Source organism: Carcharodon carcharias, chromosome 19 (genome assembly GCF_017639515.1).
Source record: "Carcharodon carcharias isolate sCarCar2 chromosome 19, sCarCar2.pri, whole genome shotgun sequence".
In the NCBI taxonomy this organism is placed as follows: domain Eukaryota; kingdom Metazoa; phylum Chordata; class Chondrichthyes; order Lamniformes; family Lamnidae; genus Carcharodon; species Carcharodon carcharias.
In genome coordinates, this window is record NC_054485.1 from 27,097,665 (window position 1) to 27,169,753 (window position 72,089).

The 72,089-nt window shown below is 40.4% G+C and overlaps 1 protein-coding gene across 3 annotated transcripts; it reads left to right on the plus strand.

Moving 5' to 3' along the window:
• Positions 1–7,651: 7,651 nt before the first annotated feature.
• trappc3 (trafficking protein particle complex subunit 3) lies at positions 7,652–52,963 on the plus strand. 3 transcript variants are annotated; one of them, XM_041212664.1, is made up of 6 exons: positions 7,652–7,798; positions 21,519–21,616; positions 23,559–23,658; positions 28,857–29,039; positions 31,722–31,871; positions 52,369–52,963. In XM_041212664.1, the coding sequence occupies exons 1-5, from the start codon at positions 7,757–7,759 to the stop codon at positions 31,839–31,841; spliced, it is 543 nt and encodes a 180-aa protein (XP_041068598.1). In that variant the 5' UTR covers positions 7,652–7,756; the 3' UTR covers positions 31,842–31,871; positions 52,369–52,963. The 3 variants fall into 3 exon arrangements, with proteins under 3 accessions (XP_041068598.1, XP_041068597.1, XP_041068596.1); XM_041212663.1 differs by lacking the exon at positions 52,369–52,963 and adding an exon at positions 33,931–34,954; XM_041212662.1 differs by lacking the exon at positions 52,369–52,963 and having other exon boundaries at positions 31,722–34,954.
• The last annotated feature ends 19,126 nt before the right edge of the window (positions 52,964–72,089 follow it).

Genomic DNA, 72,089 nt, shown 5'->3' on the forward strand with positions numbered 1-72,089 from the left:
TGTTCACTTGCTGCTGACTGCAAAATCTGGGTGAATATGATTTTAATTTCTTCTCATGTATACAAATATATAGAAAGAAAAAGCACCAACATAGTTAAAAATACTGTTAATTGTGCTGTATAAGACAGCCCCACTTTTTGGCTGGAAAAATCAAGTTTTTGCATATACTTGGTATGCAAGTTGCACTTTGAAGCCTCTTAAAATATGTCCAGAAATGGGGGTCAACTTATACGCCAACATCTGTGGAGTAAGACACTTTTGGACTGATATCCCAGGACAATATATAATACATCCCACACAATGATAGTCAAGAGAGCAATCCTCAGACATTGTTGAGGTGCTAAGAGATCACTCTGCCTTGCTAATCCTAAACAAGTATCTCTTCCTTATAGAATGCACAGGTGAATATCCAATATTACAACTCTTCAAATTCCACAGTACTGCAATGATGAACTCATGTATTGCAGATGTATTCTGTATGTTATGATTAAATATTAACTTTTAAATAGTTCATGTCACTCTTCTTGTGTACTGACTTATACATGCATGTTCTTCGTTTTTTTAGTGATACTTAATAATAAAATGCAAATAAGAAACTGAAAACACACTCTTCAGCCTGGGCTTTTGCAGAGTCGTGTAGACTCCTTGTATTTTGAAAATGATGGATGGGACCTGGATGTGGAAATTGCGCCCCCATTTCCAACAGATCCCATTTTTGCCAATAGGGGAAAGGAGTGGGGCTTGACGCACACATGTGGGAAACCCAAACTCAGCAGGGCCATTTGAACTCAGCACTGAGTTCAAACAGGCCCCATTTTAACTGTAGAAATGACCTTAACCCTTAGTGTAGGATTCACAAATTTATGGAATAGAAATAAATGTTCTTGAAAGTTGGATAAGATATGTATAACTGTTATGGTGTAAGATTTTTAAATCCCTTTAAAGAGTGCAAAAAAGGCTGCCTTGAAAAAAGGGTTCTTTATGAATGCTTGGCTACTTTCCACAAGCTCCAATTATCTCAGCACTGGTGGTTCTAAGTTCACAGTTTGATAACCAGCTCAAAGAGGTTATTAAAGGATCAGCTGTCTTTGGTGTGGGGTAATGAAGAAGTTTGTTTTTATAAAGGATTAAGCATTTGAGGAGATGTAAAAATTTTGAATGGGCTTTCATGAATGATAGTGTTTTTTAAACATAGTGAAGGTTGTCATTAATATTTAAACCTTTATTTTATTTCATATAGCATGGCTCCTGGGGTCTTCCCATGGTTGATACTGGGTGAGTTGGCATGAAGGGTATAAGGGTCAACAGTGTTGGTTTGGTTGGCATGAGTTGGCATTAAGTTCTCATGGGGGCTATAAGGAGCCATGAGGATAGGTGGAGGGTATTAATTTGGCACAGTGACATGGAAGTCACATGGGGAGTGGATGGGGGTAATGCGGCGAGAGGGGCTGAGGGCTTAAAATTTAATGACACAACTGGGACAGAGTCCCCGCCACCTTTTGCGTCCAAGGGTGGGAGGTCTGAATCTATCCTGCACCACCTCGGCCCTTCAGAATCTGGTATGTTTCAATGAGAAAACTACTCATTCTTCTAAACTGGCTTGGCAGCACCACCACTGACCAAGCTGGCCAAGCCTTAAAGGACAGAGCTGTTACACTGGGTCTGTGGCAGATGGTGATGGAACCAACAAGAGGGAAAAACATACTTGACTTTATCCTCACCAATCTACCTATCACAGATGCATCTGTCCATGACAGTATCAGTAGGAGTGATCACTGCACAGTTCTTGTGGAGACAAAGTCCAATCTTCATACTCTCCATCGTGTTATGTGGCATTACCACCGTGCCAAATGGGATAGATTTCAAACAGATCTAGCACTTCAAGACTGGGCATCCATGAGGCCATCAGTAGCAGAATTGTATACAACCACAATCTGTAACCTCATGGCCCTGCATATCCCCCACTCTACCATTACCATTAAGCCACGGGATCAATTCTGGTTCAATGAAGAGTGCAGGAGGGCATGCCAAGAGCAGCATCAGGCATACCTAAAAATGAGCTGTCAACCTGATGAAACCACAACACAGAATACTTACATGCAAAAAAGCATAAGCAGCAAGCAATAGACAGAGCTCAGCGATTCCACAACAAACAAATCAGATCTAAGCTCTGCATTCCTGCTACATCCAGTTGTGAATGGTGGTGGACAATTAAACAACTCACTGGGGGAGGAAGCTCCACAAATATCTCATCCTCAATGATGAGGGAGCCCAGCACATTAGTGCAAAAGATAAGGCTGAAGCATTCACAACAATCTTCAACCAGAAGTGCTGAGTGGATGATCCAACTCATGAGGTCTTCAGCATCACAGATGCCAGTCTTCAGCCAATTCAATTCACTCCATGTGATATCAATACACAGCTGAAGGCATTAGATATTGCAAAATCTATAGGTCCAGACAACATTCCAGCAATAGTACAGACAATCTGTGCACCACAACTAGCTGTGCCCCAACCAAGCTGTTCCAGCATAGCTGGAAAATTGCCCAGGTATGTCCTGTACACACAAAGCAAGACAAATCAAAACCAACCAATTACTGCCCCATCAATCTACTTGCAATCATCAGCAAAGCCATGGAAGGGGGCGTCAACAGTGCTGTCAAGGCAGCATGTGACCGAGTGTTGCATTAGGGTGTCCTAGCAAAACTGGCGTCAATTGGAATAAGGGGGGAAACTCTCTGCTGGTTGGAGTCATATCGAGCGTAAAGAAAGATAGTTGTGGCTGTTGGAGGTCAATCAACTCAGTCCCAGGACATCACTGCAGGGGTTCCTCAGGGTAGTGCCCTAGGGCCAACCATCTTCAGCTGCTTCATCAATGACCTTCCTTCCATCATAAGGTCAGAAGTGGGGATGTTTGCTGATGATTGCACAATGTTCAGCACCATTCATAACTCCTCAGATACTGAAGCAGTCCTTGACAACTTGCAGTAAGACCTGGTCAACATTCAGGCTCAGGCTGTTAAGTGGTAAGCTACATTTGCGGCACACAAGTGCCAAACAATGACCATCTTCAACAAGAGAAAATACAACCATCTCCCTTTGACATTCAATGGCATTACCATCGCTGAGTCCTCCACTACCAACATCTTGGGAGTCACCTTTGATCAGAAACTGAACTGGACCAGCCATATAAATACTGTGGCTACAAGAGCAGGTGAGAGGCTAGAAATCCTGTGGCGAATAACTCAGCTCCTCACTCCCCAAAGCCTGTCCACCATCTACAAGGCACAAGTCAGGAGTGTGATGGAATACTCTCCAATTGCTTGGATGACTGCAGCTCCAACAATACTTAACACCATCCAAGTCAATGCAGCCCACTTGATTGGCACCCCATTCACCACCTTCAACACTCACTCACCACCACTGACACACAGTAGCAGTAGTTCACACAATCTACAAGATGTACTGCAGAAACTCAACAAGGCTCCTTTGACAGCACCTTCCAAATCCTCTACCACCTTGAAGGACAAGGGCAGAAGATGCATGGGAGCTTTACCCACCTGCAAGTTCCTCTCCAAGCCACACACCATCCTAACTTGGAGCTATATTGCCTTTACTGTTACTGGTCAAAATCCTGAAATTCCTTTCCTAACAGCAATGTGGACTGCAGCAGTTCAAGATAGCACCTCACCACCACCTTCTTAAGCACAATTAGGGATGGGCAATAAATGCTGGGCTAACCAGCAAAGCCCACATCCCATTAAAGAATTTTTTACAAGTATGTGTATCTGCACCAGTGCTAGGTGCAGAGCAAGGATCTGACACTGCTCCCTCCAAGGCATCCTCAGCTGTTAAATCTGGCCCCTCAAGGCTTTTCCCTACAGCTGCCAATGTTGCACCAATGTGGGAAACAAAAAGGAGGAGAATTAGGGGCATCTTGATCTTTTCAGGTGAGTTTGCTGAGACATGCTTCCTTACTGCAACCAGTGGAACCATTGGGAGATGTGAACCATTCTTTGAACCTTACAACCTTCAACATGGAGGCACATCTTCCACCCTGAATTATACAAACCTCAAAAGCCACAAACCATCAATGCTAACTTCCTGCCAACTTCCTGAGCTTCCAGCCACCCTTCCCTCCCCAGCCCCATCAGCACCGTTTGCTGAAATGCTAGAAATATGCCCTTAGAATCTCACGACCGCAGGGCCTTCCTTCTATCTCACCTCAACCTATGGCCCAGCTCCATTAGTTTTCTGCCAACTCCAGGCACCTCCTCAACAAGTGTCAAGATGGCAAGTTTAGTACACAACCTTTGGTCCTCTCTCTGGCATTGTAAGCCTCTTATCCTCAATTAAAGAGGGAAATTGTTATGATGATGCTGTGTTACAAGCATGCCTTCAAACATGTAGCCATTACATAGTTTTTCGGCAGCACACTTCTCCCAATGCTCTGAGTCGCAGCATTTCCAAGCACAGATAGACTGAAGAAGGCATTAAGATTCAGGGGAAAAAGGTATTCATTACTGCTAATCTAGCTAAACCTGGTAGTTTTATCTTGTTCTGAAAATCAGTTGTGGGAAGCTTGGGCTATGGAAGACAGAACCAAGGAACTACATAAAAGCTAATTGGGAAAAGGATTAAAAAGTACAACAGACAGAATCAATTGATATATGCAAGGGATTCCTGGGTGTGGGGGAGTGAAGAACAGCTCAAGGAATTTCCAACCCATGATAACTAAATATTCATCCTAAAACATCAAGTAACACAACCTGTAAATTACAGCAACAACATAAATTACACAATGTCAATGCATGAAAACCTTAACATATTAAATTCCAGGATCATTACTGTCCCATTAATTTATGAAATGCAAACTGAATACAAAAAAGGTTTTTTGTTTGAAATGGAAGTTTGTTTTCTTGTATTCATGTTAACTTTCCATTTCATTGAAACAAAAAAATTCTAGATTGACATTTGCTGGTAAAATTCTATACGGTTTTAGGCCATCGTACAAGCTAACGTTGAAAATGATTCCCTTTTCACATCTACTGTCCCCCTTCTTTTCAAAGCTACTGTTGTCACATCCCTCCTCACAAACCCATTCTTGACCCCTGTGTTCTTGCATTTCACCACCACAACTTCGTCACTTCAACATTTTCCAGTTTCTTGCCCCTAACTGTCTCTTTTTCACCATGGCCATCCTAACCACCTACACTTCCATCTTCGACTAGGATGGTCTGAGACCTCTCTAATTCTTCCTTGAACAATGGCCTCACCCCAACCCCACCACCATCCTCAGCCTGCCTGAACTTGTTCTCACATTGATCAACTTCTCCTTCAGCACCACTCACTTCCTCCAAATAAAAGGTGTTACAATGGGTACATACATGGATCCTAGTTATGACTGCATTTGTGGGATATGTGGAACATTATTTGTTCTAGTCTTACTCAGGCTGCCTCCGTCACCTCTTTTTCCAAGTGCATTGGTGACTCTATTAGTGCCATTTCCTGTTCTCGCCTTGAACTGGAAAATTTCAGTTGACTTTGCTTCCAATTTCCATCCTTCCCTCAGCTTCACATGGTCCATCCCTGACTCTTCCCTTCCTTGACATCTCTGCCTCCCTTTACGGAGATAGGCTTTCAACTAATATAATCCCTAGGATTCACAGCTACCTTGACTACACTTCCATCCAGCTTCTTGCAAGGGCTCTATTCCATTCTAATTCATCACATCTGTTTGGAAATTGCAACCTCCTACACTTATGCTGACAATATGTCTTCCGTTTTCCAAAACCAAGGATTGCTCCCCTCCCCACACCCCCATGGTTGACAGGATCTTTGACCATGTCCATTCTATTAAACACACCTGCTTTCACCCCTTTTCTTCCCACCCAGGACCATGATAAGGCTCCCCTTTACCTTCCACATTCAATGGATTGTCCTCCACCATTTTTGCTACCTCCAACTTGATGCCACCACCTTCCCCTCCATTTCCCTTTTAGCATTTGGAAGGGACCATTCCCTCTGCAACACTCTGGTTGACTTCGGTCACCCCTAACAATACCCCCCCTTTCCATGGCACCTTTCCATGTAAGCACTAGAGAAGCAACTCCAGCCATTTTTCCTCCTCTCTTCTCACCTTGCAATGCAGGCAAACACTTTTCCAAATGTAACAGTGATTTGCTTGTATTTATTTTCCATTTAATATACTGTATTTTCTACTCATGTTGTGATCTATTCTACATTGAACATACCAAACGCAAGCTAGATAACACCTCCATTCAGTCCACAAGTGATTCTGATCAAGGCCCTGGTGCTTCTCCCATTTCTGAGCCCCTTTTCCTTTCTTTTAACCCTCAACAGCTTCCATCAAGTGCCTTTGCATTGCCCTTTTGGTCGTATAGAATAGTGGAACACAAAAAGGACGCCATTCAGCCCATCAAGTCTGTGCCAGCTCTTTCACAAAGAGAAATCCAATCAATCCTACCACACCCCACATCAGCTCTTTCCCTATACTTTTTTTTCCTCCAAGTATTTATCCAATTTCCTTTTGAACACTAATTTGAAACTCAGGGAGAGAATGCATTATAAATCCTAACCACTCATCCTGTCACCTCTGATTCTTTTGCCAATTACCTTAAATCTGGGCCATCTAATTAGTGATCCTTCAGCCATTAGAAACAGTTTCTATTTATTCTAATTCTTCATAATTTTATACACCTTCTTCAAATTCCCTCAGGTTTCTTGGCTCTAAAGATTTCAACTCCAGATTCTCTGTAACTCCTCAATCCTGAAGCCATTCTAGTAAATCTCTTCTAAACCTTCTAGAAAGCCTTCACACCCTCGTATGCCCAGAATTGGGAACCTAATTTACAGTGAGGTCAAAATGTTTTATGAAGGCTCAGCAAAACTTCATGGCTTTTGTACTCTTTTTGTACTTGGTTATGGCCTCTATTTATAAAGCTCATTGAAAGCTCAGGTTTTACTATAATACACCCTACAACCACAGCTTTGACAGATAATTACACGTAACTTGGTCATTCATATTGTGCAACCAGCTCTGCTTCTGTGAACCTGGCTCTTGTATCCTGACAGCAACATCCGAAAGATGTGAACCTCACAAGCATCACTAACAACAATCCCATTTTCAATATTTTTATACTTGGTAAGAAAAAAAGCTTAAAGAAAACAACAAGATACAATCTTTTTTAATGTCCCCACTATTTTCTCCAGGATTGCACACAGCAGTGTTCTGGAGATTGATCTTCAATTCCTGGAGGATTGGCAACACTTGACTCCTTGCCTTATGATTTCTTCCGACAACCCCTCCTTTTTCACTTGTTCAAAAGCTTTTACAATCCTAACTTTACTCAGTTCTGATGAAAAGTCACAAACCTGAAACGTTAACACAATTTCTCTATCCACAGACACTACCGGACCTACTGAATATTTCGAGAATTTTCTGTCTTACCCCCCCCCCCCCCGCTCAAATAGTCTGAGTCGCCACGCACTGGCTTCTGGGTGTTGTAGTCCAACAGCGTCATAATAGTACCACAGTGGTCTCTGGGTGTTGTAGTCCTTGCTGCCTTTCCATTCTCGGGGACGCTATTTGTTGAGCTCGCGGGAAGAGACTACATCTCCCAGCACCTATTGGGAGGCTGCGCGCATGTGTAACTCTGCCTTCCTGGGATCTTGCGGTGAGGATTTTTTCATTAAGGAGCGGAGAGACGATTAGAAGCCCTGAGACTGCAGGAAAATGTCTCGCCAGGCAAATCGAGGTACCGAGAGCAAGAAAATGGTAATTCCTGGCTTAGAATTTCTGCGATCACTGAGGCTGAAAGCAAAACGAATGAAGTGTTTAGTCTGTCATTGCTGGGCCTGTTTTGGAGTTGCTGACCTAACTCAATGGGTTCCCCAATGGCTGCGACAGGCCCTTCATATTTTGTTACTTACAATCACGTATAAATATATATCGAGATACGTTCATTGTGTTTAAGTGTTCAACCTGCTTTGGTGTATACAGTGCAATGAGTTTGCAGTGTCTAAAATCCTGATCGTAATCACCCCAACCACCCACTCATTGATAGATCTGCACTTATCTGAATTCATTGTTTTTTTCTTAAATTTAAGCATTGTACAGTTTGATGTGATTGAACATAATTTATTCGTTCATTGGATGTAGGCATCACTGGCTAGGCCAGCATTTATTGCCCTTGCCCTTGTTCAGAGGGCATTTAAGAGTCAACCCCATTGCAAGAGTCACATGTAGGCCAGACCAGGTAAGGATGGCAGATTTCCTTCTCTAAAGAACATTAGCTATGCCTGTTAGATGGGCAAAGGTAGCATAGATGAAGAGTTCATAGAATGTTTTTGCGATAGTTTCTTCAAGCAGCATGTTCTGGAGCCAGCCAGAGAGCAGGCTATTCTAGACCTGGAATTGTGTGATGAGATAGGATTAATTGATAACCTCATAGTGAAGGCACCCCAAGGTAGCAGCAATCATAATATGATTGAATTTTTCTTTCATTTTGAGGGAGAGATGAATGTGTCCAAGGTGAGTATTTTAAATTTAAATGAAGGCAATTATGAGGGCATGAAAGTGGAACCAGATGAAGTGAACTGGCAAATGAGGTTAAGGGATAGGTCAATGGAGGTTCGGTGGCAGACATTTAAAGGGATATTTCAGAACAGATACATTTCAACGAGAATGAAAAATTTCCAAGGGGAGGACCTGCCATCTGTGGTTAACTAAAATAATTAAAGACAGTAACAAACTTAAAGAAAAGGCATATAATTGCACTAAGATAGGTGACAGGTCAGAAATTAGAAAGAAGATAAAGAACAGCAAGAAGAAATTAAGAGTACAACGGAAAGCTAGCTGGTAACATAATGAAAGATAGCTAGAGATTCTATAGTTTCTATAGATATTTAAATATGAAAAGAGAACAAAGTGAGCATTGGTCGGATAGAAAGTGCAACTGGAAAATTGATGTTGGAAATTAGGGAGATGGTGGATGAATTAAACAGGTAATTTTGCGTCAGTGTTTACTATACAGCACACAGATAACATCCTGGAAATAGCTGTAAATCAGGAAACTGAAGGGAGGGAGGAATGTAGGGAAAATTACAATCACCAGGGAAGTGTTATTGTGCAAATTGTTGGGCTGCAGGCTGACAAATGCCCAGGTCCAGATGGACTTCACCCTAAGACCTTGAAAGAAGTGGCTAGTAAGATAGTTGACGCACTGGTTTTAATTTTCTAAAATTCCCTAGATTTGAGGAAGGTTCCATGAGATTGGAAAATACCAAATGTAACCCCTTTATTCAAAAAGGGAGGGAGACAGAAAGCAGGAGACTACAGGCCAGTTAGCCTAACATCTGTCATAGGGAAATGTTAGAAGCTGGTATTAAAGATGTTGTAGGAGGGCACTTAGCCCTAACCTCTGCCTCTACACCTCCATCCCCCACCAGGATGGCCTGAGGGCTCTCCACTTCTTCCTTGAACACAGGCCCAAATAATTACCATCCATCACCACTCTCCTCCGCCTGGCTGAACTTGTTCTCTCACTGAACAATTTCTCCTTAAACTTGTCTCACTTCCTCCAAATAAAAAGTGTAGCAATGGGTCCCAGTTATGCCTGACTCTTTATGGCGTATGTGGAACATTTATTGCTCCAGTCCTACTCAGGCCCCTTCCCAAAACCCTTTCTTCGGTGCATCGATGACTGTGTTGCTCTCGTCTGGGCCTGGAAAAAATTTATCAATTTTGCTTCCAATTTCCACCCCTCTATCAGTTTCACATGGTCCATCTCTGGGAATTCACTTCCCTTCCTTGACCTCTCTATCTCTATTTCTGGTGATAGACTGTCCACTAATATTCGTTACAAGCCCACCGATTCCCAAAGCTACCTCGACTACAGCTCCTCACACCCTGCTTCCTGTAAGGACTCCATCCCATTCTCTCAGTTCCTTCGCCTCTGTTGCATCTGTTCCGATGATGCCACTTTCCAAAACAGCGTTTCTGACATGTCTTCCTTCTTCCTTAACCGAGGTTTCCCCCCTCTGTGGTTGAGAGGGCCCTCAGCTGTGTCTGGCCCGTCTCCTGCGCATCTGCCCTTACAAATTCCCCACCCTCCCAGAACAATGATAGGGTCCCCTTGTCCTCACTTTTCACCCCACTAGTCTCTGGATTCAAAGATCATCCTCCGCCATTTCCGCCAACTTCAGCATGATGCCACCACCAAACACGTCTTCTCGTCAACCCCCCCTGTCAGCATTCAGTAGGGACCGTTCGCTCCAGGACACCTTGGTCCACTCCTCCATCACCCCCAACACCTCATCCCCTTCCCACGGCACTTTCCCATGCAATCACAGAAGGTGCAACACCTGCCCCTTTACCTCCTCTCTCCTCACTGTCCAGGGGCAAAACACTCCTTTCAGATGAAGCAATGCTTCACTTGCACCTCCTTCAATTTAGTCTGCTGCATCCACTGCTCCCAATGTGGTGGCCTCTACATCGGGGAGACCAAACGCAGACTGGGTGACCGCTTTGCAGAACACCTCCGGTCTGTCCGCAAGCATGACCCAGACCTTCTGGTCGCTTGCCATTTCAACACAACATCCTGCTCTCATGCCCAAATGTCCGTCCTTGGCTTGCTGCAATGATCCAGTGGAGCTCAGGGCAAACTGGAGGAACAGCACCTCATCTTACGATTAGGCACCTTACAAGTCTTCTGGACTTGAGTTCAACAACTTTAGGCCATGAACTCTCTCCTCCATCCTTATCCCCTTTTTTCTACATTCAGTTTTATTTTTCTATCCATTTATTTTTATTCATTTATCCGTGGTTTTATTTCCCTTTTTTATCCCATTTTCTATCCTTTTCTTTCCTCATCCCCCACAGAGCTTTCTGTCATTTATTCCATGTTGTTCTTTCACACAATTTCACACAATAGCTTATTCTGCTATAATCACATTCTGCTTTGTAACCTTTATGCCTCTATTAGCACATTTTTTTTAGCACTAACCACTACCATTAACACTCCCTTTGTCCTTTGGTTCATGACATCTTTGTCAACCTCTCCTTTTCCCCACCCATCGCTGGCCTTCTATCCAGCTGTACCTGGCCCACCCCCCTTAAACATTATAAATTTCATCACATTTCCACTTCTCTTCAGCTCTGGAGAAGTGTCATATGGATTTGAAATGTCAACTCTGTTTCTCTCTCCACAGATGCTGCTCGACCTGCTGAGTTTTTCCAGCATTTTTTTGTTTTTCTTTAAGGCAGAGTCAACATGGCTTTGTGAAAGGGAAATCATGTTTAACCAGTATATTGGAGTTCTTACCAGTGGATGTTCTGTACTTAGATTTCCAGAAGGCATTTGATAAAGTGCCACATCAAAGGTTATTGCGGAAATTAAAAGCTCATGGTCTACTGGGTAACATACTGGCATGGATAGAAGATTGGTTAGCCAACAGGAAACAGAGAGTTGACATAAATAGATCTTTTTCTGGTTGGCAGGATGTGATAAGTGGTGTGCCACAGGGGTCAGAGCTGGGGCCTCAATATTTTGCAATTTGTATAAATGACTTGGATGAAGGGACCAAAGGAATGGTTGCTAAATTTGCTGGTGACACAATGATAGGTCGGAAAGTAAATTGTGAAGAGGACATAAGGAAGGTACATAGGTTAAGTGAGTGGGGAAAGATCTGGAGTATAATGTGGGCAAATGTGAAATTGTCCATTTTGGCAGGAATAATAAAAAAGAAGCTTATCTAAATGGTGAGGGATTGCAGAGCTCTGAGATTCAGAGGGTGCTGTGTGTCCTTGTGTATGAAACACAAAAGGTACGCAGGTACAGCAAGTAATTAGGAAAGCTAATAGAATGTTATTATTTATTGTGAGGGGAATTGATTACAAATGTAGTGCTTCAGTTGGACAGGGCACTGGTGAGACTACATTTGGAGTATTGTGGACAGTACTGGCCTCCTTATTTAAGGAAAAATGTAAATGTGTTAGAAGCAGTTCAGAGAAGGCTTACTAGACCAATACCAGGAATGGGTGGATTGTCTTAGGAGGAAAGGTTGGACAGGTTAGGTTTGTACCCATTGGAGTTTAGAAGAGTAAGAGGCGACTTGATTGAAACATATAAGATCCTGAGGGGTCTGGACAAGGTGGATGTGGAGAGGATGTTTTTCCTGTTTTGGGAGAATACAGAACAGTTCTAAAAATAAGGGGTTGCTCATTTAAGACAGATGAGAATTTTTTTCTCTTTTGTGAGTCTTTGGAGCTTTCTTCCACAGAAGGCAGTCTTTGAATATTTTTAAGGCACAGCTAGATAGATAAATTATTGATTAACAAGTGGGTGAAAGGTTGTTGGGGGTAGGCAGGAATGTGGTGTTGAGGTTATAACCAGATCATGATCTTATTGAATGGTGGAGCAGGCTTGAGGGGCCAACTCCTCCTAATTCATATGTACCAGATGGGTTTTTGTAGCAATTGGAAATCGGTTCATGGTCATCATCAACTTTTTAATTCCAGGGGATTTGAACCCAGATCCCCAAAGCATTACCCCTGGGTCTCTGTAATACTAGTCCAGTGACCACTCTGCCACCACCTCCCCCTAAAAAAATACATAATATTGTCCTGGTGCTATGCTGCATGATTGCAATTTTACGAAAACAACAACTTGTATTTATTTGCAAGTTTGAAAGCTGCCTTACAGATGCAGGTTCGAGCGAGTATGATAATTTTCAAGTACTAGTATTTCAGGGCTCACACATCTAGGTTAAGAGTTGGAATATAATATTGTATGTAAACTTGATTTAAGGCACTTAATTGGCTGTCTTTTAACAACCTGATCTGGCTTGTGAACACATTTTTGGTTATTTGGGCTATTGCCTGGATATGTTGTGAAATAACAAGCTATGGTAATTTAGCCTATTGGACAGAAAAGACTTGTTTGGACATCAAAATGTCAAAGCCAAAGGTATATATAATGTGAAATAGTAATCAAGTTTGTTTATAAATCTTCCATTGAAATTAAAGCAAGTCAAATATAATGCATTAGTGTCTAAATTTAAATCCCAATGCATTACAACTGGAGAAAATATAATAACCTATGTTGTGGCAACTTATTGACGTAAACTGTAATGTGATCCAGTTAGTATTTCTGACTTTGCTACTGATGTGTCTGCCCAACCCAAATTTGTTGCTTCATGCATACCTCGCCAGCATCTGCATTTTTCCTCAAATACTTTTTGTGTGTCAAATTCAGTTCATTTTAAATATTTGCAAAGAAATGGGTGCCATTTAAACTTGTCAAATATAATGCATCTCAAAGTTGAATAATATTTGTAAGTGTGATAATGATCAAAATCCCCACTGCAATGTTTAGAAAAAAACATAAAATTATAGGAAACCAAGGACCATTTGTCTATCAATTTGTAAGAGTTTAATTTGGATTTTTAACAAAATATAATAGAGGAACAAACAGCTTTTTGATTTGAATTTTATAATGTACCAAATCCTAACTAAAATCCTTGAAAAATTCTATTTTAGTACAACATTGTATTTTTTAAAGGGTGACTTTGAGATTTTTTTCTATCCTATTTGGAATGTAGTGTACAGAGGAAGTATTGGGTGACAACTCACTGCAGTAATTACATATTCAGCTTTTCTTACAAAGCATTTCAATTCTACTGTATTTGTCACTAACTTGAACAGCAATGTCAGTAGTATGAGAAGAAACCAGTCCACTTTGTACACACAAAGAGCCTAATGGTTATACTTGTAGATGTAGAAGCCCTTAAACTTAAAAAAATGGACTTGTTTTAAGCATATGACAAAATGGAAAGAATTTTACCCAGTTTACTACTGAGATCAACTGAAAAATAGATTGCCTGTGGTTTCATTCAGTAGTAATTTAATCAGATGTGATGTAATACGTCATGTGGTTAGACTGATGCTTCCTTAAGTGTTATTATGACTCCTTTTTTTAAAAAGTCGTCCTCATGAATGTTATGGACTGCATCCCTATATTTTAGGCAGTAAGTTAATAATAAAGCTGTTTTACTTGGACTACTTGGACTTCCAGAATGCCATTGACCAGGTGCCGCACAGGAGGCTGCTCAGTAAAATAAGAGCCCATGATGTTAGAGGCAAGGTACTAGCATGGATAGAAGATTGGCTGTCAGGCAGGAGGCAGAGAGTGGGGATAAGGGGGTCCTTCTCAGGATGGCGGCCGGTGACTAGTGGAGTTCCGCAGGGGCCAGTGTTGGGGCCACAACTTTTCACTTTATACATTAATGATCTAGATGAAGGAACTGATGGCATTCTGGCTAAGTTTGCAGATGATACAAAGATAGGTGGAGGGACAGATAGTATTGAGGAGGCGGGGAGGCTGCAGAAGGATTTGGACAGGTTAGGAGAATGGGCAAAGAAGTGGCAGATGGAATACAATGTGGGGAAGTGTGAGGTCATGTACTTTGATAGGAAGAGTAGAGGCATAGACTATTTTCTAAATAGGGAGAGAATTCAGAAATCTGGAGTGCAAAGGGACTTTGGAGTCCTAGTCCAGGATTCTCTTAAGGTTAACTTGCAGGTTGAGTCAGTAGTTAGGAAGGCAAATGCAATGTTGGCATTTATTTCGAGATGACTAGCATATAAAAGCAGGGATGGCTGCTGAGGCTTTATATGGCTCTGGTCAGACCACATTTGGAATATTGTGAGCAATTTTGGGCCCCGTATCTCAGGAAGGATGTTCTGGCCCTGGAGAGGGTCCAGAGGAGCTTCACGGGAATGATCCCAGGAATGAAAGGCTTAACAAATGAGGAACGTTTGAGGACTCTGGGTCAATACTCGATGGAGTTTAGAAGGATGAGGGGGGATCTGATTGAAACCTACAGAATACTGAAAGGCCTGGATAGAATGGACGTGGGGAAGATGTTTCCATTAGAAGGAGAGACTAGGACCCGAGGGCACAGCCTCAGAGTAAAGGGAAAACCTTTTAGAACAGAGATGAGAAACTTCTTTAGCCAGAGAGTGGTGAATCTATGGAATTCATTGCCACAGAAGGCTGTGGAGGCCAGGTCATTGAGTGAATTTAAGACCGAGATAAATAGGTTCTTGATTGGTAAGGGGATCAAAGGTTACGGGGAGAAGGCGGAAGAATGGGGTTGAGAAACTTATCAGCCATGATTGAATAGCGGAGCAGACTCGATGGGCCGAATGGCCTAATTTCTGTTCCTATGTCCGTCTCTGTCTTTAAGAAATCTGTAAAGAAAATTGGATTTGTTAATATTAGAATTGCTCATATTGATTCTGTGAAGCAGTTCCCATGCTTGGCTGCAATGTGATGTTGAGCATTGTGTAGAGGACAGAAGGCATATAACGTAAATAAAAGTTCAGTTGGTAAGAAGTTGCTCCAGGCCGATCTCTCATGTTTTTCCCGGATGAAAAAGGGAATTACAAGAGGCCTGTGTGCTGGTGATCAATTTGTCAGCTCTACCTGGCTGGCTGTTGCGTGTGTCATAGAGAAATGAAATAGGACCATGGTGCCTACATTGCTAAATTCATATTTCTAACTGAATACATGGCAGAAATGCAAATGTTTATAAACAACTATCAGGTTGCTACATGCAGTCTGATTGTGACCATACAGCTGTAGACAATCAGAACACTATCAAGATTTTTGACACATTTTCTTCCCATATGTGTGAATCCATATCACATATCTTTCTATCGCTGCCTGTGTGGGCGCGAAACAATGCCAGTCATAGTCATAAACCAGACACAGCACAAGTAATTTCTTTCTGATTTTGAAAGAATCTTCATATTTCTTCAAACAGTGAATTACTTATTTAGAATCTCTGGTTTGAGTCATAGTGTACCAACCTGGATAATTGTCCTATTTATTTCATACATAATGTCAATGTATGCACTAATTTTCAGGATGGTTTTAAAATTTGATATCTTGTGTTTTCAGCATTGGTTTCACTTTAGAATCTTTTTCTGCACAGGTTAACCTGTGGCAGAAATTAATCAAAGCATAAGATTCAAGTCCTTTTTGTGTCACTACTATTTATTGTGTTTATCCAATGTTTGTGGCCCTATACATGCAGCAACTAAATTACTGTTTCTAAAAGTCATAAATGCCTGTCAATTTTTTTTCTTATTGAGATTGGAGGGACAAAATATTGGCACAGGTTAAAGTAAGTTGGCATAATGTTGCTGATGAACTTTAAGATTTAGGGTTTTTTTTAACGTGTTGTCCATTCAAGGATGATTTTTAAAAGTAAAAAGTAAACCAAGAATATTTTTGCTGAAATTTTCATCCAGACAAAATTGATGAACTTCTCTAAACATCCTTGATTAATAGTACATTCAGAACCATATTACCAATGTGTTGGAGTTAAAACTGGTGAATTACTTTCTTTGTTGTATGTGCAGGACTGCAGGATCTTCTGTATTATTTTATCTGGGTAATACATCTTTTTGATGTGTTCTTCATTGTATACAAGTTTTGTTTTATGTGTGATGTCACTAAATTTCGATTCTGTCTTTTTCCTGTCTCCTCTGCCTAACGCACTCATTCTGTAGTACTGGTATTTGCCATTCATTTCACCTTCTGCATCTCTGCATCTCATGGTAGGTGTTAGGAATACTAATCTTTTTGGAAATGGATTTGCTGCAATGCATGTTTTCGTTTTGCTTTCTGATTTGCTTCATGGCTATTCCTGTGCAATTTCTCCTTAAGTTACGAAATGTGAAGTGAAATTTGTAATCAGGTTTCAAAACCTGATTTGATTTACAGTGTCCGCAAAACTATTTAAGATTATTTTATAAAGACTGCAACCATTAGTTGAAGTTTTGCGATAGGAATTAAAGAAATGCATTTGGTTAATTTTGATTGAAATTAAACCTCTGCTATGCGGAACATATCTGTGGCATTATGGAAACTACATTTCAGATCTAAGGAGAGCTTAAAAATTCATGTGCATATTTCTTATCAATGTACTGCTGGAATGGTGGTGTGCATTTATTTCTCGACACCTTGGGAAAAGATAGGATTGGTTTTGGCTGTCATCACCTATGTCGTTTCCTCCCACCCACCCAATTAAATAACTTGTCCGCATTTACACACGTAAAGAACAGCCACATGGAAGAGGTACAAGACAGCCAACACCTGTAGACTTAATGGGTTTGCAACTTCAGGTCTGACATCTGGAGATTATTTTTTCCCATTCTTAATCCTAAAACAATTGAACCTGTGAGTGGGGTTTAAGAGGGTAGAGGAATGTGCATTAGTTTCTACTCTCTAAAGGTGTAGCATGACTAACAGTGGTTTTCTGGAGTTTGCCTGATTGTTTTGGGGAATTGAGGAGAGATTTTCCGATTTTTCTAAAATTGACCACTTTTTATTTTCTGTTTTATTGCCTCCTACAGGTAGACAGAAAAGATGACATGAAATCCAAGCCTGACTGTAGGGTTTCCCAAAAGCTTACTGAGTTTGAGTGCAGGAGAACCAGGAGATCTTCTGATTCCTAGTTTGTGCTGAGTTAATTAATGTCAGCCATTGGACATTACACTTGGGTGAGAGGGGAAAGGATTGGGCAGAGTTCCTACTGCAGATTTTTATTCAGCTCCTTCTGGAAGTGCAGTTTGGTGAGGATTGGATTAGGGTTCCCAGTGATGTCCATGATTAATTAGTCTTCCAATAATTGTTGAGACTCACTTGTAACCATGGCCATTTTGGCAAAGTCTGGATGGTGACCAGCACCAGGGAATCAATTAGAAGAGGGAAGGGGATGAAGTGAAATTTCAACCACAATGCTGCATTTAGCTTTTCTTTGCTACTCTTCACTTTGTGATGATCATTTAAAGCATCATGAGTTGAGTTCATTAATGCTGCAACAAGCAAACTTTTATAATAGTAACACCTTCTATGATCTCATTGATTTATAATGGTTTCTAAACCAGATTAATTGAAACACTCAGCAAATGTCAAACAGTGGAACAAAATGGTGATCACATTGAAATTGTGGCATTCCTGCTATTGATCTGTATTAGTCATTTGAGTTATCTTTTAGTTTTGGTGCTTAACCACCAAGATGTAAGTGGGTCTAAAATTGAACCTTTAAAGTTATTCATCTCCATTTATGGGAATATTTTTCACCAATGACACTTTAAATGAGAGGGAAAAAAATAACAAACGCTAATTTAAGCCAAACTTGCCAGCTTAGTCCTTTTACTAAATAATGCAGGGATATAAATTTCCATCTGACCCTCTTACATTTACTTTAATTATTTTGTTATAATTGCTTCCGACAACACTTTCCCTATCGCACCTTGTTCACACTGCGATCTTCTGACTAGGCATCCACATTCAAAATGAAGTAGAAACATGTATACACAAAATAATGTCATAATTGGGAAGAAAATATTAATGCATCCTTATTTTTCTGGAAAGCTACTTTTGGATTAAATTTCTAAGACATTTTTTACTATGGGCAACTCCTTTTGTCATAATTGAGACATTTTACTGGGAATATTTAACTTTCATCAGCCATGAAACCGGAATACTATTTTTGAAATTGTAGCCTGGGGTTAAAGTGATATGTAAATAAATTTTTATGCTTTAGGTTTCAAAAGCCAATTCCGTTTCCTAAGCTGCTCCAATCTCTTGCACAACCTGCATTGGTGATGCTGTGGTAGTAACCAACAGTTGATCAAATTGCTGAACCTGAACATTTTGCCCTTTGCAGAAATTCATTAAAAATGCTTTGAGTTTTGCACAGTTATTGGCATATTTTCTGTTTGGCTGAGGCAGTGTTATACAGTAGCTCGATGTCAAGGTTAGAAATCCATTCAATGACTACAGCTGGCATGGTGCGAATGGCTGTGATGCCACCAGGAATGGTTCTCTCAGGGCAGAAATTCAGTGTGTGAGTGATGGTCTGACCTGGATGGCCACAGTCACAATTTGAGCTGTTACTCATGTTCTACTTGTGAAGCAAGTGGCCACATCTTCCCAGCCCATCCTCAAGTGGTTGTGGGTTGGTCAGATTTTCCATAGAAGGTCGAAACATTAGACTTGACCACTTGGATCAGTTACCAGTTTGTGGTTGTTAATGTTTGCAGTCAACCAGGAAGCGTGCCATCGAGAGGTAGGACTGTCACATTTGCAGGTGTGGTATGTGTTCCAGTAAGAGCTATGCGATTTCAGATGAGTGTGTAGGATTTTATTTTGAGGTCCAGTGTCAGTGGGAGCACTGAGTTAGCTCTCAGCTGGTGCTGTTCTTTGAGGATGATGTTTTATCTGTGGAGATCAGAATGTTCAGTGTGTGCTAGCACAGGAAGCCCCTCAAACTGCGTTGGTTTCAAGGTCTCAGAAATAAACCTTATGACTCCCCAGAGGTGGATATCTACCATGGTTGTGTGGCAGTTTCTGAGCAATAATGAGTTGAACCAGGGGCATTTTTCCCTCTTGACCCTGAACTGAGTTTCATAACCTACAGTCTATCCACCGCTAAGATTCTGTACTTCAACCTCCACAACATTGTCAACCTTTGCTTCAACCTCAGACAGTCTACTGCTGAAACCCTTATGCATCCTTTTTGAGGCCCTATCAAATTTGATTACTCTATAATCCAGAAAGTTGCACAAGAATGGGCCAAGGAATTTTGAGATATAGGGTCCAAGCAAACTGCATGGAAAGAGGATAAAAGCAAAATACTGCAGATGCTGGAAATCTGAAACGAAAACAGAAAATGCTGGAAAAACTCAGCAGTTCTGGCAGCATCTGGGAGAGAGAAACAGAGTTAACGTTTCAAGTCATCATACTTCCACTTCAGAGCTGAAGAGAAGTGGAAATGTGATGAGATTTGTACTGTTTAAGGGAGGTGGGCCAGGTGGAGCTGGATAGAAGGCCAGTGATAGGTGGGGACAAAGGAGGGATTGTCAAAGATGTCATGAACTAAAGGACAAAGGGAGTGTTAATGGTAGTGGTTAGTGCTAAATATGGTGCTGATAGTGGCATAAAGGGAAGAAAGCAGAATGTAATAATAGCAGAACAAGGGTAGCATTGTGTGAAAGAACAACATGAAGCATGTAACAGATGGCCCTGTAAGGGTGGGGTGGGGGGGAGGGGGCGGTGGTGGGGAGGGGGCGGGAACAAGGTTAGAAGCGGGGATAAAACCACCGATAAATGAATAAAAATAAAACTGAGTGGATGAAAAATGAAAATGAATGTAGCAAAAAGTCGATTAAGAAAAAACGCAGGTGAGGATGGAGGAAAGAGTTCATGATCTGAAGTTGTTGAACTCAATATTAAATCCAGAAGGCTGTAAAGTGCCTAAATGGAAGATGAGGTGCTGTTCCTCCAGTTTGCATTGGGCTTCACTGGAACATCGCAGCAGTCCAAGGTTGGACCTGTGGGTGTGAGAGCAGGATGGTATGTTGAAATGGCAAGCGACCGGAAGGTCTGGATCATGCTTGCAGACAGACCGGAGGTGTTCTGCAAAGCAGTCACCCAGCCTGCGTTTGGTCTACCCAATGTAGAGAAGACCACATTCGCAGCGGCGGATGCAGTAGACCAAATTGAAGGAGGTGCAAGTGAAGCGTTGCTTCACCTGAAACGAGTATTTGGACCCTTGAATGTTGAGGAGGGAGGAAGTAAAGGGGCAGGTGTTGCACTGTCTGCAATTGGATGGGAAGGGGACGAGGTGTTGGGGGTGATGGAGGAGTGGACCAGGGTGTCTCGGAGGGAATGGTCCTTACGGAATGCTGATGGGGGGTGAGGGGAAGAGGTGTTTAGTGCTGGTGGAACTTTTCACCCTACCAGCCTCTGCATTCAAAGGAACATCCTCCGCCATTTCAGCCAACTCCAGCATGATGCCACCAAAGGACCCAAACACTCCTTTCAGGTGAAGCAGCTGTACACTCGCACCTCGTTCAATTTGGTCTACTGCACTCACTGCTCCCAATGTGGCTTCCTCTATATTGTTGTATATGTTGAATGAACGTATTGATTTTATAAACTAACTTGTTTGACCTGACTTATTGTTTTGGAATAAGATTTCAGTGCAGTTACTAATGATTATGAGGAAATGATCTGATTACAGGCATTAGACAATATCTTAGATCAGTAGAGAAATCCAAAAAGGAAACTAATAATTAAAATTGTGTTTGTGTTTATTTTGTATATAGTGAAGGCTGTTGACCACCACCCACTTCCCGTCCATTTATTTTGTTGGCTCGAGATGACCTGATAGACTGCTGTGTCTAATGTGTTCCTTGTAATTGCTGTATGATGTAATAATTGGCTCAGTTGTTCAAGGAGTAAGTTGTTGATTAATTTTCAAAAATGGAGTCAATATTGCGACTTGTTAGATAAACTCTTGATGGTCACAGTGGTCAACAAAGATTTAGATTTTTGAGTGCAAGCGTGGTTGATGTTGTTGATGCAGTTGTTAGTGTTTCTGAATGTTTTGCTCAACTTCTCTTGCTTCCTCAACAGAATTCAGAGCTATTCACTCTGACCTATGGAGCTCTAGTTACGCAACTCTGTAAAGATTATGAAAATGATGAAGATGTCAATAAACAGTTGGATAAAATGTAAGTGCATTTAAAAACTTAAGTCACTATACATTGGGCCAACAGTTTCCTTGTACTTGCCAGGCTTACTTTAATCTTCCCCTTTATGGTTTACCTTCTGTGCTAAACTTTTCTTGTCATTGATAACACAAGCAAGTACAGTTTGTTAGAATTAGATGAACCTGGAATTTGCAATTCAATGGAAGATCTTACTGAAGCATGAATGCAACATTCAGCGTTATGATTTTTCAGAATTACTGTTCTTTGGACGATGCATGGAGTCTCGCCCTCACTGAGAACAGTAAAAATTAAGCAATTACTTTTTAAATGATTAACTGCAGGGTGAGGAACAGTGTTTCAGCTATTGTGTAATGTCACGGAGTATTTCAGCATTTAGATTTCCATTAAGTCACATGCTCCATGGCAAGCAATGTGTTAAGATTATATTTGTAACTCTCAGATCTCACCTGGCATAATGTCTGCTTTTATGATATGCAGTCAATTCCACTTGGATAAATATTATATTCCATACCCCAGAAGTAAGTGTATGATGTCCTTTCTGTAGCACTTCAGTCTGTTAATAGCTTCAGATTGAACTGATGTCTGTTTACTCACAGTGTTGATGTAACTTAGTAAAAAGCAGGACAGTCTGAATCATGTAGACATAAGACCACATAAATAAGTGAATTTTGTCAGCACAGCTGTTTGACTCTGAAACCTTAGAACTGCATCTGGGGTACATTTGGGCATACAAGGGAATACCACTCTTCCATAATGGATAATAGAAAGTCGCAGGGAATCGATACCTAAGTTTTGGACGATTTACAAAAGGTGATTGCTGTAACAATCACCTAAACATGGGAATGAAAACCAATGGAATGGAAATGACAAACTCAATTTAATCTTTCTAGGGTTGAGAGAATATTTTGTCAGAATTGGTCTTGGAAGACTGCAGTGGGGTGATCTCAAAGTTTTGGCCTATGAAAATTTGATGAATAGCTGGGCAATAGCTGGCTAAATGGAGTGTGCTTAAGTAGGTTCTACTGTATAAAATACTATTGCTGACCAGAGGTTGTTTTTTTGTTATACAGTAAGCAGTTTCCCCAATCAGAAAAAATTGTCGTCATATAGTGAAAAGTCTGACCCCTGATTCCTATAACACCTTTTCCCTTCCCTTTTCATTGTTATTAACTGATTTTTAAATACCTGCCTGCTGGTCTTCAAATGACTTTAAAATTCATTGGAAGTGGTAGAGGAGTTTTTTAAATTCGTGCGTACACCATATTGGTACTTTCACAATTTTACAACAGTGAAATTTTGTTTTTTTGCTGACTCAGTTTTAACATGAAAAGTAAAGGCAGCTGATTCTGGGAGAGTGTTCAAATTGGTGAGGGATTTGGGATAGAGGCAGAGCACTGATCTTTTAAGTTACCAAAAACTCAATATTTAAAATCCCAACTGTACTATATTTTATTTCCAATTGTTTGAGAAACCAAGGTGAAAGTTCAAGGTACAACATGATAAATTTGAAGAGATTAAAATAGAAAACGGGGTAAATTGGGGCATAGTGATTACATTAAGTTTAGATTTTAAAAAGAATTTGAAGGAAAGTGAAAAGGAATTGGGAACTCTTCATTTCATTCATTTCAACAAAGCAAATTCCATAAAAAATAGATTTTGTTTATTCTGTCACTACTGTCTGTTAATATGTGTACATTACGTTCATGGCATGCATTTCTGTCTGTTGATTTGATTTGATCTGATAACAGTTATATCTTTTGGCAACAGTGGAAATTCTAACTTGTATTTTGTAATAAATCAAACGCTGCCTTATTTGAGTGTTTTACAAAGGAGGCTAGGGAATGTACACACTTCAAGTTTGAAGAGAGTGTATACATGACTTTTTAAAGCAATTATTTTCTATTAAATGAACAATATTGGTTTACCTTGTGTTTCAACATAGGGGGTACAACATTGGCGTCAGACTGATTGAAGATTTTTTGGCTCGTTCTAATGTTGGAAGATGCCATGATTTCCGTGAAACTGCAGATGTTATTGCAAAGGTAAATTGAAATTTCGCATGGATTAACTCAAAGGTACTTTCAATTTATATGATCACCTTATAGCAACAGGTGCTACTTAAATTGAGTGGAGTATGAAATGAACAAAACTGTTAGAAGTTGTGTATTATTAATAGAAGCTGGAAAAATAAAACCAGAATCATGCTGTTACAGGACAATTTGTATATGCATTTTAAATGTTAGAATATGAACGATTAGGAAGACTGTAGGCCAGTGGGTCAGTGGTTCAACATTACAACTTGTTATAATCCCTGAATCCCTGTAAAGCCTGAAAACTTTAAAAAAAATGAATTCCCAGTGACCAACTTAAAGGAATTACACAACATTGCTACTTTTAAGGCTTTTACTGTAGCATGTAAACTGAAAGCAACACTGCCTAAACATTGCATAGTAGGCAACTAATGCTCTAAACCACAGAAAGGATAATGCTCATTCATGTCTTAACACAACCAATAACCACCACATAATATACATTACAAGATGCTCTCTGCAGAATTGGAATATTTACAGGGAACAATCTAAAGCCACTCCCTGTATCCAATGGGTTTGCTTCTCCCAGTTTCTAAGAGTCGTAATGTCCAGCAGCCATTGAAAGTCCTTTCCCTCAGCCTTCTGATTATTCCTGAATGGACTTCCAGTAACACAGTTCATTCCAGTGATTCTTCCCGGGCCATGCAAGGAAGAATCTTTCAGAGTTCTGAAGTGTGCGGGGGTTCTGTCTCTTATTGAATGGCGGAGCAGGCTCAAAGTGCCAAGTGGCCTACTGCTATGCTCCAACATCTTATTACCCACATTCTGCCTCAAAGCAGCAAAAACAGCCTTTTCCCTCTGCAGACGGCAGTAGCTGCTCCCTGACTTTCTTTCCGGGACGCTCACACACTCTCTCTCTTTCCCTGTTCAACATCTCTGAGACAATAAGTCTGCAAAAGCAAAAACACCTACCTCTCCCTTAGTGCTCAGGTGTTAAATCTGGCGCATAGCACTCGGCTTGGGCCTCTGGTCCCCATGGTAACCAGGCAAGCCTGTTGCTGGGCAGAAATCATAACAGATCACATGCCTCTCTTCATTACACCATTTTACCTTAAATTAAGGAGAGAGTCCAATACATAATCATCTTATAAAACATTGGATTTGAAACACGTAATTCCAAGCCTTGGCTGGAATTTGCTATCTCCATTGCAAACACAATGCTGTAAATGATCATAGTTAGGATAATTTTGCTTGTTATAGTAGCTGGATTATCAAAGTGGTAATATTCAAATTGGATTTTTATTTTTCAATGTATTGTAATGTAAGTTTTATTGAAGTTGTTAGTTTTATGCCTTTTAATCCGTGTGATTAATTGCATAACTTGATGTCTATCTGAAACAACCTGTTATGTGGTCATCGACATGGTTAAAGGTGTTTTAAAATTTGATTCACGGAGGGTTAACGGTTGTAGGAGTCCTCCAAAACTCTTTCATCTTCCAGTGTTCCTGCATGGGCCAAATATGTTCAGTGTCCTGATTGATTTTTTTATTGCAGCAACTGCCAAGGCAATGAGATTTTTAAAAATTAATTTATGAGATATGGGTGCTGCTGGCTATGCCAGCATTTCTTGCCCATCCCATATGCTTTGGGGAAGGTGGTGGTGAGCTGCTTTCTTGAACTGCTGCAGCCCCTGTGCTGTGGGTACACCTATAGTGCTGTTAAGGAGGGAGTTCTAGGATTTTGACCTAGCGACAGTGAAGGAACAGTGATATATTTCCAAGTTTCCAAGTCAGGATGGTGAGTGGCTTGAAGAGGTGGGGGTAATCTCAGCTATCTCCTGCCCCTGTCCTTCTAGATGATAAAGGAAGCTTGGTGAATTTCTGCAGTGCATCTTGCAGATGGTATACACTGCTGCCATTGTTCATTGGTAGGGAGGGAGTGAATGTTTGTGGAAGGGGTGCCAATCAAGTGGGCTGCCTTGCCCTGGATGGGGTCAAACTTCTTACATGTTGTTGGAGCTGCACTCATCCAGGCAAGTGGGGAATATTCCTTCACATTCCTCGTTTCTGCCTTGTAGATACTGGACAGGCTTTGGGGAGTCAGGAGGTGAGTTACTCGTCGCAGGATTCCTAGCCTCTGACCTTCTCTTGTTGCCACAGTATTTATATGGTTAGTCCAGTTCAGTTTCTCGTCAATGGTAACCCCCAGAATGTTGATAGTGACCTTTTAAGCAATGGTAATTCCATTGAATGTCAAGGGACGATGGTTAGATTCTCTCCTGTTGGAGATGGTCATTGCCCGGCACTTGTGTGGAACGAATGTTACTTGCCATTTGTCAGCCCAGGTCTGGATATTGCGCAAGTCTTGCTGCATTTGGATATGGCCTGCTTCAGTACCTGAGCAGACATGTATGGTGCTGAACATTGTGCAATCATCAGCGAGCATGCCCACTTCTGACCTTTTGCTGGAAGGAATGCCATTAATGAAGCAGCTGAAGATGATTGGGCCTAGGACACTACCCTGAGGAACTCCTGCAGTGATGCCCTGAAACTGAGACGATTGACCTTCAGCAACCACAACCACCTCCCTTTGTGTGAGGTATGACACCAACCAATGGAGCGTTTTCCCCAATTCCCTCTGACTCCAGTTTTGCTAGGGCTCCTTGATGCTACACTCTGTCAAATGCTGCCTTGATCTCAAGGGCAGTAACTCTGGTCTCACCTCTGGAGTTCATCTCTTCTGTCCATGTTTGAACCAAGGCTGTAATGAGGTCAGAAGCTGAGTGGGCCTGACGGAACCCGAATCGAGAGTCTCTAAGCAGGTTATTGTTAAGCAAGTGCTGCTTGATAGTACTGTTGATGACCTCTTCCTTCACTTTCCCTGATGATTGAGAGTTGACTGATGGGGCGGTGATTGGCCGGATTGGATTTGTCCTGCTTTTCGTGTGCAAGATATGGACAATTTTCCGTATTGCTGGGTAGATACCAGTGTTGTAGATGTACTGGAACAGCTTGGCTAGGGGCGCGGCAAGTTCTGGAGCACAAGTCTTCGGCACTATTGCCAGTATATTGTCAGGGCTCATAGCTTTGCGGTATCCAATGCTTTCTGATGATTCTTGATATCATGTGTAGTGAATCGAATTGGCTGAAGACTAGCATCTGTGATGCTGGGGACCTCCGGAGGAGGCCAAGATGGATCATCTACTCAGCACTCGTGGCTGAAGATTGTTGGGAATGCTTCAGCTTTCTCTTTTGCACTGATGCGCTGGGCTCCTCCATCATTGAGGATGGGGATATTTTTGGAGCCTCATCCTTCAGTGAGTTGGTTGATTGTCCACCACTATTCACAACTGGATGTGGCAGGACTGCAGAACCTTAGATCTGATCTGTTGGTTGTGGAATTCCTTAGCTCTGTCTATCACTTATGCTGTTTGGCACACAAGTAGTCTTGTGTTGTAGCTTCACCAGGTTGAGACCTAATTTTTAGTTATGCCTGGTGCTGCGCCTGGCATGCCCTGTCCCTCCTACCCTCTTCATTGAGCCAGGGTTCATCCCCTGCCTTGATGATAGAGTGGGGGTGTGCTGGGCCATGAGTTTGCAAATTGTGGTTGAACATAATGCTGCTGCTGCTGATGGCCCGCAGCGCCTCATTGATGCCCAGTCTTGAGTTGCTGTATCTGTTTGAAATATATCCCATTTGGCAAGGTGGTAGTGCCACACAACACGAGACGGGATTTTGTCTCAACCAGGACTCTGCAGAGGTCACTCCTACCCATTCTATCATGGACAGATGCAGCTGTGACAGATAGGTTGGTGAGGATGAGGGCAAGTATGCTTTTCCCTCTTGTTAGTTCCCTCACCACCTGCTGCAGACCCAGTAAAGCAGCTGCCTGCTTTAGGACTCGGCCAGCTCGGTCTGTGGTGGTGCTGCTGTGCCATTCTTGGTGATGGAAGTTGAAGTCCCCCACCCTGAGTACATTCTGCGCCCTTGCCACCCTCGGTGCTTCCTCCAAGTGGTGTTCAACATGGAGGTGTACTGACTCAGCTGTACATAGTAATCAACAGGAGGTTTCCTTGTCCATGTTAGACCTGATGTCATGAGAGTTCATTTGATCCGTAGTCGATGATGAGGACTCCCAGAACTCCCTCCTAACTCTATACCACTGTGCTGCTACTTCTGCTGGATGGTGATGGTGGTGTCTGGGATGTGATCTGTAAGGTATGATTCCCTGAGTATGGCTGTCAGGCTGTTCTTGATGAGTCTGTGAGGCAGATCTCCCAATTTTGGCACAAGCCCCCAGATGTTAGTAAGGAGGACTTTGCAGAGTCGACAGGGCTGGGTTTTGCCATTATCATTTCTGGCCCCTAGATCGATGCCGGGTCCATCTGGTTTCATTCATTTTTATTGACTTTTTTAGCGATTTTGATACAACTGAGTGGCTTGCTAGGGCATTTAAGAGTCAACCATATTACTGCGGATCTGGAGTCACATGTAGGCCAGACCAGGCAGATCTTTCTCTAAATGACGTTAGTGGTGGGCTTTTAACAACAATCGACTGTGGTTTCATGGTCATCATTAGACTTTTAATTCCAGATTTTTATTGAATTCAAATTCCACCATCTGCCGTGGCAGGATTTGAACCCAGAGCATTATTCTGGGTCTCTGGATTACCAACCCAGTGACAATACCACTACGCCACTGACTCCCCAAATCATACAGAACCATCTACACTCACACCCATAAACCTACTTTACAATAAACCACAATAAGATTACGGAAATTGTTATGGTTTTGTGACAGATTCCAAAGTTGTAAAATTACGCTTTCTGGCAGAGAAGTTGTTTGGCGGCAATTATAATTTGCCACAGTGTTAAAAAATTAACTTACACTTGAATGCATGAGCCCTAATCTCTGGCTTTTTTAGTGGTTAAGTATTGAGTAATGACCCCCAATTCACACTGTTGCACGTATTTCAGTATTGAGGAACTTGCACAGACTTCGAAGGAGCTTGGGAATTTGGACTGGAACTTTTGATTTCCGATGTTTAACTGTGCATGTGTATGCTTCAGAAGTTCCTGAATGATTTATTCCATTATAATGGAGAGCTGCTAGTTTTACTGTGATTTTTTTTCATTCAGTCACCTAGCCTTTATTTTTAACAGTATCAGATAGTTAATTGGATTTAGCTTTACATTTTTTTTAATTAACAGGTTGCTTTTAAAATGTATCTGGGTATAACTCCCAGTGTGACCAACTGGAGTGCAGCTGGAGATGAATTTTCATTGATTCTGGAAAATAATCCACTTGTGGACTTTGTGGAATTGCCTGACAACCATTCCAGTTTGATTTACTCTAATCTCCTCTGTGGAGTTCTGAGAGGTGCATTGGAAATGGTGAGCCTTGTGATATATTTGTGCATTGGCAATTAATACTTTAATGCTCATCTTGCTAAATCTGCATTGTACATGGATTTGTTTAGGTAATGAACTTAATATTATTATTAGCATTATCCTTATTATTATCATTATTATTGACATCTGTCTGCCTTGGGAGACAATGGGCTGTGTCCAGGGCATGTGTCACTTCTGTATTGAACATTGCCTGTTTTGACTATAGAGGCCAATTCATGAGTGGTAGTCCCTTTTGCAGCTGGCACAGATGAATAACGTTGACCCGAGGTTGACACACAATGCGATCTTACAAACAACCAATATAGAAGGACCAGATAATCTTTTTAGTGGCATTGATCGAGATAAATATTCATGTCATGTGATCTTGGAGAAAATTGGACCTTCATTTTACAGCTCATTTGAAAGAAGACACTTCCAATAGTGCAGCACTTTCTCAGTACCGTACTGAAGCATGAAATTGGATTCTATTGCTCAGGTCCCTGGAGTGGTCTTGAAGCCTCAACCTTCTGACATAGAGGCAAGATTGAGAACTTAAATAGAATTGAAAGTACCTTATACTTTAACATTTTTATCCTCTTGTTATGGCCTTTCTCTTTCCTATCTATGTAACCTCCTGCAGTCCTAAAATCTGACTTTGGCCTTTTTTGCATTTGCTCCCCATTGGCAGTCGTGGCTGCAGCCGATTTGGCTGCATGCTCTTTAAGTATTTCCTGAATCTTCTCCACCTCTTAAAACCAACCTTAATCTTGGATCAAACGTTTTTTTCACACCATCTAATATTTCCTTGGGTTTAGTATCCGTTTTTGCCTGATTTGGCATTCTTCCAAAAGTGCCTTGGGGAATTCTGTTACATTAGAGAAGCAATGTCATTAAAACTTGTTGAACTTTTCAATAAAGTGAATTTGGTATGTGACAATTTGTTTTGGCTCAGGTTAGAGCACATCTGTTTCTTGAATGGCCAGTGTTACGACTGGGTGAGGAGGAGTGAACTGGCTCCTGTTTCATTCCGCCCCATCGGTTTGTACAATTTTTTTTCCCCCATAGATGCCTTTTCAAATCCAAATGTATTTACTTTTTAACAAGGGGCCAATCAAACCAGGTTTGCTCAAGTCAAAGAAAGAGTAAGTTTATTCATCACTAAACCAGAGGAAAAAATAATAAAAGACACGACGAGATGCACACACACACATATATCAGAAGTAAGAAGGTTAGAATCCAAATAATAGTTAAAAGAATACGAGTAAGTTGTTTGCTTGTCTGTGAGGCATAGATTATTGATTGTTGCGGCCGTTTTGAAGTTAGGTGGTTCCTGGTAGAATCCTGGAGTTGATTTTGTTCAGCGCTGCACTCTGTTGAAGCCACTCTGGCTTATTTCAGGTCTACATTTTGTTGAAGATCCTTTTTTAGCTTCAGAGAGAGAAATAAATCTTTCTGCTGTTTTCTAGCGGTGCTTTAGATCACTGTCATGTTTTTTTCCTGCTTGTTGTTTTCTCTGCTGGGCAGAACCAGTTTTAAATTCACATCTGTATATTCTTGGAAGGAAATTCAATTCGCATATATTGCATTCATTATTGTACACCGAGTAATCCCATTTTTTGATCTCTGCATCTCTGAAACTTTTTGCACATTTCAAGATATTAACAAACAGGAGATGGGGGTTATTTCATCGTCCTCGGGGGTTTTGAATGACGAGCATCTGATCAAAGTCCAGCACTTTGCATCTTTAATGCCTTGCTTTCAAGATTGCCCTGTTTGAAGTAGACCTTGACGATCCCTCTTTCTCTTCGCAACCCCCCTCATTGTGAAATCCCATGTACAGGTCTGCAGTGTAATTCCTATAGACTTTCCGGAGAAGTGGCCAACTTTACAGTATCAGCTACCAGGTGACTTGTATCAGCCATATTTTGATCAGTGTCTCTTCTTGTATTTAAAAAAAATTCTTCTTTAAGCAGCTCTATATGTCAATGGTTAGCTGGTGACTGCTGAAATTGTATGTAGTTCTCATTCAGTCAATGCTTCCTGCAGTCATGACACCAGTATTCATCCACTTTCTCATGTTTCCTGCAGCCATGACACCAATGTTCATCCACTTTCTTTATACTTTACATCCTTGTTTGGATTGTTTACTTGCAAGGTTTTATGCTTCCTCCTCACGAGTTCCTGTGATATCAAATAACTTTGGATTACGACCATCTTAAAATTTCTCAATATTTATGATAAATCTCTTACCTGTTTACAAATAATTATAATATCTATTTTTAATTCCCTGCATGGAAGCAATTTATTTGGCTTGTAGCTCACGTACACATGATCTATAACATATGTTGAAAATCCATAATATATATCAGTTTGAGAACAGTCAACTTTTCAGTAGCAAATGTTTAATTCCAAATTAATGGCAATTTTAAAGTTTTTAAAGATGATATATGTTGTTCAAATACAAGGCACAGCTAAATTGTAGATGAAAACATGATCCAGTAAATTTAATACAAATTTAAATTGACTACCAGTAAATTTAATGTTGTAATGTCAAAACATCAGATGGCCTGAAGCTGATTGACCATAGGTTAAAAAGAAAACAAACAGTTGTGACCTCTGTGTCAAGAGCACTAGTAGAATCAACAGTACTGTGTATTCTCTCTTTATTTTTTTCTGTGTTACCAGGTTCAAATGGCAATTGATGTGAAATTTGCCCAAGACACACTCAGGGGTGACAATGTGACAGAAATCAGAATGAAATTCATTAAAAGGATTGAAGAAAATCTTCCAGCTGGAGAAGAATAGCATTTCATAGTGCAGCATTTTTTTTGGACAGTAAGAAGATATTCTCTCAATACTATAGATTGTTGTATTGTGAAGTTTGTTTATTGGCAAAAGTTTGACACTTATAAGAGCAGGAATGGAAGACAATTTATTGAAAATGGAATTAAGCTAGAGAGACTCTTTAAACTGAAAACAGCAGTGAATTCCTGCTCTCATGCTCTTCCACCTTCTTTGAGATCATATTCAAAAAGTTGTGTTTTTCTTTACTGTTCTATAATCTGTATTTCTGTGGATTGCAAATCTGTTTGAGGTGCAAAAAAATGCTACCTTCACCTGTTCTTCTGACATAAACCCCATAGGTTGCTGTTAAAGAATGCAATGTTATGTACAAGGTGACTACTCCCCCCTCGCTCCATCCCATATTTGTCAAAACCTTCTGCTCAGAATGACTGAAGAGCCATATCATTGATGTGTACCTTTGTTTCTGATGGCTGACATCATGGATTTGTGGAATTTAATGTTGGTAGTAAGGTGGAGATGAATGGAATTTGAAGAAATCTTGAAGGTTATTTTAAAATGGTAAATGTTGGAAATACATTCAGGTACTGACTGATCTGCTAAAGAGAGAAGACAGGTTAGTGTGTGTTTGAGTGAAGCCTGGTGGAGTTTTACGTTTTTCCCAATTTTCATTGTTTCTAATATTTGCATTTTTTTCTTATTAGAATGGTTGCGAGCTTATTGAGGGTGCTATGTATCTTGCATCATGGTGATCTGATTCTCCTTCTACATTGCTTTATTTAGAATTGAATTTGGTATAGATTCCACTCCAGTGTAAATCTTTTCCTCCAACTGTTTGTGGATTGTACATTCCAGAGATGGTCCATTAAAACAGAAACAGAACTATGAATTTCTTCCAATGCTGCAAAGCAAGAACAGTGAAAATCCATCCCCCACATCCTTTCAATAAACAGACAATATAGCTGCCTGACAAATGATTCTAGCAGGTTATCAGTGACACATTGTATCATCATCACAATCCCAATAAGATGATACAAAGATGCACTTTGTAAAGAAGCTGCAGCATTGAAAGTGGTTGTGTGAATGCACCAATTTGATAGAATTAGAGGGCTCCATTCAAATTGTTATAGTCAAATACTGCAATCCCCATAGTCTGGCTCTAGAAAGCCTATTATATTTTGCTTGGCTATGGTGGATACAGAAAATGTTTCAGCAGGAAACTAAATATGCTTCGTGTGTTCAGAATTCAACATTTTACCCATCTCCAGGACTGCATCATTGGAGTCCCAAAAATGCTGAAATCAATTGCTGAGACTTCATTTGGATCCATGATGTAATTAACTTATTTGCATCTCTTTCTTGTTATTTTAAATATTCCTGATCTGTTAACTGCTTTGACAGGTGTAACTTTCAGTCCAAATTAGAACATAGTACTGGTATTCTAATATATTCTGTTGTTTCTAACTCTGAATCTCTCTTGCCTGGCACTTCATTTCATGATGTGGAAAATGTGCATATTTACTTATCCGGTAATGTTAAGCCATGATGATAGTGGCAGTGAAAGATAAATGGAAAACTGGATAACAAAATAAAATAAAACAGTCATTTAAACTCTCAAAAAGAGAATAAAGATACATTTAGTTCTAATTCCAAGAAACAGATTTGGTTGATCTTTTTCATTATGTCCATATCATTCCTTTCAGTAGCACTTGGTTATCTAGTTTTTGCCTGGTGGAGGAAAAAAAAGTTTTAATTGAAATTATTTCTTTAGAAGCAATGGACAAATTTTCCCCTTCCTTTAATATTGTGCTGCTTTGCAGTTGAGAGGTTGCCAGATATGTGGACAAAATGAGAGGGAGACTTGTAACAAAAACCAAAACAAGCATGATTTTTCTGTTTATATGCAGCTTGGAGAATTTTCTAAACTTGATACATCTTCAAAGATTATTGAAACAATATTTTGAAATTTACTGTAATTACGAATTCATAGAACAGTTGATCTGACTCACTGTCCAGTTCCCCATGAACACGGATATTCAGCACTGGATTTGGTTAAAAATATACTTTTAACCATTTTGTTTGTTTATTATAGGTTCTGTTTGCACTAGAGTTAACTTGAAGCTAAGCCAGTTCACCTTTGAAGGATGAAAATTAAATTATTGATGAAACCCATTCCCCACTCCAACCTGGCTCCAGAACTGGAACCCTGGTTCAAATCAAAGGCAGTAAATATGCAGCATTGCACTATACAGGAGATGTTACATTTAAATATGAATTTAATACTGAATAAATATATACAGCTGTATCATTTGTACTATTTTAAGATATAGACTTTATTGAATATTCTGCCTTTATTAAAACTTTCCTAAAGGGACAAAGTGAAATGCGACATGAACCAGGAAGAAGACATGTGGCTGATGGACCATAAATATAATTTCTTTTATAATCCAAAAATTTTCAATATTTATACAACAAAATTATACTGAAATGCACAAAAACACAAAGCATGAACAAAGGTTTTGTCATCAAAACTTCACTTTTGAATGAAAACTAAATTACTTGAAAGATATAATTTAAAACCAAATCTAAAATAGTTTACCAATGAATATAAAGTCTGGAGTGAAAAAAAGCTCCACTCATCAAGCTCCTTTTATACAATTTACTTTGCAGTTCATTTCATCTTCTGAAGGAAAAGAAGAACATTACTACATTTCTAAGATGAGGGTGAAATTTCAAAAGATATATGGATGCCAGTAAACCTAATTGGCCCAGTTAATTAGGAGCAGTAATCACTAAAGTAAACTATATGCTACCTTAGCAAATGAACTCACGGAGAACGTTGAGCTAAGATTGCATAGTGCTCTGGTCAAATTATAGCAATTTCTCTTGATGGTACAAGCAGGACATGTTCAATCCCTTGAAGCGATGTCTTTAATTCTTCAGTCACAGATGAATGTTTTACTTGATCTTTGTACAGTTGTTATCAAATTAATGGTTTCTGGGTCAGTACCTCAAGAAGAAACTAAGCCATTCAATTCAAATAAAAACTCTTGTGTGATTTGTTCAAGTCTATATTGTTGACAGCTTTTTTGAATTAAACCAAGAAGTTATTTAAATTCATTGGGTCCTAGTCATTTTTTTTGGAGGTATATTTCAGCCTTTCATTAAAGAGCATGTTTCGAACCTTCAGAGAGAGAGAGAGAAAGAGAGAGATTTGGGTCGGATAACTTCAGACAGAAGAAAGGGAATGTAAATTGCTATTTAACGTTTAGCATTCAACATCACAAATTATTTTCCACTGATCATGGAGCTGGCTAAATTTAACTACTGTTAAAGTTAATACAAATTTGTGTTACTACTAGTTGCTTGTTTAAAATTTGGATACACTTGCCATTTAAACCTTGTCAAACACCAAAGTGGTGCTATTCTACGCCTTCCAAACACAATGATCATATGAAAGCCAAGTATAAAACTTAAGTAAATTGAAGAGGATTCTCTTTTCATTTCCTACCACTACCAAACACGAGCTAAAGCTAGCTGTGTTTTTAAACCGGAACCAAAGAAATCCTAATATTGTAACAGTGGGCAAAGTTATGATGGGGAATTCTCTATCAGATTTCAAGTCAGAGGCCTTTTAGGTTTTACCATAGACTTTTTTTTTCTGGGTTGTGGATAAAATTTGCATTCCCAGTGGGTGTCTGGAGCTTGTCATTACAGGGAACCATTCAGCGACAAACATTTTTAATTCATGAAGACATTTCAATTGTAAAGCAAATAGAATCCACGTAGCATGGACTGCTTGTTTTACCATGGACACAATTGAAGGGAATGTGTAAAATTGGTTCTTGCCTAGCTTTTATTGTGTAACTCAGGCAAGGTGCATTTTGTTTGAAGGATGTGGATTGACAGTCCACATACCTCAAAACTCCTCTGGGCTAGCAACGTTTCTTACAACAGATGGTCCTGAAGATGTCCTCAGTGGAAGCTGTCAATCGGTAAAATGCATTTTGGCAACCAGCTCCAGCTCTTTACCTTGATTGGTTCTGAAGGACTGGCAACTGGAAACACTGTGGTTAAAGGAACCAAATGCCCAATTTGTGGAACCTTGTTCATGTTTGCTATTACGAAGAAAATTGCAAAGCATAGTATTATTTTGCAGGAGTTAAAGATTGTAATTAAATATGATTTGTATTAATGTTCTGCTACTGTTTACCTTCACTTTTAATAAACCTAATTTGTAGTTTATAGATGAAGTATCAGCGTGCAAGTGTTTATTTCCACAAGTTGAAGATTAGAGAGTAGTCATTGTTTCTCATTTATCAGCAGAATGCCAGTTTTTTTATATAAAATTGCGCATACTAAGCACAAGAAAACTATCTGAATAACAACAACTTATATTTACATAGCCCCTTTCATGTAATAAAATGTACCAAGGCGCTTCACAGGAGCATTAAAGAACAAAATGCTGGGCTGTTTCCTTGGCAGTTTTTGTCAGTGGTGGTTCGCCATTACATTTGAGTCATGGGCAGGGTGAGGAGGCAGGCCTCAGCTGGAAGAGAACTCGAACCCGCAGTGTTGATATCCTGAACCACGTACTCTCCATCTAGAACTGAGTTAGTGTTGGGAACTGTTTCAAAGGCTGCAAACAGGTCATAAGTGAGGAGGGGAGAGCGAAACTTTGTCACAATCACATTTAGAATGTCATTTGTGATTTTGATCAGATGAAGCCTTAACAATATAGAGACTACATTAAAGGAAGATGGTTCTGTGTGTGATTTGACTTTCCTATACAATATCAGAATCATCCAACATTGGACAAAATGAAGATACTGTCTAAAGGATATGAAAGGAAGAGATTGTAAAACCCAGTGGTACAGAGGCATATGGGTGCCCTGGTACATGAATCTCAAAAAGTTAGTATGCAGGTGCAGCAAGTCATTAGGATGCCAATTGGAATGTTTTAATTTATTGTAAATGTGGAATGGAATATAAAAGGGAAGTTTTACTGCAGCTGTACAGGGCCATGGTAAGTGTATGATTTTGGCCTCCTTATTTGAAAATATATAATTGCATTAAAAGCAGTTCAGAGAAGATTCGCTTGACTCATTTCTGGGATGAGGGGCTTACCTTATGATGAAAGGTTGAACAGGTTGGACCTATACCCATTAAAGTTTAAAAGAATGAGGGGTGATCTTATTAAAGCATATAAGACCCTGAGGGGACTTGTTAGGGTAGATACCGGAAGGATGTTTCCACTTGTTGGGAAGTATAGAACTGGGGGACACAGTTTAAGAATAAGAAGCCTCCCTTTTAAGTCTGAGAAGAGAATTTTTTTCTCCGAGGGTCATTAGTATTTGGAATTCTTTTCCCTGGAAAGTTGTGGAGGCTGAGTCATTGAATTCATTCAAGGCAGAGTTAGACATACTTTTGATAGACAAGGGGTTGGGGGTGGTGCTGGAGTTATGGGGAGCAGACAGGGAAGTGGAATTGAGACCACTGCCAGATCAGACATGATCTTACTGAATGGTGGAGCAGGCTTGAAAAGCTGAATGGCCACCCGACTGCTCCTGAATCCTATGATGTTTTCTTAACAGCTATTCTTCCTGGACCCCCATATACTATTTACTATGAGAATTTAGTTGTGTTGTTGATCCCTTCCTGCACTCAATGATAAATGGGAAAGTTCACCTGTTGGTTAAAAGACAAATTAACTCTACCACTAGATGGTAGCATTGTACTGAATGATGAATTTTATTGAGAAATTCTCTTCGTTTCTCAGAATTATCCTTAAATTTGTGATAGGGATGTATCACTGGTTCAAAGTGATATGTACTTAGTTATGTAGAATAAATGACCACAGGCATTGACCCAAAAGCAATATGATTTGTATAATAAAAAGACAGCACTGATTAGCATGAGGTTTACGAGAATTGTATCAGGGATGAGGGACTTCAGTTGTGTGGAAAAACTAGAAAAGCTGGTAGTCGGGAGCAAAGAAGATGAAGAGATGTAATAGAAGTGTTCAAAATTAGGAAGGGTTTTGATAGATTAGCTAGGTGTTTCCATTGACAGCAGAGTCGATACTCAGAGGACAGATTTAAAATAAATGGCAAAAGAATCGGATGGGGGGACGAGAATTTTTTTTACACACTGAGCTATTGTGATTTTGAATGCACGCCTGAAAAGGTGGTGAAAGCAGATTCAATGCTAAGTGTATGTTGTATTACTGCTACTATTTTCTTCTTTCTTACAGTTTAATAATTTTGGTATCTAAAACCTCAATGATGTGAAGTCCTTCCAAAAGGATCATATGGAAGCATGATATAAAAAATAGTTTGCAATTGTTGTATTAAACTACATAATGTTTAAACAGCAATAATATTGAACATATACATGAAGGAAAAAAGAGTAGGACCATGAGGTCCTTGGATAGCTGTTTCAAAGAGCCAGAAGTGGCAAGATGCACCAAATGCTGCCTCCTTTGCTATAGGATTCTATGATTATAATGATTTAAGATTATGTATAATGAACCACTTCATTCATTTCAAAACTAACCTTCCATCATGCAGAAGCCAGTGTTAACACTAGTAGGAAAATTCAAGCACAGGTTTAAAATGCAATAGTCATTTGACACCTGTACTGTAAAAACAGAAATTGAGCTAATTATTTGAGGAGGTGGGAGAGGAAAATGATGGCAGAGAACCAATTAGTTTTACCAATAGTAAATTGTTAAGTTAAGTTGTCAGCAAGGATTTAATTGCTTGCCACTTTTCTTCAAAGTCTGATTGAAAGAGAACATGCATTTTAATTACATTTATAACCGGAGAGCCATCATCCAGGGAGGAGAAATCCACACTGCAAAAGGGAGTTACAGATACAATAAGCTGTGAACCTTATATTCAGGAGTGATATCTACAGTGGTTCAGTGAGGCTGTCACTGAGGTATATGCAGTCCGTAAAGATGACCCAAAAGGATCTTAAATGACTCTAGTTCTGCTTTGCGTGGTTTTGAAAATAACAGCAACCATGAATAATCTCTACTGGATTTTTCCAATCACTGGAGGTATCCAAGGTGACCTCTAGAAGTACCACAAATTGGATATTTTTAATTCATTCATGGGATGCAGGTGTCGCTGGCTAGACCAGCATTTACTGCCCATCCCTAATTGCCCTTGAGAAGATGATGGTGAATTGCCTACTTGAACTGCTGCAGTCCACATGCTGTAGGTACACCCAGAGTGCTGTTGGGAAGGGAGTTCCAAGATTTTGACCCGGTGACAGTGAAGGAATGGCGACATACTTCCAAATCAGGATAGTGAGGGGCTTGGAGGGGAACTTCCTGATGCTGGTGTTTCCGTGTGTCCTTGTCCTTCTAAATGGTAGATGTCGTGGGTTCGGAAAGTCCTGTCTAAAGAGCTTTGGTAAGTTCCTGCAGTGCATCTTATAGATGATACACACCATTGTCGCTGTGTGTCAGTGGTGGAGGGAGTGAATGTTTGTGGATGGGGTGCCAATCAAGTGGGCTGCTTTATCTTGGATAGTGTCAAGCTTCTTGTGTGTTGTTGGAGCTGTACTCATCTAGGCAAGTGGAGTGTATTCCATCACACTCTTGGCTTGAGCATTGTAGATGGTGGACCGGCTTTGGAGAGTCACGAGTTGAGTTACTTGCCACCGGATCCCTAACCTCTGACCTGCCCTTGTAGCCACAATATATGGCTAGTCCAGTTCAGTTTCTGGTCAATGGTAACCCCCACCCCTCCAGGATATTGATGGTGGGGGATTGAGCAATGATTATGCCATTGAATGTCAAAGGGCGATGGTTGTATTCTCTCTCATTGAAGATGGTCATTGCTTGGCACTTCTGTGGCATGAACGTTACTTGCCACCTGTCAGCCTAAGCCTAGATATTGTCTAGGTCTTGCTGCATTTGGATATGGACTGCTTCAGTATCTGAGGAGTCGTGAATGGTGCTGAACATTGTACAATCATCAACGAGCATCCCCACTTCTAATCTTATGACAGAGGGAAGGTCATTGATGAAGCAGCTGAAAGTGGTTGGGCAAAGGAAACTACCCTGAGGAACTCCTGCAGTGATGTTCTGGAGCTGAGATGATTGACGTCCAACAACCACAACCATCTTCCTTTTGTGCTAGGTATGACCCCAGCCAGCAGAGAGTTTTCCTCCTGATTCCCATTGACTCCAGTTTTGTTAGGGCTCCTCGATGCCACACTCGGTCAAATGCAGCCTTGATGTCAAGGGCAGTCACTCTTGCCTCACCTCTGGAGTTAAGCTCCTTTTTCTGTGTTTCAGCCAAGGCTGTAATAAGATTAGGAGCTGAGTGATCCTGGCGGAACCCAAACTGAGCATCAGTAAGCAGGTTCAAACCTAGAAAAGTTACGCTACAGAAGGCCATTCAGCCTACTGAGTTTGTGCCAGCCAAAAAGAGAATATTTTAGCTGCTCATTTTAATCCTATTTTCCAGATCTGAGAACAGCCTTGCAGGCTGCAGCACTTCTGATGTAGATCCAGGTACCTTTTAAATAAGCTGAGCGTTTCAGCCTCAGTCACGAATTTAGGCCATGAATTCCAGACATGCACCATCCTCTGTATGAAAAAGTTTTCCTCATGTCCCCTCTAATTCTTCTACCAATCACCGTAAATCTATGCATTCCATATGCTTTCTTGTCCACCTGTCCTGCCACCTTCAGGGACTTGTGGATATGCACTCCAAGGTGTCTCACTTCCTCAATTTCTCTCAATAACTTTCTGTTTATTGAGTACTCCCTTGCTTTGTTAAGCAAGGTTATTGTTAAGCAAGTGCTGCTTGATAGCATTGTTGGTGACCCCGTGCATCACTTGATTGCTGGTCGAGAGTAGACTGGTAATTGGCCGGGTTAGATTTATTTTGCTTTTTGTGGACAGAACACACCTAGGCAATTTTCCATATTGCCAGGTAGATGCCCATGTTGCAGCTGTACTGGAAAAGCTTGGCTAGGGGCGCTGCAAGTTCTGGAGCATAAATCTTCAGTAGTATTGTTAGAATATTGTCAGGGCCTATAACCTTTGCAGTATCCAGTGCCTTCAGCTGTTACTTGATATCACGTGGAGTGAATAGAATTGGCTGAAGGCCGGCGTCTGTGATGCTGGGGACCTCCAAAGAAGGTCGAGATGGATCAACCACTCGGCACTTCTGGTGGAAGCTTGTTGCAAATGCTTCAGCTTTATCTTTTGCACTGATGTGCTGGACTCCTCCAGCATTGAGGATGGGGATATTTGTGGAACCTCCTAGAATGTTTAATTGTCCACTACCATTCATGACTGGGTGTGGCAGGACTGCAGAACTGCCCTGTTGATGTGGAACTCCTTAGCTGTGTATATTGCTTGCTGCTTTTGCTATTTGGCATGTGAGTAATCCTGTCATGCAGCTTCACCAGGTTTCACTTTTAGGTATGCCTGGTGCTGCTCCTGGCATGCTCTCCTGCACTCTTCATTGAACCTGGGTTGCTCTCTTGGCTTGGTGGTAGAGTGGGGGATATGCTGGGCTATGAGGTTACAGATTGTAGTTGTGTCAGGAAGATTTAATAATTTGCATAATGTTATTGGAATTTATTGTGAAATAGAGTAATAGTGGGATGTGTGAGTGTCTGAGAGAGACTTAATTGAATTAGAGTCAGCTAGTCTGGGTGCTTTGATGTAAGAAGAGAAGTTAGGTTTGAAATGTTAATTAGGTAAACATGGGAAGTTTGAGCATGTGAAATGTAAAGGGAATATTTGCATTTTAAATAAACACAGAATCACAGTAACAAAAACAGAATTACCTGGAAAAACTCAGCAGGTCTGGCAGCATCGGCGGAGAAGAAAGGAGTTGACGTTTCGAGTCCTCATGACCCTTCAAAAGAACTGAAGGGTCATGACTCGAAACGTCAACTCTTTTCTTCTCCGCCGATGCTGCCAGACCTGTTGAGTTTTTCCAGGTAATTCTGTTTTTGTTTTGGATTTCCAGCATCCGCAGTTTTTTGTTTTTATCACAGAATCACAGTATTTTATCTGCAGAAAAGGAAGCCATTCAGCCCATTGTGTCTGTACAGGTTCTCCAAATGAGCATTATGACCTAGTGCCATTGCCCAGCCTTTTCCCTGAACCATTGAACATTGTTTCTATTCAAATAATCACCTACTGCCCTCTCGAATGCCTGGATTGAACCTGCCTCCACTATAAACTTTCCAGACCCGAACCACTCGTCCTGTGAAAAAGTTATTTCTCACGTCACATTTGCTTCTTTTTCAGATCACTTTAAATCTGTGCCCTCTCGTTCTTGGTCCTTTTACATGCGGGAACAGCTTCTCCTTATCTACTCTGCCCAACCCCCTCATGATTTTGAACATTTCTATCAAATCTCCTCTTAGCCACCTTCTCTCCAAGGAGAACAATCCCAACCTCTTCAATCTATCCTCATAGCTGAAGCTTCTCATCCCTGGAACCATTCTTGTAACCCTCTTCTGCACTCTCTCCAATGTATTCACATCCTTCCTACTGTTGTGGTGCCTTCTTAGAATCGACCACAGGAGACTCAGATACAGGTTAGCAATCATTTTATTCATGTGGACACAGAGAGAGTGTCTTATACTAGCTAAGAACAGATCTCCACTGGTTACAAAAAAACGATTTTTTTTATACAGAGTTAGTCATGCACATATTGCGTTATTTTCAAATTCCATTCATGTCAGTACACAAACACATAATAAGCAGATGTTCCCAGTCCCAGGTATGTATGTTTTCCTTACCCAAGCAAGGCCTCTTTATCTCATTCTAGCCTGATATTGTTTGTCTTTACCTTATCTGTTTATCCTCACCCCCAGCTCTCTTCCCCCCCCGCCCCCCCGCCTTATGTCTCCTCTTCGGTTAATCCCTAATGATCTCTGTTAGGGGGAAGAAAGTAAGTAAGAATTTATGGTAAGGGAGAATTTATTGAAAAGGAATGAATTACTTAAAATCTCCAGGCAACCAGGGCTACCAAGCACAATGGCAGTTAAAGGTTACCAGATGAACCTTGCACAGCCTTAGGGCCTGCAAACAACAGAAAGGCCTTGGGAGCCAGACTGCAGTCAGAGCATTGACAATAACAACTAAGATTAAGTGTGCTCTTCAACAGATAGGGGAAGAACAGATGGTCCTAGTTTAGCTAGGAAGGAAGGTCTCTGCCTGGGTGGAAAATAGGGACAGACAATGCATGTACCTGTTACCAGAGATGTCTGTTTAATGTAAATCTATATGTTGATGAGATCGGAATCTGAAAACTGTTCTTGTATGTGACCAATAATGTATAAATATGTTGAACACTTGTAATTTAGTAGAATACTGTCTCGAGCTGCATTGAGATGGTGCTCTCCTTGCAATTGCTCGAATGAATGATCGAAACCTGTTCCTGAGACTCCTGTGATCCGTTTGTCAAAGTGACCACAACAGTTTGGCGTAGTCGGCAGGATACTCGGATTGGACCCTCGGGACGGCTCTGCAAAGTGGGTGAGTATATTTATTTACCACCCATAGTAGTAGTCAATTATCAAAGAATTGGGAGGAGGATTCAGGACAGGAGATAGGAGGCGCCAGGATAGGAGGCAGAGCTGTGCAGGCGGGCTAGCGATGCCAAAACCTTGCAGGAAGGCCAGATTACTACCGAAAAGAGGAGGCGGAGCCATGCTGATGGGTTACGGTTTGAAATACAACCATAACCGAAGCCGCGCAGGAAGGCCAGACCCCAGTTAAGAGGAGGCGGAGCCGTGCTTGCGGGTTACAGTTTGAAATCTAACCTTAGCCGAAGCCGCACATGGAGGCCAGACCCCAGTGAAATAATTGAAACCACACATACCGCAAGAAACTAAATTGTTAGGGCCGCGCAAACATACCGCGCAGAGATAGACGGGAATAAGAACAGAGTGCCGTCAGGGAAGCAGAATAGTGCTATGGAACTCGATTGGGGAACCACAGACTCCATTACAAGGTTCATAGCAGAACAACTGTCAAGACTAATCACAAAAATGCAGAGGGAGGGGTGGAATCCACAGGGGAACCCCCAGAGAACAAAAACAGTGGTGGATAGAGCAGAAAAAGGATAAGGAAAAGAAAGGGGTGGTGGTTATTATTATCTTGTACCTGCAGTTGTGCAGACAGGTTAATACTAAGCTCCAATCGATTAGAGAGAGAGAGACAGTCAGATTCAGGACAGATCAGAGCAGTGGTGGCAGCTTGTAATGACACTGGTCAAGAGGGGGAGAGCTCTGAAGGAGAAACCTATGATGGAGTTTGGACAAAACCCCCCTCATATGAAACAACCGCCCCCACTGTGCCCGTTGAATCCCATGGCCCCTATGGCAGTAACTGTTATGAAAAGTAAAGTCAGGAAAGGCGAATTAAAAACTGAAGGGAGAAAGGGGGGCTGAGGAATAGGGAGAGGATGAGGAGATCGAGAGGGTTACGGAGAAAGTTAAGCAGGTACCATTCAGCCCAGGGGAGAAGCAGGTTTTGGTTAAAGAACTGCTGAGACTTAAAATTCGGCATAGCAACCCAGATTTTTGGACCAAACTGCGGGAAATGCAAGATTTCCATGCAATGTAACCCTTTGATACCCACATACTGGTGAATGCTTAATGCCCAGGGGATATCTGGGGAAGATTACCCCTGCAGTCTAGAAGTGCAGACTGGGCAAAACCTGGGGACGTCCCAGATCGAGAGAAGGTGACAGCCCTGCGCAGGGACTTTGAGGAGGCAGTTAAGGAAGCCTTGGGGGAGGGAGAAACGAATTGGGGGTGTATAATGTCCCGTGCGGGATGTCGAGATTTTCCAAAAAATGTGGAAGGATGATTGGGACCCGAAAGGTCTGCTACTGAATTTTCTGTAACTTAAAAAAATGAATTGATCTAAGTTACAAGAGCTGCTTATGCTGGAGAGAGAGAGAGAAAGAGAAAAAGGGGGGTATCCCTAGGGAGTTAATAAGCACTGACAGGCAGGAGCTGGGGAAATGTGAGCTTTCGTCAGTTTGATTGTCCCTATAGGTGGACCCTTCAAGATCCCTTTATTTCCCCCACTGCTATTTGGAGTTTCACTTAGAATATGAGAGTTTTATGTCAGATGAACCAACCTTTGTACCACCCCCTTGCAGACTAGTATCACCAGCTTCCAAGCTGATTGGGATTGATACATACGAGTACATTAACTTAAATGAGTTAGTATTCTAAAATTCTGAGGGAAGAAAAGATTACCTAAAATTCATAGGGATTCTAGGAAAACCAAAAGGCTTAAACACACGGTCTAGGTGGTTCCTTTGGATAAAAAGGGGTTTCTTTTGAAGAGATGAATTAAATATGAAAGGAAATCTGCATCTCAACAGCACTGTAATTTGAAGTTGGGACAAGGTTTGAGGTGTAAAGTGCAGTGTAGTTTAGAAGATTACTTTTGAATCACTAGAATGCTATCTAAGATAAAGAATGTGTTGATAAACATATGGGAATTACAGCACCTCATCTTCCGAATAGGCACTTTACAGCCTTCCGGACTGAATATTGGATTCAACAACTTTAGATCTTGAACTCCCTCCTCCATCCCCACCCCCTTTCTGTTTCTTCCCCCTTCCTTTTGTTTTTACCAATAATTTATATAAATTTCTCTTTTCCCACCTATTTCCATTATTTTTAAATCTTTTATGCCCCGCTAGTCTTTCCACCCCACCCCCACCAGAGCTGTACCTTGAGTGCCCTACCATCCATTCTTAATTAGCACATTCGTTTAGATAATATCACTACCTTCAACAACTCTGTGTTCTTTTGTTCTTTTGTCTATGACATCTTTTGATTGTCTGCTCCTATCACTGCTTGCTTGTCCCTACAACCACACCACCCACACCCCCTCCCCAAATCCTCTCCCCCCCCCACCCCCCCCACCACCACCACCTTAAACCAGCTTATATTTCACCCCTCTCCTTATATTCGCTCAGTTCTGTGGAAGGGTCATGAGGACTCAAAATGTCAACTCTTTTCTTCTCCACCGATGCTGCCAGACCTGCTGAGTTTTTCCAGGTAATTCTGTTTTTGTGTACGGGAATTATAACTTGGATACAAATCAAAACACATAAGAAAGAGGTTGTTTTAATTTTGATAACGTAAATTACATTTCTTACAAAGTTTAAAATTTGAGGTTTGGTTCCTAATAATTTCTCAAAAGGGAATTTTCATTTTAAAAGGTTTGACAACAATTGGCACTGATTCAAATGCTGCAAGCTTTTGTATTTGTAAGTCTGTTCCCAAAATATGAAGCTAAGCTCAAGACCTTGATAATTCTAAAAGAAATGGGTCAGACACAATTTAGTGGGTTACTTTTGAGACAATAAAATGTTGCTTGAGAAGAAGGTAAGGAACATTTCAATGCCTGATTTCTGTTTTTAAAACTGTTATGAGATTATTTTATTTATTTTAAAGTCTCTGCAGGCAACCTGAACAAGATAAGATGGTAGCTGTTGCATGTGTAAAATGTTATGAAGCAAACAGGAGAAATAGTTAGGGAAAGAAGACACAATATGCAAACTTTTTTAAGGGAAGTGAATTTGATAATCTGGTCATCAACTGAGACATTGGAAAAACACAGGGGGAAATAGCAAGGATCTAGAGACAGAGATCCTCATTGACATGGAATAGTTAATATGGCCTAAAGAGCAAGGAAACATTATAAACGATCAAGGACAATTGAGAAACTGACATCAAGAGAAGCTTAGGATGATCATGGTCAGGGGGAAAAAAACTTAGAGGTAAAACTGTGTGGAATCTGTAGTTCAGGAATTGAAATGTAAGGAGAAATAATACTTAACAACAATTTACCACAAGATGGATACAGGTAAAGGGAAAGCTGGAGAAAGGCTAAATAGATGTATTATTGATTGTATAAATGTGCCTGCGAGCTACAAAAAGTAAGGCCACAGGATTAACACTATGATGACAGGCAGAGTTAAGCGGCTCGCAGAGAGAACCATCACTGGAAGTGAAGATACTGAGCCATTGAAAGACAGGATAAGAAGGTGCAATGTAGAGTTGTGTCAGCAGTTTAAAGGAATTGAGGTCCGAGGTTGGACAGCAGCAGGAGACAGTAGACTGGAAGGAGTGGAGGGGGCCTATCCAGATGGATTCATATCAGGGAATGGGAGATATTGTATCACCATGTGGCAGGAAATAATCCAGTACGTGAACAACCGGATATGCCCCATCCATAATCATTCAGTGTGCCTACACCCACAGGTGCCAGCAAGGGTAGGGAAAGTGGAACTGGTCGAAATATACAAGAGAGGAACGACTACTATTCAGGTCAAGGAAAGCCTTAAGGATAACCTCACAGTATTTGAACCAGTTGTCCTATGAAATTCCCTTATTACCCAAGCACCTAACCACGATTTGGAGACAGGCTCAGCAGATATACAGAACTTACTATAAACTGCAGCAACAGGTTAGAGCCTTAAAAGAGGATATCGAGCAAATAGGTTTTTCCACATGGTGGTGGTAGAACTGGAGCTCAAAGGTACAAATACACCTGTGGATTCGGATTATCTCCCATTCCCTAGTTAAGGTGGCGCTGGGGGAGTTTATACCGGTGGGGACGAAGTTTAGTAAGCCAGAGGCCTGAGTTGAACGACCAGATGATGCAGGTGGTCTGACGATACCTTTTACAACCCAAAGCTGGATGACTGGCCAGCATCAATGGGCGGCAGTGCGTAAAGGGACAGACAGCACCACTATAGTTGGCTACCTTGGGCTAGGCCAAAGGCCAAAAGGGGGGAACTGTTAAGGGGAAGAAAGCAAGTAAGAATTTACGGTAAGGGAGAATTTATTGAAAAGGAATGAATTACTTAAAATCTCCAGGCAACCAGAGCTATCAAGCACATTGACAGTTAAAGGTTACCAGATGAACCTTACACAGCCTTAGGGCCTGCAAACAGCAGAAAGGCCTTGGGAGCCAGACTGCAGTCAGAATATTGGCAATAACAACTAAGATTAAGTGTGCTCTTCAACAGAGAGGGGAAGAACAGATAGTCCTAGTTTAGGTAGGAGGGAAGGTCTCTGCCTGGGTGGAAAATAGGGACATACGATGCACGTACATGTTACCAGAGATGTCTGTTTAATGTAAACCTATATGTTGATGAGATCAGAATCTGAAGAATGTTCTTGTACGTGACCAATAATGTATAAATATGTTAAACACTTGTAATTTAGCAGAATACTGTCTCAAGCTGCATTGAGATGGTGCTCTCCTTGCAATTGCTCGAATAAACGATTGAAACCTGTACCTGAGACTCCTACGGTCTGTTTGTTAAAGTGACCACAACAATCTCCAAGATCTTTCTGGAAAGTTCTGCTAATGTCGGTCCAAAGACAAAGTGAAACAATGGGTATTTGCATTCAAAGGGGAAAATATGTATAAAGGACCACAGCCTGTGTAAAAGCCTTCTACATCTATGCCTTAAGCTGTTGTCATCAAAGGACTGAAGTTAATACAACTCACTTTGATTTCAACTTGCTCAGGGTATTGTGTTTCTTTCCCTCGGCTTTTCAAAATCGATGTGTCTCACTGTTGCCTTAACAAAAGTGTAACTGGGAGTTAAACTGATTAGAAGATTTAGGAGTTTTAGTAGTAATTTGTAGATCTATATAGGTATTTAAAAATCATTTCTCTTCTAGTTTCGTAAAATTTAGGTTTGTAAAACCTATAAGACTTCCAAACAGGTTTGATCTCATGGGGAAACCACAATGGTTTGCCTGCACCGGCCTCGGGTTAAGATTGCAATAGAGTCCCGATGATGTCATTGAAGCCTGATCTGCATTTTTAAAGTGGGTCCTGCTGCCTCTGGTGAGTGTCTTGCTCTCCTGCTATAAAGAACAGGCTAATGTTAAGAGCCACGTGAATGCAGTAGGATCAGAGTGGGTAAGTCACATGAGACATTTTAACTGATTTGCTCTGGGTGGAAATGGTTAAAATTTGACCCTTGATGTCAGATTGTAATCTTAAAGCTAACCTTGGCTCTATCACAAAACTCTTATCTGCTAACAATACAATTTTAATAGAACTTTGTAATTTTTAAAAATATTCTTCTCTCTCTTCTGAAGACATGAATTACTAAATTACTTGCTGGGTTATGATCCTGTGTTTTTGTGCTGGTTGTCATCTGATACCTTACCAATTAATCAAATAACAATAAGTGTTATGATGTGAACTTGAAGCCCCAGTAAAAACAGAAAATGCTGAAAATACTCAAAAGTCTGGCAGCACCAGTAGGGAACATACATATTGAGAGACACCCGAGAGACACCATGTCCAGGTCACTTGTTTAATGATATCATTCTGCACTGTGTATGCTCATAACAATACATTAAACTGCTTTCCTTTAAAAAAAATTTTTAAGAAACTATTTCCGGCTTCACTTCTGGACAACTGTAATGGTGAAAAGCAAATAAACAACCCTCTGTGAATATGCACACTTGGCACGATTACAGCCGACTTTTAAAACTATATCTATAATTCAAGTTTAATAACTTACAAAGCGTTCCTGATCTCCTTACATGCTTTGGTGTGGAGTCAGATTTTGGACTGTTTGACTTTGGCTCTGTGTTCTCAAGACCCTGTTTCTTTCTCAGAAATTGCTACTTCAGATACTGAAGTCTGAATTGGTTCACATTCTGGCGTGAACTCACGATCAAATAGATCATGCTCATGTTTTGGTTCATGCCTTGCTGGTATCATGTGTTCTACATCAACATTTCTTATCTTTCCATCAATTTCAGTATGTTTTAGTTCCACAAACTTCTACTACATTTCCCACATCCCATTTGTGGGATTTGTGAGATGGACTCAACAGAAAAATGCTAATTTCTCTTGAAACTGCATTCCTTTTGGTTTGTGTCATTCTGATATTTTTGATTGAACAGTTCGCGTCTAAATGTAACAGTCAATTCTAGTAGAACCAAACTCAAATAATTGCTGTTTCATGCTAAAATTCAAACACCCATACAGCACATTGTTCGTGATGGCTTCTTTAACTATCCTACCAGATCTTTCAGCTGCTTCATTTATTGCAAGATGGTAAGGAGGACTAAGGGCACGTTTGATCCCATTTGCTTCTCGAAATTTTGGAATTGGGCAGAGTGAAATTGAAGGCCATTGTCTGAGACAAGCTTCTCGGGTAATCCATGGCAAGCAGAAATGGACCATAACTCAATGGTTCGCTCAACATTTGTGCTTTAATTGGCCCATGTACTTTACTTTGATCCATTTTGAGTGGCTATTGATGAGCACCAAGAAATTGTCATTTTCCTTTTCACAGAAGCCTATATTAACTCTTGGAAATGGCTCACTTGGCCATGACTAAAAAGAGTTTTTAGTGCCTTATTTCTACAGTTTTAGTGGATAGTACATTTGTTTACCATTGATTCTAGGACTAGACCAGGCCAACAAATGGATGCTCCTGCTACAGATTTCATACTGACTATTTTTGTGTGTTCAGTATGGAGTTCTAACAGAATCCTATCTATCAAACAGCTAGGTACCACCACTCTGTGACCCCTGTGATGCAACCCTGGACCTGCCAACTCATTACAATGATTGCAGAAAGATTTCAGTTTCTCGCTAGCTCTGCATATAAATCTTGGGAGATTGGTAATGGATACTGTTTGTTATCCACTGTTTAGTTGATTGTGACTTTGTCATTGCTAAAGATAATCTCATGACTTTGTCTGACTTGGGCACTACAGTAAGTCCCCATTTTAAATTGCCTCATTCAGCGTTGTTCTGCTTCAGTGTTATGGATAATGGGACCAGAATGCTCAATTAGCTTTGGAATTTCCGCCTTACATTTGTACCTTGATTCCATTTTGTTGCCTAAGCCTGTAACGTATTGAAAGGTACTTGCAAAAAAAGATAGATGCCAAAATAGCCAATTCATGTGGTTGATGTCAGCATTGTGCACCTTGCAAGCTCACAACATTACAGCGGGAAACAGAGTTAATGTTTCATGCCGATAGCATTTTGTCAGAACTGTATAATTCAGCCCAAACCTGTTCTCACCCAAAGTTAATTTTGTGCGCTTCTAGAAAATGTCACTAGAGAACAAAGAGAGGGAGAGGACCTCTGGATATTTTCTCCCATCCCACCTTCATAATCCAGGGATGTTGAGGGCCAACTGTAATTCCATTTATGTAACCTGGACTGCGACTGTTAACACAGCATTGAATTGAACCCCAAATTTCTGTGGTCTTGCAGTGCAGTGTTTGCAATTAAATGCTTCAATTATGTTAAAAAGAAATTCTAAGGAACCAATTCAACATTTTACCATAATTGGTTTAGTCCAATTTCACCCATAATGAAAGCATTATGGTCTTTATACTGTTTAACCTGAGATACAATTTTTGATTAAGTTGTGGATTATCTCAGATTTTGGTGGTGATTTTAAGATTGATGTGATCAGATGGTAGTTTCTTTGAAGAAACAGTATATATGGAAGGAATGGAATTTTTTTCAAGCTCTGCATTTCTAGCAAGATACCAGAATGTTCTGTTGTATAATAGGTTCATTCTGAGGCACTTTTATCTGTGGCCTGTCCTCTATAGATGATAATATGGCAAGAGGTCATTAGAGTTCAATATGTGGCTTCTTAATTAAAGTGTTTCAAATTGTCTTTTAAAAATGATGTAGACATTTACTGTATCCTCCAGGAAACTAAAGGTGTAATTAATGTACAGCTGCAAGAAATTAAAAAATTGCAGCAACTAATCCAGCCAATCTATTTTAGCCCCAGATAACATAATCGATTACATTTCAACATAAATATCTTGCCAGAGTTTGGACTTTGATGTTGCTTATTCTGAGAGTGTCTTGGAACTGTAGCTCAGTAGAAACACACTGTTAAGTACTGAGTTTGATTGGCCTGATACTGATCTGTGTAATGTGAGCTAGGGGAAGCAAATTATCATTAAAGCTCATGTTTTTTTACTTGAAGGAGGGATTTTCTCAAAATAATTCCAATCACTCAGAACTGGCCAGAATTATGCTATTTGTATTAAGAGCTCAAAATTGAACAAAATGTTTCCTTGACTATATTTTAAGAACACCATCAATACTAAGACTAAGTTCATGACTTCTGCTTCTCTTATTTTCTGTTTCTTCCCCTCCCCGTCCTAGTTATTCCTTAATTGTTATATTTGATTTATTTCTTGCTAACTTATCTCCATTTTCTCCCCCTTCATTCACTCCCCTTTCAACATGTTTCTTGTCTCTGTTAAAACGATTTATTTGCTGTGGCATTCAACTGCGGTCTCCATTATATTTTCCAAGTGAGATATCTGGCCAAGTTGCATTGGCTTTTCTTTGTTTCATGATACACAAAGGAGATGTTTTATACAAGTTTGAGAAGTACCAATTTTTTAAAATATTGCAGATTTAATTAAGGTATTGCTTTCATATTTATGTTAATTGGGGTTTTATCTCTCTCTGCCATTACAGATGGGTAATAGTTTATCCTTTGTGGTCAGAAGTGGATTCCTTTTTCTTCCGTGACTTACTCTCCCTGGTGAGCTTATTCCTCTCTGTGTCTGATCTTTTTTAAATTTTAACTACATCATTCCATTCTTCACCAGGCAACTGTGCTATGATTTGATTTGCAGTGAACTTTTTCTTTGCTTTGGTTTCTTTACTTCAATGTTTTTTGTTGTCCTTAATCATACACTACAAAAAATAAAACTGGGAATTCTGCAATGTCCTATTAGTTTCATGTAATCTGTTTTCTTCAGCAAACTTCTTGCTTCATTTAATCATGGTCCTTCAGTAACTAACCCAAAGTAAATCTGGAGTTGAATGGAAAATGGCCACCTTGAGTACTTTTGTAAGGATTTTGATTGGCTTGTGGTGCCAGTGGTTAACATGTTGCAACCATATGGTTACCACAAAGTAATACTGGGCTCTGATTCTATCTCCAGGTCCATGCTACTCACATTAACAACACAGTTTGTTGCTGTTTTACTATGTTAACAAAATGTTGTAAGGAATGTGCTCATGTTTTAAAAATGACATTTTAATCAATAAACTGGCTTATGTATGATGTTCTGTTTCAATTGTTATGGCTTCTCATGATATTTCTGAAGTTGAATATTTGGAATGTTTTTTAAGTCAATTTTTAGAAATATGTTCCTTAACAGCAGCCAATGGAATATTATCAGATGTCTGGATATACAGCCTTTGATGTCTCATATGCTACTCCCCATATAAATCCCCCAAGGCATTTGCAATTGACTTACAGTATTTAATCATATGCATAATATATGGGAAAGAAAACCAATTTTAAGTGCACCTTTTCCAGCATGTTACAGGTATATTTGGGTGAAGGTGATGGATTCTAGAAGGTGTCTAATTTGTTTCAAAAGCATGCTGCCAGTTAATGTGCTAGAAGCTGAAGACTGTACCATCCACACAACCAACGTTACTCATTAGTTTTTTTTCCCTTTATTCATTGAATATAGGTGCTACCGGCAGGGCCAATAATTAATTCCCACCCCTAAGTGCCCTCAGGATGGTGGTGGTGAGTTGATGCCTTGAAGGGCTATGCCACAGTCTATGTGGTATAGGTACTCCCGCAATACTGTAAGGTCAGGTAAGCAGTTCAGGATTTTGACTCAATAACAATGAAGGAACTGCATCCAAGTCAAGATGCTGTGTGATTTGGAAGGGAATGCACAGGTGGTGGTGTTCCCATGTGCCTGTCTCTTTTGTCCTTCTAGGTGGTAAAGGTCATGCATTTAGGAGGTGCTGCAATATATCCTGGCAATGGTACACACTGAACCCACTTTGGGCTGCTGCTGGAGGGAGTGAATGTTTAAGGTAGTGACTGGGGTGCCAGTCAAATGGGCTGCTTTTTCCTGGATGGTATCAAGTTTCTTGAATGTTTCTTGGAACTGCACATATTCTGGCAAGTGGGGAGTATTCCACCACACTCTTATTTGTGCTCTTTAGGTACTGGAAAGTCCTGGGGACTAAGGAGGCTAGTCAGTTGCTGCAAAGTGCACACCTCTGACCTATTCTTGCAGCTACAATATTTATGTAGCCAATTTAGTTGACCTTCTGTTTAATACTAACCCCAGGATGTGTTGGAGATGGTCATTGCCTGAATGTTGTTTAGGTCTTGCTGCATGTAAATATGGACTACTTCATTACCTAAGGAGTTGTGAATGGAACTGCACACTGCAGATCATCAATGAACGTTCCCATTTCTGACCTTAAGATAGAGGGATGGTCATGGCAGAAGCAGCAGAAGATAGTTGGGTTGAGACACTACTCTGAGGAACTCCTGATGTATTTTCAGGCCACAGTGAGCAGAGCACATGCCACATACACTGCACCCATTACTTCATGCGTTGAGTGGCCTAACTAGCAGTCTTTAAAAGGAGTGCTGCACAGTGTAGCAGGTAGGTTAAACGTTTAAAATGATTTTTGTGGGATTCACCCTCCCAGAATTGGTTTACAAATCTGGTTGGGGTTCATACTGGAATTTGATTTTTGTTTGACTCATTGCTGGTGTCTGGGAAGAGTGCCCTCTGCAATCACTGTTGCTGTGAAGCAGTCTGGGAAGAGCGTCCTCTGCAGTCATCATTGCTGTGAAGCAGTCTGGGAAGAGTGTCCTTTGCAGTCACCATTGCTGTGAAGCAGTCTGGAAAGAGTGTCCTCTGCACTCACTGTCGCTGAGCATCACAGGAAAACCGTAAGTTCATTGGTTGGTAAGTGACTGCTAGTTTGAACTAATCAATTTCAGATTAAAAGTGACTACTGGGGCCCAGGATTGGAGGCCTAACACTTCAGCTTCAAGAAAGCAAGTTCCAGATGATTTTAAAAAGTGTATTTTGAATCTCTATTCTAACTTGATTTCAGATTAAAGGTAAATAGGAGAAATATTTTACAGATTGATAAACTAAAGACCAGTAGGAAATTTAGAAACAAATTGCAAAACTAATTAAATAAAATAGAGATGCAGGGCCAGGCGATGTGTTGTAGCTGCATGATGTGAGAGTGTGGACCCCTTTGTGGTTCCCAGTGACCACATCTGTAGCAAATGTTGGTTGCTTGAGGAACTTCAGCTCAAAGTTGATTAGCTGGAGTCTGAGCTTCAGACACTGACACATCAGGGAGGGGGAGTGTTCCCTGGACGCTATATTTCAGGAGACTGTCAAACCACTTAGATTAAGTACCTTAAATTCGGCCAGTGATCAGCGACAGGAGGGTGTGATTATGAGTGAGGCAGGTAGAGGGATCCAGGAAGTAGCACTGCAGGAGCCTCAGCCCTTGCCCTTATCCAACAGGTTCGTGATTCTTGCTCCCTGTGTGGACGAGAGCGGGGGCTGCAGGGAGGATGAGCAAATTGACCTTAGCACAGTGGTACAGGGAGCCATTCAAGTGGGAGGAGAAAAGAGAAATGTAATTGTAGTCGAAGATAGTATAGTTAGGGGAATAGATACTGTTCTGTATAGCCAGAATTGAGATTCCTGAAGGCTGTGTTGCCTACCGGGTGCCAGGGTTAAGGATATCTCATCTGGGCTGCAGAGGAACTTGGAGTGGGAGGGGAAAGATCCAGTTGTCGTGGTCCACGTAGGTAACAACAATATAGATAGAACGAGGAAAGAGGTTCTGCTGAGGGAATATGAGCAGCTAGGGGCTAAATTAAAAAGCAAAACCAAAAAGGTAATAATCTCCGGATTATTACCTGAGCCATGAGCTAATTGGCACAGGGTCAATAAGATTAAAGAGGTAAATGCATGGCTCAAAGATTGGTGTGGGAGAAATGGGTTCGAATTCACGGGACATTGGCACCAGTATTGGGGAAAGAGGGAGTTATTCCGTTCGGACGGGCTCCACTTGAATCATGCTGGGACCAGTGTACTGGCGAATCACATAACTAGGGTCCTAGAAAGGGCTTTAAATTAAATAGTTGGGGGGAGGGTTCAGTTCCATGGAAATATAAAAAAATCAAAAGTTTAAGGAGAGGGTAAGAGTGCAGGTTAGTGACGAGGCTGATTGTTCCCAAAAAGTGAAAGGAAAGGACAGAGTGTGTGAATGTCCTATTGCATGAAAGAATCATGTAAGAATAGGGAAAATTGACAATAGGGCAAACTTAAAGGCTTTGTATCTGAATGCGCGTAGCATTCGGAATAAAACTAATGAGTTAACAGCGCAAATAGAAAGAAATAGGTATGATTTGGTGGCGATTACTGGGACGTGGTTACAGGGAGAACAGGTCTGGGAGTTGAATATCCAAGGATATTCAGTGTTTCGGTAGGATAGGCAGGAAGGAAAAGGAGGTGGTGTAGCTTTGTTAGTAAAGGAAGAGATCAGTGATATAGTGAGGAATGATATAGGCACTGAAGAGCAAGACGTAGTTAGTCTGGGCAGAAATAAGAAATAGCAAGGGAAAGAAGTTCCTGTTGGGAGTAATCTATAGGTCCCCAAACAGTAGTTCAACAGTAGGGCACAGTACAAAGCAGGAAATTCTGGCAGCATGTAAAAAAGGCATGGCAATAAACATGGGTGATTTTAATATGCATATAGGCTGGATGAATCAAATTGGCAAGGGTAGCCTCGAGGGAGAGTTCATAGAGTGTATTAGAGATTGTTTCTTGGAGCAATATGTTGTGGAACCAACCAGGGAGCAGGCTATTCTGGATTTGGTTTTGTGTAATGAGATGGGGATAATTATTGATCTCATAGTAAAGGATCCTCTAGGGGAGAGTGATCATAACATGATAGAATTTCAAGTTAGTTTGAGAGCAAGAAACTTGAGTCCCACACTCATGTTCTGGAGTTAAACAAAGGTAACTACATAGGCATAAAGACAGATTTGGCCCAAGTGGACTGGGCAGGAAGACTACAAGGTAGGACAGTTGATGAACAGTGGCAGATATTTAAGGAGATATTCAATCCCTCCCAAGTAAAATATATTCCAAAGAGGAAGAAAGATGGTAAGAAAGGGAAAAAGCATCCATGACTAAGCAAGGAAGTTAGAGGTAATTGAAAGGCAAAAACTAAGGCATACCAAATTGTAAAGGTCAATGGCAGGCCGGAATATTGGGAAACTTTTAAAGATCAACAAAGGGTTACCAAAAAAGTAATAAAAAGAGCACAGGTAAATTTTGAAAGAAAACTAGCGCAAAATGTAAAAACTGATAGCAAAAGCTTCTGCAAGTATATAAAAGGAAAGAGAGCAGCTGAAGTGAATATTGGTCCCTTGGAGGATGAGACTGGGGAGTTAATAGTTGGGAATGCAGAAATGGCAGAGACACTTAATCAATATTTTGCCTCAGTTCATGGTGGAGGACACTAGTACCACCCCAATAATAACAGGTAGTGCAGAGGGTATAGAGAAGGAGGAACTTAGAACAATCACTGTCACTAGAGAAAAAGTACTGAGCAAACAATTGGGATTAAAGGGTGACAAGTCCCCAGGACCTGATGGCCTACATCCCAGAGACTTAAAGGAAGTGGCAGTGGAGTTAGTGGATGCATTGGCTGTAATATTCCAAAGTTCCCTGGATTCTGGAAAGGTTCCAGTGGATTGAAAAAATACTAATATAATGCCCTTATTCAAAAAGGTGGGGAGGCAGAAAGTAGGAAACTATAGACCAGTTAGTTTAACATCTGTCTTTGGGGAATTGTTGGAATCCATTATTAAGGAAGTAGTAATGGGGCATTTGGAAAGTCAAAATACATCCAGCAGAGTCTGCATGCTTTTAAGAAGAGTAAATCATGTTTGACTTATTTGCTAGAGTTCTTTGATGATGTGACAAGCAAAGTGGATAATGGGGATCCTGTAGATGTAGTATATCTGGACTTCCAGAAGGCCTTTGATAAAGTGCCGCACAAAAGATTAATACACAAGTTAAGATCACACAGAGTTAGGGCTAATATATCAGCTCAGATAGAGGATTGGCTAACCAACAGAAAGCAGAGAGTCGGGATAAATGGGTCTTTTTCTGGATGGCAAGCTGTAACTAGTGGGGTGCCACAGGGTTCGGTCCTTGGGCCCCAACTATTTACAATCTATATTAATGACTTGGATTCAGATATAGAAGGTACTATAGCTAAATTTGCAGATGATACCAAAGTCGGTGAGAAAGTAAGTTGCAATGAAGAAATAAGAAATTTGCAAATGGATATGGACAGGTTAGGTGAATGGGCCAAAATTTGGCAGATGGAGTTTAAGGTGGATAAGTGTGAGGTTATCCATTTTGGTCAGAAGAATAAAAAGGCGACTTATTATTTAAATGCAGAGAAGCTTCAGAATGCTTCGGTGCAGAGGGATCTGGGTGTCTTCGTGCATGAATCGATGAAAGCTAGTAAGCAGGTACAGCAGGTAATAAGGAAGGCAAATGGAATTTTGACATTTATTGCTAAAGGAATAGAGTATAAAAATAGGGAAGTGTTGTTGCAACTGTACAAGGCATTGGTGAAACCACAGCTGGAGTACTGGGCACAGTTTGGGTCCCCTTACTTGAGGAAGGATGTAGTTGCATTGCAGGCAGTTCAGAGGCGGTTCATTGGATTGATTCCAGAAATGTGGGGCTTGTCTTATGAGGAGAGATTGAGCAGTTTAGACCTAAACTCGCTCAAGTTTAGAAGGATGAGAGGAGATCTAATTGAGGTATATAAGGTGCTAAAGGGGATAGACAAAGTAGACATGGAGCAGATGTTTCCCCTTGTAGGGCACTCTAGAACGAGAGACCATAGTTTTAGGCTAAGGAGTGATAGACTTAAATCAGAGATACGGAGGAATTACTTTTCTCAAAGGGTCATGAATCTGTGGAATTCACTACCTCAGAGTGCAGTGGATGCCAGGGTGCTGAATAAATTTAAGGAGGGGATAGACAAATTTTTAATTAGTAATGGGTTGAAAGGTTATGGGGAGAAGGTGGAAATTGGAGTTGAGGCCGAAATGAGATCAGCCATGATCGTATTGAATGGTGGGACAGGCTCGAGTGGCTGAATTGCCTACTCCTGCTCCTAGTTCTTATGTTCTTATATGGAAATGAGGCCTGACATTGAAAGGTTGTTTGGGCCTTGGACCAATTCTGTCGACCCAGCAGTGGATTTGCATCACCAGCTTCTCACCCACTGAAACCAGATAAATGAAAAGCTACCCCAGATTGAGCTAAGCAATGTGACTCAAAATTGAACTTGGAATTAGACACTGACCGCACCCTTGCCACCCCACCCCCACACCTCGCCACCCCACCCCCAAGCAGCTGAAACATTCAAACCCAAACTGAAGATGTTTGATCACAGCAAAATCCTAGTCTTCAGTCATGTGAATTCCAAACTCCCTTATCATGGGAGACATGACATGGACATGGCACCAGGACAATGCAGGGCTTGAAATAGAGCTTCAGACAGAGGAAGTGAGAATCAGCTTGAAAGGATCAGCTCTCTAACCTTGCAGCGGATGAGAGCAGTTTGCTTTGTCCGGTAGGAATGCACTTTTAGCCCATCAATGAGCTAGTTTTTTTTTTAAGTTGCGTAAGAATATGGAGAGAGCTCTGTACAGATACTGAAAATGTTTATTTGCTGCAAAGTTAGAAAGCTTGTGATGTGGATTTAAACTCAAGTCCTGGACCTTTAGCATTGAGCTAAGTTGTTTCACAACTGTTTAATCTTGATAATTCAGTCAATTTTTGCCCAATAATATTTCATCCCAATGATTTTTCTTTGCTCTCTGCTGCCTGTTTCTCTGCTTTTTCCCATTCTCTGTCCTTCTGAATCCGTCCACCCTTCTTTGGTTTTTTCCTCTGTTCTCTTTTTCTAGAAATACTACATGACAGCTAAACTGGCTGCTATCTATTTCTTCTGCATTGGCAACCAGATGTGTTGGACCTGTGTGTTTACCATAAAACTAAAAAATATTAGGTGTGTTTCTTACCTATTCTGTGTTGTCTTATTTAGACATATTTTTAGTGCTACTGGTTACTGACATTACTTTGGTCCAATTCTGGCTGAAACCTTTAGCATATTTTAACAATTCTTTCATCAAGCATGAGCCTGATTTCACATCCTAAATGCTACTTTCACCCAAAACCTCAATGTATTTTGAGTAATGGTACAATAGTGATTGTAATGGTGTTCCTGAATACAGCTTTAAAACCACAGTAATCCATCAAAATGTAACATCCACAAAAAAAACTGTTTGATGTTGTTACAGCCACCTGAGGAGGGGTCAGATTGACTACCCTATTGTTCCATTCAAAGTCTGAACGTAGCTTTTTTTTTGGGAATTTAGATGGAAGAAGGTTTCACTCAATGTTTGTGCTTAACTGTTTACATGGTCATTGCAAAGAAACTAGTGTGGCAGGCTTTCTTGACTTTAAAACAAAAAGAGGTTAGTTTTCATTGAGTTAAAAACCCATCCAGGTGAAGATATAAAAGTATTTAAAAAGGTAAAGCCGACCTTTGTAACCCACACAAACACACATACAAGAACACACATGCACACAAACATACACTTATATACAAGCATGCAGAATTACAAGCAAAACAGATAGTTTCTTTCTTAGCTAAATTAATGTTCAATGTGAAAAGGTTAAAAAAAGAGAGTTCACTGTTTATGAGTTCTCTGCTGGTATCTGGCTGTAGTGGAATTTTTCTCCATGGTAATCTTGGAATTTCAGTGGAGTTGAAGCCCATATGGAACTGTAATTGCCACAGACAATTTATTTTTAAAATGTAATCCATCTTTTCCAGAAGTCGATGATCTTTGCTCCTTTTGTTGGAAATTCTGTACCTCTGTGCTGGATTTTTAAACTGCAAGCGATAAGTCCTTAACTTCAGAGAGAAGAGGGAGAATATTACTCCCCCTTTGGCAGGCTCTTCCAGACTACTGTTTTAGCAGGTTACCTGCTACATTCAAAAGAGATTTAAAAAATGGTTACTCCAGTCACATGACCCTCTCCCCCCAAAATGATTTTGTTTAGCTGATGTCTGAACTGATTGTGGCTTTTGTTTCATGGCCAGGGTGATTAGATTCTGTAATGTCCCAACCATGAACCCCTGAATATCCATTATCCATCTTGATGAGATAGGCAGAACACCTTTCCATGTAGCTATTGTCCTAGTAGACTTGCTGTCTCCACTTGAGAGGTTTCCTTATAAATGAGCAAATATGAAGTCCTGGGCAATTTCAATAAATCTTTTAAAGTAGTTCTTAACATCAACAGGTGTGAAATTCCATAAAAGGATTTCATGGCATGTCTGAACTGTAATTCACAGTGGAACTTTCCAGAACCTTGTCAACTTGCAATACCAGATGTCAGGTGGCTTGTGGCAGCCATTTTAAGTCTTTGTTTTTTTTTTAAAGTTCATTTTAAACTGTTCAATATATGTTTGATCAGCCGAGGAAATGAAAGATTAAAATCACTCGTGCACAAATTGCATCATCGTGACAGCATAAATGGTGAAATGTGGTTACATTTTGAAGGAAAAACACTTTTAAAGGTTGCAGGGTACTGTAAATAAAGTAACAGCATAAGCATGGTGGATAAAATGTTAGTTTATGTTAAATTCACGTAAATCGTCCGTGGGAAAACTAGAGCAAATTATTATAAGTTAGAAATGAAAACACTATATCCAGGACATTAAGTAAATATCAGTGCTTTGAGAGAAAACACTCAATGAACCAAACACCCAATGTACCATTAGGCTTTGTGCGCATTAAAATAATTTGATCTACTAAAGACATTTTTATTGGTCATAAGGAGTGAGTTCCAAGAAGAATCACCCTTCACTTTGATTTTATTCCCTGTAGAATTCCCAACATATTTGTTCCAACATATTTTTCCCAGGTTTTTAAAAAATTCATTCATGGGATGTGAGCACTGGTAGCAAGGCAAGCATTTATTGCCCTTTCCTAAATGCCCTTGATAAGGTAGTGGTGAGCCGAATTCTTAAACTGCTGCAGTCTATGCGGTGTAGGAAAACCTACAGTGCTGTTAGGGTTCCAGGATTTGGACCCAACCACAGTGATATATTTCCAAATCAGGATGGTGTGTGGCTTGAAGGGGAACTGTCAAGTGGTGTTGTTCCCATGCATCTGCTGCCCTTGTCCTTCTAGGCGGTAGAGATTGAGGGTTTGGAAGCTGCTGTCTAAGCCTAAGTGAGTTGCTGCAGCGCATCTTGTCGATGGTACACATTACTGCCACTGTGCCAATGGTGCAGGGAGTGAATGATTAATGTGGTGGATTGGGTGCTGATCAGATGGGTTGCCCTATCCTGGATGATGATGAGCTTGTGTTGTTGGAACTATACTCGCCCGGGTAAGTGAAGAGTATTGCATCACATTCCTACTTGTGCCTTGTGGATGGTGGTAGGCATTAGGGACTCAGGTGGGTGAGTTACTTTGCACAGAATTCCCAGCTTCTGACCTGCTCTTTTAGCCACAGTATTTATATGACTCGCCCAGTTAAGTTTCTGGTCAAGGGTGACCCTCAGGATGTTAATAGCCGGGGTTCAGTGATGGTGGAGAGTTGCCAAATTAGTGCTGTGAAGTTTGAGGGTAATTTTGGCTATGCCTTCAGAGAACCTGGTTGTGATTGCCTGAACTCATTCCTCTTTGGGCTTTAAAGAACTGTCAATATGAGATTTTCTTTTCTTCAAAATTCCATCTGTTTACGTTGGATTAGATCTGGCGAGAAAGTAAAATGACACAATTCTCACTTTTTAAAAATTCTTTCCTGGGAAAGAATTTCTTCCATCACTGGCAAGAACCATCCCTAATTGCACTTGAACTGAGTGGCCTGCTAGCCCATTTCAGAGGGCAGTTAAGAGTCAACCACATTGCTGTGAATCTCGAGTCACATGTCAGCCAGACCAGGTAAAGATGGAGCATTTCCTTTCCTAAAGGACATTAGTGAACCAGATGGGTTTTTACAACAGTCGATGATGGTTATCATGGTCACCATCACTGAGACTAGCTTTCAATTCCAGATTTATTAATTGAACTTAATTTCCACCAGCTGCCTTGGTGGGATTTGAACCTATGTCCCCAGAACATTAGTCTGGGCCTCTGGATTACCAGCCTCAGTGACACTACCATCTCCAATATATTATACTTTTTCATCTCCAGTTTTATCTTTAAGTACCAATGGCTTTGAAACCTGAGCCAGTTGTAAACTTGAATCATATGCATTTACTGCCTGATTTAACTGATGTTGCTGGCCATTTGAAACCTATTTGCTAATGTTGCTCTGTTGTTTTTCCAATTTGAGCATTTTGTATCCACATCGAGATCAGCTAGAAATTTCAGTAATACCTGAAAAAATGGAATTGCAATGGTAGGAAAAGAATTTGGACAACAAATTGAACCTTCAGTGAGATCTTCAAGGAATAAAAATTCTCACTCAAGAATGCCCCTCGCGAAAGCCAGTAATGTAGACATTTGGACTTTTACAGATCCATTATATGACAGACATGTTTGTGTTCCTAGTCATACATTTCAGGTTTACCCAAAGATTATGCATTCAAAATTATTCTTCTAAGTTGTAAAATCTCTTTAAATTGCACAGAGGCTTTAATTTTAAGAGCTCTCACAGTCAGATTCCCCATAGAATTTTTTACTGAGGAATGTCTCGGGATAGCTAAGTCATTGAAATAAGAGAAAAATCAGTTATTTATTTTAGTAAGATCTTGAGGTTATTTTAATTGTGTCATATATCAGGCACAATTTGGCTTCAATTTTGAGTCTAAAGCTTGTAACTATTTTTGTAGTTCTGGTTATACTTTTAGCAACAATCAGATTCGTGACCTGTTTGAGGACATTTTTTTTAACTGAAAATCATGTAGTTGTCATTATTACAAAGTTTGACACATGCAAGTAAGCTTACATTAAATCAGTTTCTATAATTTAAATACCTTTTAACAAAATGATTCTGAAACACCAAGCAAAGTTCTGCACATTAGCATTGAGGTGAAAACCCCAGACAATATTTACAGAAAAGTTAATTCTAGTCACACTGGGGGTCAGAGAGTGAAGCAGGAAATGGTACTCACATTGGGAAAGAAGGCACTCAAACAAGACAAAGGATAGGTTAATAGTGAAAGCTGGTCAGACTTTTCATGTGAGAGAGGAGAAACCGGAATGGTAGAGCAATGTAAATGCAGTTTCTCGCAATACAATATGTGGATAAAGAGAAAAAGGCTGTCACAAAGGCCAAGAGATAGCAATTTTTTTTATTCGTTCATGGAATGTGGGCATCGTTGGCTGGGCCACATTTAAAGAAAGCAGCACTTATTTTAACTTTAAAACAAGGTAATCTCAGGATCATGCTTTTAAAGAGATAAGAAAACTACATTCCAACTAAGCAATTATTCTTCTAAGTTGTAAAGTTTTAAGTTGCAAATAGCAATTTAGTTTTAAGAGCAGTCGCAATCAAATTCCCCTTAGAATTTTTTATTGAGGAATGTCTTGGGATGATTAAGTAATTGAAATAAGAGAAAAAAACACATTTATTTTCATAAAATCCTGACAGTATGGAGCTTTTGAAGACATTTTTATTCCAGCAACTTGTGGACTTTTTGACCTTCATGGATTTGAAAGTTGCTGTTCTAAGTTCTTGGACCATTGATATTGTTCCGTATTGGTCCTGTTAGGAATCCCAATCTGGGAGAGGAAGAGCAAGATGAAGAAGTAAACAGAGCTGCAACAGAAGGGAGAGCAAATAGAAGGTGAGCTTCTAGGAATCCTTGCCCTTCCATACAATTTAGCTTATTGGTCCAGAACAAATACTTGCAGTTTCCGGGACCCTGGCACAGCCTCATCTGCATGCTATCTTTTTGGAAACATCATCCACAGACATGTCTCAACTTCCACAAATGATACTCAGCTCTACCTTTCTGAACCCCTTCACTGCCTCTGCACTGTCATACAGACAATCTAACATCCTCTTTTGGACGAGTTTCAATTTTCTACAGGTAAATATGGAGAAAACAAAAGTCACTATCTTTTGCCTACCATAAACCCCTTCCCCTTGTCTCCAATAGACCCCCCTCACTGGGTCCTCTTTTAGGCCGAGCCAGAAAGTTACCAAGCTCAGCATCCAGTTTGACTCAACGCTGACCTGATCCCACACAGATATGTGAACTAGTGGTTATAGTACTTTACAATGTGAAATGCAGTATATGTATGCAATTCCTTTCATTCATTAGCTGAATCCCACCACTGCAAGTTATTAAGTTGAATTCATTAAACCTGGTAATTTATGGACTTCCACTGGAAAAGTTGAGCATACAAACTGTTGGTTTTGCCATAAAAACCTAACTAGCTTACTGCTGTCTACAGGAGAGGGAGCCCATGCTTTCTACTGGGTTGCCCTACATGTGAGCCCAGCTTCACGCTACATAGTTGATCCTTAATATTTCAAGAGAATCAGGGGTGAGCAATAAGTGCTTTATCCCAAAAACAAATTACAAAAAAATCCAAAACATCAGAAAGACTGTCTACTTCCACTTCCACAACATCACTGATTTCCACCCCTATCTGCTGCTCAAATAATTATCCATACCATTATCATCTAGACTCAACTACTCCGAAGGTCTCATGGCCGCCTCTAATTTTTTACTGTCCATAACCTTCAGCTCATCCAAGTTATGCAACCTGTGTCCTATCCTCCACTAAGTCTTGCTTACTCATCATGCCTGTGGTGTCATTGACCTGCATTGGCTCATAGCCTCCCAACTGTCTCAAATTTCAGATTTTCATCCTTGTATTTAAATAATTCTTTGTCCCCATCCTTTATCTCTGTAAACATTTCCAGTGCTGTAATTCCCTTAAGCTCTCATTTTCTCAGGCTGCATATTCTTGAATATTCTGCTCCCTCCACTGCACCATTGGTGGCCATGCCTTCAGGTATCTAGGTCAATGCTCAAGAATTTCCCTCCTAAACTCCTCCATCTCTCACCTCCTTTAGGACCCCACTTAAAAGGCAACACATTGATCAGGATTCTTGTCACCAATCTAATTTTTCCATCTTTACTTTGGTGTTCTTTCCTTACTCTCTGAAATGCTTTGGGGCATTCTTCAGTATTAAAGGTTGTATTTAAATGGAAGTTGTTGCTGATAATATCATCAAGATTCACTTTTTGACTCATAACATTTAAAATAATGGACAGATCTAATCTCACATTTCCATGTTAATCATCATCTCTTTGTGAAGGTTCTTTATTTAAAATGCATTTCTGATGGTAAGGCACCAATTACAGAAAACATTAACAATAAGAAATTCTCAAACCTGGCTAAAGTGGTTTAAACTGTTCATAGAGTTTTATCATTGGCTGTATCAATGCAGAGATTCTTCGCTGGGATAGGTTTCAGTTCATCTTAAGAAAGCATTCAGAATCATGTTTGCATTCTGGTTTGATCGTACCTGTTGTCATTTGACGTTGGAGGTTTACGTTCAAAAAAAGATACCAGAACTCAACAACAAATTTCTACTACATTGAAATTTTTTATGCCAATCTTCCCCTTAACCCTACTGAAAAAAAATGTTTGAAAGGTTACTATTTCTGGGCTGTAAGTTAAACAAAGGGAAAACATGCAAAATAAAGTCGAAAGTGGTCAAATTCTTTCAGACAAAGGACTTTTATTCCCTAGATAGTTTTCCTTCATTGCTTCTTTCAAAAGAGTTTTTGAACATTTTTATGCAGTTTAATGTTTTCAGCCCATTTATAGGTTTGTCTTTCAATGGCATGCAGTCCTACATTTGTTTTTCATAAACACCACATGAGATCTATTTAAAGGTTTATGGGAGATTCCTGTACATTTTCTTACACTCATAGTAAGGGGTTACTATTGCGTATTGATTGAGTTATTAGGTAACAGTTTTAAAGTGAATATGATTAATCAAATAAACAACTTTACTTCTAGTTTCTCCTCTAACTTATCATCCACATTTTGCTTGCTAGCTCAATTGACTTTAGCTTTCAGCTGAACCTAATGTCTCATTTACTTTCAAAACAGGAGATTTATAAGTGACCTCTGATGTCTGCCTGGTATGATAAACAAGACAACCTCAAAAGCCCTCAACTCTACAGCCTGGACCATTTTCAGCAACATGTGATTGAGCTGGTCATTCAGAATCCACATACTGAAAAATATGATTATGACTTCTCCCCAACCAGATCTACTGTCTCACAAATACTTGCAGCATTACATCATAGAATAAAAGACAATATAGATTCTCGTAAAACAAAAGGTATGAAAATGAAATTTCCACAGCTTAGTCCTTGAGAAGGATGAAGTGAAATATTTTATATAAAGAATATTTTAATATGAATGACAACTACTATATCTAAAGTTTTCTGTCTTCAATTACAATACTCCTTGAGGCAGGTTTTCTGTAATTCAATGTTTGCCAATTTCAAGCAAAGTCAATCTCCTGGGATATCCTGGAGATGACCAAATTAATTATTCATTGGCACAAGAAGTTTTCTGAAGGAAGGCGAAGAATTGTATGTTACTGCTGCCCATGAAGGGTTACTACAAAACATTAAATAGATATGGGCATTAAAAGCTAATGCTTATGTACGGGGGCAAAAATCTGACCAAAGCTTGTTCAGGTCAAACCCAGTGAGTAAAACAAAATGGAAGTAGAAAATAAAAACCAGAGCAATGGATGGATTAGTGGAGCATCCACATCCCATTTCTCACTGATGGAGCACTGCAGAAAGATGTGGATACAAGAGGGATTTCTGTGTTAGGCATTCCTTAGATATCAGCAGTGGGGTGTGCCTAGCAGGAGATGGCAAAAAAGTTCAATTTCATTCGCAGTACTATCACTTTGACACATGCTGGCTGTAGGTGTTCTTGCAACAGATGACACAGAATTGCAACTAGCTACAGTCAGTCCCTCACTGTCTTTGTCAAGCAGATTTTGCAGGGACTGCAGAGATAGCTGACATAATGTACAAAATTTGGTTAAGGCACCTGTCATGATTAATTTTAACTTGGATCATTTCAAACCAGCTCCATCACTAATTTTAACTTGGTAGTTGCCAAGGACCCTTTCCTTAGATACTCACATGAAATTTGTATTGTAATATCTCCTTTTGCATGTCCCCCGATTTTTTTCAGCTTTTCCTGATCTGTTGAAGTATTCTAAGTGCACAAGATTGCCCTTCCAATGAACAAGCAGACAGTTAGGTTCCATATGAACATTATGTACCATAAGGAGAAATAAAGAAAAAAATTGTTAAATTATTTTCTATAAACAAAAATTAATAGAAACCTATCCTGAAATGTGCTGTAGAAGAACAAAACCTTGATTTTTAACTCTAGACAAGAAGTCAGAGTGTTGTCAATACGTTGCTCACACTCACTCCCTGAGGCCTGGGCCATGTTAACTCCCAAGTTTCTTCAGCATCGTCCAGCTCCCACATTTTTCTGAAGCCAGTAAGAATGATGGGGAACCTGCATGCAGGAGGTGGGAAAGCAGATCAACTACACACAGCATCAAGGAGCTCAGGTAAGATAAGAGTTCATTCGAGTTCAAAAGTGGGGCAATACATCACACAAAGGAAGATGTTTGTAGTTGTTTGAAGCCAATCATTGTAGTCCCAGGACATTGTTACAAGAGTAGCTCTAGGAAATATCAATAATTCGAACATTTGCAGCTGCTTCGCTAAATATTTTAAAGGTGCTACATCAGTGCAAATTACTCTGCTGTCACTAACAACACTTAATAAGATCTTTTTTCTCAATGTTTTTAAATTGAATTATCAACAGTTTGAGATATTGAAATGATTGCAGTAATTACAAACATTTAGAAAGCTCCAGTGGGATACTAAAAGTGAAGTTAACTATTTCTCATTGAATATTGCTCCAGCAGCCCTCGTTCAGTTCAACCAGTGATAAATTGACATTTTGCTTAGAAGGGATAGGTTCCAGTTGACAACACTGGGAGATTTCCTCAGATAACTGAGGTGATGCATGAAATATTTGTTGGTACTTCATGTTGGTTTTAGACCACCACAGGATGTTGACATACAACTGTGTACATGGTATTGACTTCTAAATTTGGCTTAATGAAGACTGGCCCTCATATGAAGCACTGTTTTGGGCTGCATTAGAGCCCTTCAGTTGGAGTTTGGTGAGAGAGGGACTTTTAAATGTTAATTTCTATCTAAAGTCTAATCTTTCTTTAATTTAGCAATTAGCTAAAAGCTTCTCTTTGGGTTGGGAGAAGGTGAGTTTTAGTTCAGCCTTAAAACAAGATTTATGTAGGTTCTGCTTGCAACTGCAGCTTGTAAATTAGTTAACTGGCTTAAACAGGTTTTCAGAAGCTAGATTCAGACAACATAAAAGCAAGCCATCTACAGTGCTGCTTTTGTCTCCATTGTAGTGCTGCTTTGAGCTGCATTAGAGTGCTTCAGCTGATGTTTGGTGAGAGAGGGAGTTCACTGAAGAGGAAAGGAGGTGATCCTTTCATTTTCTACCTTTCCTCAGTAAGTAGAGCAGTGGCCTTGGTAATTAGGACCTGGTAAGTATTTCCTCTGTCCTTAATATTATCTAAACAGGAGGAAGTAAAAATAGAGGGAGTAATTTAAGGGTATGTCATGGCAGGGCAGCTTGGCCAAGTGGAATACTTCTCCTGTGCAATATGAGAAGTCAGGACAATTTCAGTGTCCAGGACGACGATGTGTGCAGGAAAGGTCTCCAGCTGCAGCTACTTGAAATCTGTGTTTTGGAGCTGGAGTTACGCCTTGAGTCATTGTGCAGCATCTGCAAGGATGAGATCTTCATGGACAGCATGTAAAGTGAGGTGGTCACACCACAGGTAAAGAGTGCACAGGCAGAAAGGAAATGGGTGACCGCCAAGCAGAGTAAAAGCACCAGGCAGGTAATGCAGGAGCCCATTTCCCTCTCCAACAGATTTTCCGTTTTGGATACTGCTGTGGAAGATGGTTTCTCAAGGGAATGCAGCAAGAGCCAAGTCCATGACACTATGAGTGGTTCAGTTGCACACAGCAGGGCAGGTAAGAGTGGGAGGGCAATAGTGATAGGGGATTCTATCGTAAAGGGAACAGATAGACTTTTTTGTGGCTGCATAAGTGACACCAAGATGGTATGTTACCTCCCTGGTGCCAGGGTCAGGATGTCACTGAGTGGCTACAGGACATACTGAGGGGGGATGGTGAAAAGCCAAAGGCTGTGATCCATATCGGTACCAAGCAGAAGATAGGGAGCTAGGAAATAAATTAAAAAGCAGGACCACAAAGGTAGTAATCTCAGGGTTATTCCCGGTGCCAAGTGCTAGCGATATCAGCAATAGGAGAATGGACAGATGAATGCGTGGCTGGAGAGATGGTGCAGGAGGGAGGGATTTAGATTCCTGAGGCATTGGGACTGATTCTGGGGAAGATGGAACCTGTACAAGCTGGGTGGGTTGCATCCCAACAGAACTGGGATCAATATCCTTGCAGGGATATTTGCTAGTACTGTGGAGCGTTTGTGGGGGGGGGGGGGCGCGATGGGTTGGTTTAAGAAAGATTGGCAGGGGGGTGTGAACCTGAGTGGGGAGACGCAAGAAAGGGAAACAATGATAGGAATGAAAGACAGAAAAGTAGAAAGCAAAAATGGAAGGCAAAGGAAACAAGGGCTAGCAGCAAATAGGGCCATAATGCAAGTAAAGATGTGTAAAAATGTTAAAAAGACACGTCTAAAGGCACTGTATCTTAAAACACGGAGCATTCACAATAAGGTAGATGAATTAACAGTGCAAATAGATGTAAATGGGTACGATATGATTACGAATACAGAGACATGGCTGCAGGGTGACCAAGGCTGGGAACTGAATATCCTAGGGTACTCGATATTTAGAATGGACAGGCAAAAAGGAAAAGGAGGTGGTGTGGCGTTGTTACTTAAGGATGAAATCAGTGCAATAGTGAGAGGATATTGGCTCAGAAAATCTAAATGTGGAATCAGTCTGGATGGAGCTAAGAAGCAACAAGGGGTGGAAAACTCTAGTGGGAGTTGCCCATAGGCCTCAAAACAGTAGTGGTAAGGTAGGGGATGGCATTAAGCAGGAAATTAGAGATGCATGTAACAAGGGTGCTGCAGTAATCATGGGTGACTTTAATTTACATATAGACTGGGCAAACCAAATTAGCAATAATACAGTAGCAGATAAATTCCTGGAGTGTGTATGAGATGAATTTTTAGACCAGCATGTTGAGGAACTGACTAGGGAACAGGCTATCCTAAGTTTGGTATTGTGCAATGAGAAGGGTTTAATAATCTTGTTGTGCGGGGCCCTTTAGGGAACAGTGACCAAAACATTATAGAATTCTTCATGAGGAAAGTGAAATAGTCCAATCTGAACTAGGGTCCTAAATCTTAATGAAGGAAAGTATGAACGTATGAGGCATGAATTGGCTAAGACAGATTGGGGAACTTCATTAAAAGGTGGATAGACAATGACTAATATTTAAGGAATGAATGTATGCATTGCAACAGTTATACATTGCTTTCTGGCACAAAAACACAACAGGAAAAACCGTCCAACCATGGCTAACAAAAGAAATTAAGGATAGTATTAGATATAAAGTTGCTAGAAAAATTGACAAGCCTGGCGATTGGGGGTAGTTTAAAATTCAGCAAAGGAGGACCAAGAGATTGATTAAAAGGGGAAAAATAGAGTATGAGAGTAACCTTGCAAGGAACGTAAAAGTGGACTGTAAAAGCTTCTATAAGTATGTAAAAAGCAAAAGACTCGTGAAGACAAATGTAGGTCCCTTACAGTCTGATATGGGAGAATTTATAATAGAGAACAAAGCAATGGCAGAGCAACTAAACAACTACTTTAATTCTATCTTCACAGATGAAGACAAATAACTTCCCAGAAATATAAGGGAACCAAGGGTCTAATGAGAAGGGAGAATTGAAGGATATTAGCATTACTAAAATATTAGTGCTGGAGAAATTAGTGGGGCTTGAAGCCAATAAATCCCCAGGGCCTGATAATCTACATCCCAGGGTACTAAAGGAGGTGGCCCTGGAAACAGTGGATGTTTCGAGTCCTCATGTTATTTCAACTCTTTCTTGGACTCGAACGCAAGTTCTGTCGAAGGGTCATGAGGACTCGAAATGTCAACTCTTTTCTTCTCCGCCGATGCTGCCAGACCTGCTGAGTTTTTCCAGGTAATTCTGT

Coding starts and splice junctions, on each gene's coding strand:
- trappc3 (XM_041212664.1), top strand. CDS start 7,757: ATGTCTCGCCAGGCAAATCGAGGTACCGAGAGCAAGAAAATG. Junction 7,799..21,518: donor GTACCGAGAGCAAGAAAATG/GTAATTCCTGGC, acceptor CTTCCTCAACAG/AATTCAGAGCTATTCACTCT. Junction 29,040..31,721: donor TGAGAGGTGCATTGGAAATG/GTGAGCCTTGTG, acceptor CTGTGTTACCAG/GTTCAAATGGCAATTGATGT.